Source organism: Vigna angularis, chromosome 2 (genome assembly GCF_016808095.1).
Source record: "Vigna angularis cultivar LongXiaoDou No.4 chromosome 2, ASM1680809v1, whole genome shotgun sequence".
Lineage (NCBI taxonomy): Eukaryota > Viridiplantae > Streptophyta > Magnoliopsida > Fabales > Fabaceae > Vigna > Vigna angularis.
This window is the reverse complement of record NC_068971.1, coordinates 50987255-51059343: the sequence shown is the minus strand read 5'-3', so window position 1 is coordinate 51059343 and position 72089 is coordinate 50987255. Positions and strand designations below refer to the sequence as shown.

The window sequence follows — 72089 nt, the reverse complement described above, 5'->3', positions numbered from 1 at the left end:
CTTGCAAAGGCTTTTTCTCCAACGAGCCTTGTGGAGTACTATCTGAAGAAGCTGCAACATCTTAAATAATTGAGAGGTCAAAGAACTTGAATATAAATAAAAAAAATGGTTGAAGAGAAGCTATTCTAATAGCCAACTATAACACAGTTATATATATATATATATATATATATATATATATACCCTCGATCACACTTTCTCAAATACCACTAATACTGAGCAACAGAAGTAGAACATTTCCTACTATTATTGTGTAAATAACATTACATTTTTACCTTAAAAATAAAGAAATAAAAATCACATCTTTTGTTTGTAACTTGTAAGAGTTTTCTTTTCTCTCTTCTTTGTTTTCTTTAAGTATAGAAGAGTTCCAGGAGATTATCTTAGATGACACAAACATATGAAATTCCAGCCCAAAATTTTTGCAATTGATTATTGTATTTAAAATCTCAATAATAGTCTTAAGAAAGTAAATATAAGTTAATTCTAACTTAACTTTACAAAATTGACTTATGAGGCAAGATTTGCACTTACCTATGTAATATAACTTGGCTACATAATAGACTAGGGGAAACCCAAAAGTGGGTAACATGATAGACCCAACAAACTTGGCTACGAAAGGCTCTTGAATGACTTTGATACCATTTTTAAAAAGTGAAATTTAAGTTTAATTCAAGCTCACAACTTAATAAGATGAGGTTTGTAATTATCTATATATTATGATTTTGTTATATCTCTAATCGATGTGGGGTTTTAAAAAAAAAACAATTATAATATATAACTAAGAAGATAATTACACTAAGACCAAATAATAGTATCAGACTTTTCTCATTCAAACAAAAGTCAACAAAAACAAAGAATAAGGACGTAATTCATTTCACGATCAATAGAACCCACCATCACCAGACTTGGATGTGTTGATAGGTTCAGCTGTTTTTGCACATGAAACTAGTGTGTTGTTCCCCTTCACGTGGGAATTAATGTGCTTCCGATCATACGCCAAATGCTGGATGAAAAGTCTACTTTTAGAGTTCCATCGGACATTGTGGATGGGAACTACAACTTGTTTATCACGGGAAGGTCGCATATGGGACATAGTGCCCATGGGATCTGAAATCCAAGTGTCATGATTAAGCATCTGACTGTAGTAAAATCATATTAAAAACATTGAACTGCTTAAATAGTATTGTATATTGAAATTCGACCATTTAAGAAGGCATTGAGACCCTTTCCAAAAGTAATTAAGCCTATTTCAAAGAGACATGGGAAAAACGGAACTCACTGTTCTATTTAACAGAAATAGATCAACGAAAGAATAAAATAAGCAACAAAACACGAAGATTTCTGAGAGTAAATAGGATCCAACATATGGACGCCACTAAAGTTATCCAAAAAGAAAAAACACACAGTCACTACTCATCTTGTGTTCTCCTACAGGACCCGATAGATGGTCAATTGCAAGCTCTAAGGTGATTGTAGACCATCCTTTGGTTATTTGTAGAAAGATGAAAAATTATACTAATCAATAGCAAAAAATAATACTAATCACCTAATCAGTGGCATTCATCTAACTTAATGAAAAACGTCATGATCGTGTCGTGATTCTTGTAAACAAACGATACTAATCAATAGCATAAAACAACTCTATCGCTGCTACCTAATTCTCAAGTTCATTCTAAGGTTAAATTAAGCTTCACATATCACAGCAACGAGGAACAAGTCGCGCAAGCTAATACAACTAGTTATGAAACGTTTCAAAGGTTCCTGCAAATCTTAACAGGAAAGTATCTACGGCATAACCTTTCTTTGAATAAAATTGAATAAATAAATCACAGTAGCAAAAACTCCACGCTATGTTCAGCATTTAATTCAAAACGAAAATAACATTTCACATAAACGATATTTAAAGAAAGCAAGAAATGCGAAAAGTGCCTTAAACGAAAACCGTCCAATGTTTACAACACAATGACAAATCTAGCGAGCTCCTTCGCAGTTACTTTTCTTTCTAGCTCGAAAATCATAAACCTAATCCAGATGTATAGAATTCGTTTTCCAAAATCAAACTGCGTATATGAATCTTTTCCCATTTCCGTCACACGTCGCATAAATTAAAGAACATAAAACAGAAAAATCGTAAACACAAAAGCAGAGATCGCATTCGGAAAGACACGTTCATAACAAAAATGCAGATGCAGATTGAGAGAGAGAGAGAGATACAGTTAAAAGATCGAATGGCAGCGGATGATTCCATGGTAGAGAGAGCTCGAGAGCGATGGAAGAACAGGAAAATGGAATAATGGGAGGGAAAAATGATGGAGGAGAGAAACTTATAGAGAATAGCGAGGTTGAGTGAAGTTAAGCCAACAAGGAAAGAGGTGGATAAATTAGTTGCACTCTGTCTCTTTGAGATTTCCGCCCCTCTAATCACCCTCTCCGTTCCAATCTAGGAAAGTTTCCTCGCTAATGTGCACCGGGGTGTGACTTGTGCCTCTCTCGTCCCTTACGTGGACTCTCCCATCGTGGCATGGTAGTTGGTGTCTTGGACAAGCTCCTTTAAAAAGGTTTATTACATAAATTCTATACCTTGTTTAAACTTTTCTAATTAAGTCTTTAAATTCATAACTATATAATTGGGTCTTTAATTTTTTTATATTTTTTAATTAAATAATAGAAATTTTAATTGGGTCCTTATATTTTTTATATTTTTCCTGACGATTTCAAGTTCTCATTGAATAATTCAAGAATCTACTTATAAAAGTATTGCAATTTGATAGCTTAATCATATTTTTAATTGAATGATCTAATTAAACTTAAAAAAAAAGCTGAATGCTATATTATATATAATTTAAAATTTTAACACTTTTTTTTTAATTTTATTAGGCTTATCTATCATGATTTTTGTATGACCTTAAATAAACCTATTTAATAAAATATACTTTCACAAAAAAGTTTACACTCGCTCTTGGACAGTGCTTTGCAAAGATGTTTTCAAAGAAAACTACGTTAGCCTATCATCCCCACAAGGAACTCCTTATCATATCACACTTATTCACACGCAATATTTTAAATGAAATAGAGAATTAAGGACTCAATTCTCTTTTAAATTATTTTATCTGTTTGTTCCAAATCTTCAAAATGATCAATGAGTAAAAATATATAAAATTTGAATGAAATTAAAAGCTATTTTAAAGTTTGAATATGTTTCATATATTTTTTTCTTTTAGTCAATACACCACAATAGTAAAGAACATAACGTTTTAGATGAGTAGAAATTGGCATTATTAATTGACAAACAATATTTTTTAGATGTTTTTGTTGTGATCCATATAGTTGTCATCGTTAATTTTATTGTATTCATTTTTTCACGATTTGTATGAGGTATAATTTAATAAATGACTCACATTACAATATTAGTGAAAAGTACGTGTGTTATTATTTTTATAATAATTTGGTCTTAGACATGAGGCTAAGCAACATCAACAGTTACTATTTCTCGAAACTCCAACCTCCTAGTTTCGTTGTAGAAGGTTATGCGTTTGTTGGGCCAATAAGTTAACCATATCCAACCCCTAATCTCCCATTCTATTGTTTTTCCAATGGCTCCTTTGTCCACTTTCCACCACACTTTTTCTCCATATTCGTCGCCTGCGAAAACAATTCCTCCTTGCCTGGTGAAAGGTCGCAGAGCACTTGAGTATCGATTTTTGAACCATGACTTAGGATTAATCATAGCAAACTTTGAAGGCTTTGATGAGAAAACTTCTTTCCCGTCCATACTATCATGCAGAAACCAATTCAAATTTGCACTGTACCCATAAACAGATTCTTCAAATTTCCAAGGCTTCAAACTCACTGTTGTCGACTCTCCAGCAGACACCTTAAGTCCCACCGGAACCGATGGCTCGAAAGAAGCTTCTATACTTTTGTCAACTTCGAATTCTTTCTGTGGGTTCTCCGAGGATTTCCCGACCGATAGGCTCAACACTTGGTCTTGGACAATAGGTGTTAGTTGTAAGGATATTCTCGAAGGAAAATGTTTTTCAGCTGCATCAGCCCCTCTTTCTTTCATTTGAGATTCATTCACCAATTTTATAACATCACACCTGAAATAAATATATCATTATTTTCAACTCTTGAAAACTTTTAAAGATAATCAAAAATAGTCTTTTCTTTTTAATACATTACCATAATTGGAAATAAACATTTTTTTTCTACATCTCTTTTAAAAAAATTTATTATTTTATATTAAAATTAAAGACAACAGAGTGGATCTCCTTCACTAAATTCAATTAGTATTTTCAATTTAATAACTCGCTTTTTTTAAGTTCAAAATTAAATTAAAAATAATTAAAAATATTATTTTTTATTACATTATTTAGAAAAATGTTAGTGCATACTAGTATTGTAATTTAGTTAAATTTTAATTATAAATTATAATTGAATAATTTAATATCTAAAAATATTAATTACTTTAATTTATCTATTTAAAATATTAATTATCAACAAAATTATATAGTTAAATATGTTTTTAATATTAATATATATATATATATATATATACGAAAAAAAAATAATCCATTAATTTATTGGTCCATCTTTTAATAAGACAACCATATTTTTAACATATTTTGTTACAATAGATAAGATCAAAATAGGTCGAATTGACATTTAGTTATCTTAATAAAAAAAATCATTTTTAATTACACATTTTAGTATTTAACTATTATTATTTTAAAATTTGTTGTCTAAGGTTTTCTTTGTTCATGTTATAAGGTTAAAACAATGTTGTATTTTCAAAATATGCTACCAATTTGTTACAAATTTGACAAACTAAAGTATATGAAAATAATAAAACATGTAAGAAAAACCTTAAATAATAAATTTGTAAATGCTATATAAATAGGTGATAAAGTGCAATTTAACAATTTTTAATCTATTGGAATAAATAGTGACGGTTCTATTTTATAGTTGGTGTGCTGGTCACTAGAATTTTGAATTTTTTTAATCCACATATTTTTTTTAAAGAAAAAACAATAGCACCCTATCATCAATCTAATAAATCTATTGAATTTATTAAAAAGAAAAAAAAATAAAACAATATATTATATATTTCAATTTTATATACTATTGATTTTTTTATGATAATAAAAATAATAGAATTATTATTATTAGTATAATTATGAAATATAAATAATTTTTATAATTTTATCATAAATATTTTTTATTTATTTTTTTATATGATTTTATAATTAAAAATTAATTAAATTTTAAAACATGTCAAATTAAAATACGGTAAATTTTAAAAAATAATAAAATTGATAATAAAATTATTTTGATTTAAAACTAATATTTAAAAAATAAATTTGAAAAACGAATGTGGATATCAAAACACGTCTTGTTTTTATGTATAAACAAAAAGGAAAATTTTCTTTATACATATTTTAAATAATGTTGATACTGTAAATAATTATACCACGTGAAAGACACTTATAATTTGTCCAAACATAAATATTTAATATTTTTCAATACAATTATATACTTTTATAAAAGCTTGCCATATTTTTTTCTTGCATTAAAAAGACTTATTGATCCGACGATAGAAATAATTATATAAAAATGAAATCGTTTTTTAATAATAAAAATGAATGATAATATATTTTTATTGGAGAGAAAATACCGTAATCAATAATTTTAATTAAAAATTAAATTGCATTTCCAAAATGATTTTGATTGGCAAAATATCATTAGCAAAAGACGAATGAGATTCCTAAGATAAACGTTTTACTTTTGATGATCTTAGAAAGAAAATAACCATGGTTTGACATTATATTTTTTAATATTTCTATTTTATAATTATGAATAATATTATTTTGATTTTAAAATTTTGTTTATTTTTTATTAGTTAGTACATAATATTTTATTATTAAAATGAACTGTAAAATGGAAAAAAAAGTGACTTTTGTTATTTTCTAAATTTTCAATAACAACATAAGCATAAGCTAATAAATGGCTAATTGTTAACTCTAAGTGTATTATCTCTTGATGAGTTTAGCATACCTTATGTTGTCAATGTCCACCATGATTTCAACCCACTCTTTTTTTATCGAGACTTTGTGATTGAATTGAAAAACAGCTTCCACATGGTGATGTTTGAGGGAGAATTGAAGTCTCTCACTTGCTGGATTACTTTTTGAGTTCTCAACATCCATGACTACGAGGGGGCAATACAGCTGCACTTTCCACAACCCAATTGCCGAAAGGGAATACGAAAATAATGGACAAGGTGTTCTGAAGGGGTTGTGATGTGGTTCTTGTTCCCCGACCCAGTTAGTAACTGCAAGGTTCACAGAGCGCATCCACAACTCTTCTACGTTAGAGCCTAAGAGTTTCATCAGCGTGATTGATGCTTTTCTTGACTGAAAACCTGTCAGGTGATCTTTCAGGTTACTAATACACCCAGAACGAAAATCTGCAGCAGGAGTTTCGTATATACAAACTAGGAACAAGAGAGTGAAGAAAGAAAGATTGAAAACGTCTGAAAAGTTGGGAGTGGAGTCAAGTTCTGGAAACCTGAGGAAGGAAGTGTTCTTGTTGGAGCCATAAAGAAGGATGGCCTGGTTGATATTGACAAAGAGACTGGAAATGGTTTCTTCATCTATTAACTTTTTTGTTTTGGAGCTTGCGTGCTTGAAAGGTTTTGAGGTCCAAAGATGGATAGGAGTGTTGCAGTCTGCTATAATGACAAAGCAGAATTTTGAGGAATCATGGTTTTTGGTTACGATAAGACTGAGACATGGTTGGCAAGAGGTTGAAGAACGTATGTTTAGTGAAATTGGATTTGTTTCCCATTCTGAGATTGGTGGAAGCTTCTGAATCCAGCAAAACACATCAGGAAAACTGTAGGCCATGGATGAAGCAACTTGTACCTCTCTCTCTTTCTAATTCGGGTGCATGCATGTGAAGGCTTCACGTATTTGTAGACTCTTCCATGATTGTGGACAATGCAAATACTGTAGTGAAGGAAGAACAATATGAAAAAGAAAGGATCATGATTGCTACCATCATTAATAATTAGCTCCATGGAAAAAAGTAAGATTAACTCCACGGGTAATTCAACAAGCTAGAAACTATTTAGATCACTATCAAATGTCAAACACTGTACGTTATAGATAATATTGTACGTCTTCCCTACATAATTTTTATACTTTTTGTTTATATGAAAAAAGTATATATGAATATATATATATATATATATATATATATATATATATATATATATATATATATATATATATATATATGGGTTTTCAATTGGTACATTTTAACAATGTGTATCGGGTTTTAGTAGACAAAAATACTCTTATATATTATGGATTCTAAGTTTTAAGGTTAAGGGTATTTTAATAATTTTCATTCTCAAAACTAAAAAAAAAACTCCAAAACCCTTGCTCACCTCTCTCATTCCTCTCAACCCCTTTCTCTTTCATCTCTCTCACTCCAATTTTTTCTTTGTCATCCTTACTGTAGCCCTAATTGAAAAAATCAGAAACACTTGTTGTTAAACAATTTGTCTTTGTAAAGAGTTGAGTCATTGTCATATTCACCTTCACGCAAAGGTTCATTCAAGATATCTTCAATTTCACCATCTTCACTAATCTCTCTAATTTTATCATCTTTAAAAAAAAATCCTCCAGCACAATTATCAATTCCTTCGGATGTCATTATGTCTGTGAAAATTAGATAAAATTATATACAACAAAAATTATAAAATGAAAACTCATTAAAAAATCATTTTTTGTAAGAAATTGTTTAACATCGAATGTTTCTGATTTTTTCCAGGCCAATTACCAATTCCTTTTATGTCATTATGCTTATGAAAATTAGATCAACTTAGATAAGACAAAAATTATAAAATGAAAACTCATTATAAAATCATTTTTTATAAGAAATTGTTTAACAACGAGTATTTCTGATTTTTTCCAAGTCAATTACCAATTCTTTTATGCTTGTGAAAATTGGATAAAATTATATAAGACAAAAATTATAAAATGAAAACTCATTATAAAATTATTTTTTGTAAGATTGTTTAACAGTCCTGATTTTTTTCAGTTGGGGCTACCATAGGATGACAGAGAAAATGTTGGAGTGAGAGAGATGAAAGAGAAATGGTTGAGAGGAATGAGGGAAGTGAGCAAGGGTTTGTGTTTTTTTTTTAAATAAAAAATATTAAAATACCCTTAACCTTAAAACTTAGAATCTATGATATATAAGAGTATTTTTGTCTACTAAAACCCGAGACACATGGCTAAAATGTACCAACTGAAAAACGAGGAATTTATATTTATAGTTTATTTGAACTTATTTTATGGTATAAACATTTGTTTAAGAGAACTTATAAAAATAGTTTGCGATGTATCATAACTTATTTTCAATTTATTGTAATACTTTAATAACTTATAAAAACAATTATATATGAAAATAATTTATATTTATTTTATTTTCAATTATGAAAACAACTAATATATATACCCGATAAAAAGACTTGAGTTTATTATATATTTATATAGGCTGGATTGCTCTTAATCAAATTATAGTATAATTCTTATCTAGGTCTTCAATTTAGCAAATAGTTAACACTATAGCACTACAGCACCCGTTGCTTCATAGGTATTTGTCACCGTCATCTTTTTATTTGTAAAAGGACCACTGAATCATGGATATACAATATCTACGTACATACAAAAATGGTAGTAGGGTAATGCTTCATGAATAAGGTAGTCTGTTACAGATGAAGATTCGTGTATGACAAAATGTTTGTTATTGTTAGAGCTAGCTGGTAACTTCATCATTGGGTCATATTTTACCTTATTTTCACATGTTTGATGGCATTGAGAGTGACGACATTTATGATTAAGAAAAATATGAATTCAGATTGTCGTTGATTAGGAAAAGATAATTACATGCACGTAAAGAGAAAAATCTGAAATTACTAAAATTGTGATAGCCAGACATTTGATTGATTTGAAGATTTAAGTCTTATCTCGTTTCGTTAATTATCTTTAAAAAAAGTGTAGATTTTGGTACTCTTTTAAAATATCAGTAATATTACACCAATCACGTCTCTTTGTACGAAAACCCTTCTCTTATGGAGAATAACATACTAATTAAAAGAAGAAAGAGAAAAATGTCCAGAAGTCCAAAGAAGAAGAAGAAAGCTTCTTTCGAAAAAAAAAAGGTAATTTGTTAGCATTGAAAAATACAAATCTGAATTATAAAGCAATGAGTCGCATAGCGAGTTAGTCTAATGTTTACGCCACCGAATATTTAGTTGTTAACGTTTAAAAGTAATTTGTGGTAGTCTCTTTCAAAGAAATTTCTGTCCATATTATCCCGGTCTCAAATTTTCTTCGGGAAGGATTTGGGATCTCGATAAGAATAAGAGACAGGTTCAATACAAGTTCATCTAAGATGCAATGTGAGAGTTTAATTTGTGTTACGTGAAAGGTTTAATTATAGTCACGTGTACATATACATCTAAAATCCAATAGTGTAGGCACGCTTTTAATTTGATATTAATTATAATTTTGATTAATTATATGTGAAAGAGTTCAATCTACCACTTTTCTTATCTTTCTTTATCATTAAACAAACTATATAACTTAAATAATATAATAAGAGATACATGATGATTTTTTATATTTTTACCAAGTTAATTTCATATTATTTAGGGATTGTGATATAAAATAATTTAAATACCCCTTCCAACCTCGGCGACACTCTTTAAGAATATAAAACCCTCACAAATAAGATTCCAAAACATGTATGGTGATGGACTTTAATGTCATTTGACGAAGTTAAGATTGAAATATTAGAATCCATCAGGAGATCGATAATGGAACATTTAGTCCCTTAAGCCTTCCTATAAAGATAATCAATCATTTCCTTTAGATCTCGACTAGAACATATATTTTTACCACACTCAATATTTTCATATTACTTAAGAATCGAGGTTTAAGACAATTTAAATAGTCTTTCTACACTTTCATACATATTTTAAGAGTAAAATCAAAATTTTAATCTCGAAAACGGACAATACTTTGAATGTATGATAATTGACCTTAAAGATATGTCACTTGATAAATTTAAGATTAAAACATTAAAAATAAAATTATGTTCAAGATTTAATGAATTAGTACTCAAGTTTACACACTAAACCGGTGAATTTTTAAAAGTTATCTCTATTATCTGGATATTTTAGAGTAAATCAATAATTCACGGAATTGGCAGAACTTGTAAACTTGTATTTGTATATTCATCCTAATCAAATTTTATTAATTTAACGAGTCTTGAGTAAATTTGAAGATTACATAAAACAAATTAAATCTCACATAATTAATTAATACTAAATTTAGTTTTTAAATATACGTTAGTACTATCACCTGTCTCATCCGACTTCTTTTAATTTTAAGCTAGAATAATTTACATATTTTCAGTAACTAAAGTATGTACGCATTGCACTTTTCACATTTTTCTTTTTTAATTTTCAGCAACTAATACTATGATATATTACTAAATATTTGCAGATACTCCAATGGTGTTTTACCCTTCTACGGGTCACATTTCTACTGGTTTTACTAGCTCCTATGTAAGAAAGAAAGTTGTATTGCTGAATTATAGCAACTGTTTTTACACATAAATAACAAATAATTTGAAAGGTTTGAAATTTCTTTAGAAAGAAGTAAAAAAAAAATTAAAATGTTTTGGAGATATTAAACTGCATGTCTTCTTCCTCTTTAGGAATTCTTTCAAGGTACATCTAAAACAGTTGAACAAAAACTGTTTCCAGTTAAAGTTTGTTGTCATTTGAAACAAATCTTTCCAATTAATTAACGGTTAATCTCATTTCTGGATAAACTATAAATTTAGTTAAGCGTACATAAACCTTGGCATAAAAACCAGAGTTCCTGATTTAATTAACTTTCTTTTGCCCATGCTATTGTGGTGTTATCTTGAAGCCATTTTCCTCTTCTTTCCTCATTTGGGGAAGCCGTGGGCATATAAGTAGCTGCTATACCATTGAATTTTTCTTATGAGTTTGGCTTTTAGAAAGCCAAAGTGAAGACCATTCATTTCTAGCAAAATGAAATTTGACCTTTGTTGTAGTGATTAAAAGCGTGATGATATTAGTCTTCCCATTTGGGTTATTTGTAGTGTACACACCTCCACCTTCTCTCGTGACAACCTTAACCCATTTCACAACTATGTCCTTGTCCTTCTCTCATGATAACTGTGTCTGTTTCATTGACCTCGTGGCCATAACTCACACCTACCATCCTTGACCTCACACAGAATAAACATAGTTATTTAGGTAGATGTGTTGGATTTGCATCGGCATTATTTTTCAACAGATTAAACTTTCTATTTCCTTTTTATATTTTGAAATATTAATACACTATCATCATTTGAGAAATGGAAAGTAATTTCATAAAATAAATTAGTTTTAAGTATTTGAATCACAACCATTAATATTTATAACTTACAGAGATTTAAAAATATAAAAACATTATAATAATTACATTAACAAATGGGTCTCCAACAATCTCTCTCTCCAATGAGATCTGACAGTCATATAAGGGATTAATATTACTTTCTACCAAAAACCTTAAAACAATATGCTAATAGGTCTTTCATCTTTATATACTATTTTACTTTCTCATTTCTATCCAATGTGGAACTTAAACTCACTTGATTTTCCAATAGAGAGAACATTTTGTGTTATTGTCCAAAGGACTAACCCATTTTTGTTAATTAACATACAATCAAAGGGAGAATAAAATGAAAATTTGAAACACACACACACACACACACACACACACACACACACACACACACACACACACACACACACACACACACACACACACACACACACACACACACACACACACACACACACACATATATATATATATATATATATATATATATATATCACTAGTACAATAAACACAAATGGCATCGGTTAGTTTCGTTTATACGCACCGGTTTTACAACCGGTGCATATAAAGGCGAGGCAAAAAGGATACGTTTAATGCCTCGGTTGCAAACCGGATCAAAAAGGGATTGATTTTCGTCTCGGTTATCTTTTGAACCAAGTCAGTATCTTAAAAAATTCAATAAAAAAAAATTTCAGAAAACTGCTGAACCATTTACCATTTTCTGGGTCTTTCCTCAATCCTTTAACACAGGAGCCATGTCTCAATGCAGAATTCGAACTCAAGCATTTTCAGTTATAATTCCAAAACGCAAACCAACTCCAGAAATCAGAATAAGATACATCACAGAGCAGATAAAACCATAGATCAGAGTAAGGATACATCTAAGAACAGAGTATAACAAATGGAAAAAAATGAAAGAAAATCCTCATTTGACGCTGCCATCCTCGGCCCCCATTTCCCAGCTCCTTCCTTCTCCCTCATTTCCCAGTACAAAGAAGTCACCTTTTCAATTGGTAGAACCCAGCCTTCATCCTCATTGACGCTGTCATCCTCGGCCTTCGAAGCGGAGCCAGACGGTCCCAAAACAGCTTCATCCACGGTGATTGAGGGCTCGGAAGGGGGCTGGACCGGGTGCTAGGCCAGCGGCTCCACCACTGGCACGGGCCGCACCAGGCGGTCCACGAACAACACTAGATCTGAGATCGCGTCAGCTGGTGGAGTGAGATCGCGTCCGGTTGGGTGGCGATTGGTGGTGGGGTTGGGGTTGCGGGGTGGGAGGCACGACGGAGCGAGGGCCAGGGAGCGGCGGAGCGAGACTGAGGGAGCGGCGGAGCGAGAGCGAGGGAGCGGCGGACGAGACTGAGGGAGCGGCGGAGCGAGAGCGAGGGAGCGGCGGACGAGACTGAGTGAGCGGCGGAGCGAGAGCGAGGGAGTGGCGGAGCGAGAGCGAGGGAGTGAGAGAGCAAGGGAGGAGGGAGAGGGAGGGACAGGGAGGGAGAGTGAGGGAGAACGAGTGAGAGGGAGGGAGAGTGAGGGAGAACGAGTGAGAGGGAGGGAGAGTGAGGCAGAACGAGTGAGAGGGAGGGAGAGTGAGGGAGAACGAGTGAGAGGGAGGGAGCGAGGTAATGAGCGAGGGAGTGTTAAGATCTGGAAAATGAATAGGTCTCAGTTCTTGCTCGCCTGAAGCCATACATACGTATAGGTCTCGGTTCTACACCTGACCGAGGCCTATAGTTCTTAAAAAAAATGAAAAAAAAAATATGAAATGATTATATACCTCGGTTTCCGTTTAAACCGAGGCATAAACATTATTTTACACTGGTTCTGAACGAACCGAAGCCATAGGCTCTGCACTTATTTCAAATTTCAGAGACTGTCAGGGGGTAGGTGGGCTTTTAGGCTTCGGTCATTACTTTAACCGAGGTAATATAGCTTATATGCTTCGGTTGATTTTGGACCGAGGCGTATAAGTTGGCTTAAACTGCAAAAATGCCACCGCATTTTGATAGACTTCGGTTGCACCTAAACCGAAGCCTATAACGCGAGTTAAAAAGCAATTTTTTTACTAGTGTATATATCCTAAAATTTTTGATTTGAAAAATAAAAATTATTTACTAAAAAAAGTTTAAAGGGTCTTATTGAAAATTTTCGTTCTTATAAGAACATATATTAAGAATAATCAAAAGTAGATTCTAAATATAATAAAAGAATAAATAAACTATCAACTAGATAATTATACATAAATAACAATATTATGAATAAGTTGTATAAATAATGACAACATTTTAACACCATCTACGTGTTATTTTGTGATTGATTCATATTGATGTTTATGATTATTATTATTGATTGTGGAGTAATTTTAAACAAATCACAAAATGACACGTAGATAATGTTAAAATATTATCAAAGTATCATTATCCAAATAATAATATTATGAATAAGTTGTATGTATATCAGTGTAAACAAAATCACTATTCATCATATATAGTTGATCGGTCGCCATGGGGTGTTGCTCCCTCCACCACCTCATGTGCTTCCTCCACCTCTCCACTGTTTGTTTTATTTCAAACATACCCTCCACCTTTCTACTATTTTTTTTATTTCAAAAACACTCTAGACCTCCCTACTGTCTCCATTGCTGTTTTGCCTCCACCAAGATTTCCTTATCAAGCTTAATCGCAATCGCAATAAGCAATAAGCAATTGTTACATTGTTCGTCACGACAATCATGGAGCCCAAAGCTCGTGATCTTTGCCACCAAATTGCGGTTTAGGAGGACTGTGGATGGGGTCAAATGGTAGTCAATGACGGAGAAGACGACGCCGCAGACGCAGAGAGGGAGGAGGGTGAGGATGAGGGAGAGCAAGATGAGGGTGGTGTGGCCCTTGCGTTCGAAGAGGTTGAGTTCGGAGAGCTTGGAGTGGAGCTTCCGAGTCGGAGGAGGCGATAGAGACGACGTAGTCAGAGAGGAGGAGGCCAGTGGAGAATGCGGGAAGGAGGACGGCGGCGGCGGAGGGCGAGTGGAAGGCGAGGAAGGCGTTAGTGGCGTCTATGCCGGCAACAGTGAGAAGCGGGAGGGCGCTGTCGGGATGGCGGTGAAGCCAGGAGGAGACGTCGTAGATTTTGCCATGGATTGAGATCCACGCGTCGTTGCGCAAGTTGTGTTTGCGGAGTTCAGAGGAGGAAATGTAGGTTGTGGGAGGGTCCATGGTGTGAGAGCAGAGTGAATGATACTCTTGATGTCAGTTGTTCTGCTTGGATGGACTGGTTTCACGGTGACCTGCAGTTTCAAGTGGAGCATCATTTGTTTCCCCGACTACCGCGTTGCCATCTGAGGAAGATCGCGCTGCTATTGGTAACTTTGGCCTAATATTACAGTTTTGGATCACAACTGTAGAATTGCCAAAGATGAAATCAACCGTGCCATTGATGTTACATTCTCAACCGTGCCATTGATGTTACATTCTCTGTACAATTGACAGTTGGAATAAGCATATAGAGTATCGTGATATGCATCAATGCGACACCTATAGAAAACTGTTTGATCCGCACTTGTCATTACTGCTTGATGCTTCTGTGGACCAACACTGTTCCTTAAACCCATATCTCTAGCACCTAACAAAATATTTCCTAGTCATCCAAAGTGTGTTTATGAAATGACAAATAAACGGACGACGAATGTCAACATCCAAACAAAATATTGCAATACTACGGTTGGACGGATGTCAACATCCGTGGACGGAGATCGACATCTGTTGACATCCGTTTGTCCTTCAACAGAGGTTCATGTCCGTCCACGGATGTTGATATTTTTCCTTCAACGGAGGTCCATGTCCGTCCATGGATGTTGATATCCGTTTAATTTACATCCATTTAAATATTATTGAAGGGCAAAAGAGGAATTGGGAGGTGCAAGAAGTAACGTGTGGTGGTGGAGGGAGTAACACCCGTCGCCATGACATGCAAAATCTACGGCCCATGTGAGCCAACAACGAGTACAAGTGGCCTACATAATCCGTAAAAGAAAATGGGAATTACTTCCTGTACCCCTCAACTTTCTTCTTGCACCATCATTAAAGTTAAATTCCAATAATAACCTTGATAAATATTTCATTTAACCTTACTTTTTTCCCACCTTATTCTTCTTCTTCAAAGTGAGGCTGCTGCTGGTGTGCATTGGTGGTGCGGCTGAAGCAGCTGTGTGCAGAGTCTTTGAAGTCAGTGGTGCACGCCAGTCTCGACGTTCGTGATTTTCCGATGAAAACCCATTTTTTTCAGGAGATGGTTTGTCAGAGAGTAAAAGGCAGAAAGGGAGAGGTACATAGAAAAGAATTCGGAGTTATCTAACTGAAAAAACTTTCTGAACAGTTTCGAAACCACCTTTCCGGTACTTGTTTCCAAGGAAAATTGTTTTCAACGTAATTTATCATGTAACCAAATACATACATACATTCTAACTTAAAGCAATAATCAAAGAACCTAGTTATATTACTGTACTTTGTTAAACAATATTTTTGATATAGAAAATTGATTAACAACTGTTACTCGTCTGCGTATACATAATATAAGATTTCTTTAAGATTATTTTTACTCGTTCTATGATAAAAAGGTAAAAGTTTAAATTACCAAACTAAATTATTAAAAATTATAAACTGAATATAAAGAATAAGTTAAAAACTTAGTGAAATTTAGTATTTAAAAGTATATTAAATAATATGACACTAACATTTCTTTACTAGAAACTCTCCTTGTAAAAAATATTTTTAAAAACATTAAATTCTTAAAACAGTTTTTAAATTTATTATACCAAAAGTTGAAAAACTTTAAAATGAAAGGTGATTGTTGAAATGACTACTAATTGATGGAGAAATTTTGTTAGCACACTTCATTTACAATAAAAAAAGAATATAGATAAAATAATTATGATAAGAAAAATAAATTACGATATTTAAAAGATGGAAAACATCTATTATAAGATGACACCAAATTTATTACCAGGAAAATTATTTTTTATATTAGTTATTTATTATAGACATTTTTTATACATAGTGGTAAAATTTTTAAATCACATATCAGTTTATATACGAAATAGACATGCCAACATGGTTTTATAAAATTGATATGTCTAATTATGGTTCAAAATACAAAAGAAAGAAACAATTTTTCAGTTGTTTGCCAACATAAATGTAAAAACTAAACATATTACATTAATTTAGTATGTCACTTTCTATTTTAATTTTATTAAATGATTGTATTTTGCTTTTATCTTAAATTTTATTTATATAATTACAAAAATTTTGTGCACAGAATAATCAAACAAATGATAAAAAAATGTAAAGAAAGGTAGGTCAATATATTAAAAAGTCTTTTACAAATTATATTTTTCTGATGTTCTAAATCCCCAAATCCACTTCGTAAGTTGTTTCCATCTAAATTTGTTGTACTATAAAAAAACGATAACTGTCTTTTAGAATTTTCCAGTTTTTCAAGTTTTTAGTTGATACATACAGTGTTTTCTTTTGTAAAATCAAGTTATTTTCTGCCGGTACTTATTTGTAATAAAAATAATATAAATTAAAAAAGATCGACTTGAAATACCAGTACTTACTAATATTATTGCTACTATATATAAAAAAAGTTATACTTATTGATGTTATAATCATAATATGTACTTATTGAATCAAAATTATTCTTGCAATTTTTTTTACTTCACGAATTTTTATTAATTGATATTCGTGTTCCGAATCTCTTTTCATTGGTGGAATACTTACAAAAATTTCTCCTCAAATTAGTGTTATAGATAAGAGATTTTAGCTAAAATTATATTAATACAAAAGTGAAACATGATTAAAATAATATTTATAAAATTATTTTATTAATTATAGATTTTCATCTTAATAGGTCTTAATTATAAGCGAATTGATCCATAGGTCAAATGATCAGTTTATATGTAATAATCTATAATATTTTTACCTAATACGTTTTTTATAGACAAATAAGTACTAATAAGTGACACTCAGCTCCAGTGAGTGTCATATTAAATTTAATCTTTTAGAAATACAATCCTTAGTATTTAATATTTATATTATAAATTATACTAGCTACAAAATATTTGGTAACAGGTATCCTATTTATATTTAATTAACCGATCACCTTAATATTATAATTAATAAAATCCAAAGATCTTCAACCACGTACCTTATATAAAATAAGACATACACGTATTATTATTCTAAATTAGAACATAGAATATGAGTTGGTATTATATGGTATCTCCATACTAGATTGATTATAACAGAGGCATTATATGTGTTAAAATAATTTTAAAAAAATGTGAGAAGACGAGTTTTAATAACGGTCTGAGGCCTACACTTCTGACACCTTAAAAGGGAATATAATAGTTCTTTCCTACGAAAAACGACATGAAGAAAGTGTCAAAACCTAAAAGAGATGGATATTAAGGTCGTTCCCTCTCCCTCTTCACCACGTGACACATTTCACTCAAACTTGAAGATGCCACCACCCCATGTTCATGTCAGGCAAGCCTCTTCAAATTATATAAAATCATTAGAAACAGTGTGTCCAAATGAAAGCAAGAAGATAATGATAACTGGATAAGGATAAATACGATGGTTTGTAAACATTTTTTTATAACATTTTAACATCATTTATTATTAATTATGGAATAATTTTAGATTAATCACAAAATAACAAGTAAACGATGTTAAAATATTTTTAAAATATCGGAAAAATATTCATTACATTCAATTTTAGTCTTCCGAATAAGAAAATAGAATTCTTTTTCCACTTTTGAAACATTATTTAATAAATCTAGAAAAAATAAAAATTGTTAGATTAAAATAATTATATTAATTTATTTTTTAAGTTAAAATAGTGAAAAAAGAATTTTAATTTCTTTAAATATAAAAACATACTTATTATTTTTTTATTACCAACTTCAATTTATTAAATATTATAAAATGTTATCACTCCTTTCTTTTATATTTTACAATAAATTAATATCTATTTTAAAACGTCTTGTTGTTTTCATCTAGTGAATCGTCTAAAATTTCTTTAATTTTTACTAATCTTGGTATGATATGTAATAAGGGTTAATGATTTTTTAATATAGTCTTTACTATTATCTAAAATTTGTCGCAGAAGAAAAAGTGTGAGCATATTAATAAAAAAAATGTAAATATAGATGAGATATAAATATGTCAGAATTAAGAGCAGGTTTTGTTCTGAATTACCGAATATTTTATGTGTGCGGAGTGGAAGCAGAAGAGGATGAGGAAGGAGCCGTTGGGGGTGGAGGGGCGCGGCTTCTGCAATAAAAGAATAGCGCGCCATCATTTTAACTTAACCCTTCCAACAAATTATCGCACCACTTTACTAATACTAATGCTCGTCAATAGTTTCAACTTACAAGAAAACTAGCCGTTGCTCACTGTTTCTCGCAAACAAGGACAACTCTGCATTCACTCTTTCTCTCTGTCACGCTCTCAACCCCCGCGCGCACCTACACTTCTTTATGTCATCACGTGATCCTTCTCCTTCCCTCTCTCTCTCTCTCTCTCCTCACTACAAAAACCATTCTTCAACTGTTCTTGTCTATCTCCACATCACTTCCAACACACACTCCCTCTTTCTGTTCCACTGATTCAAAATCATTTCTTTTAGTTATGGTAGCCGAGAAAACCAACATTACCACCTCTTGTCAGTTTTCTCAACATGAAGTAGGAAATGCATACCATGTTTCTGACAAGAAGAAAGAAAGATGGAAGAAGACTCCGTCCAAGGCGCACAACAGCCCGTGTTCTTTTTTGGTCTGGACTCTTCTTCTCTCCACATGTTTGAAATCGGTTTTGTGCGAAGATGAGGGTTGGGATGGCGTGGTTGTGACGGCATCAAACTTCTTAGCACTTCAAGCGTTCAAGCAAGAGTTGGTTGATCCCGAAGGCTTCTTGCGGAGCTGGAATGATAGTGGCTATGGAGCTTGTTCCGGAGGTTGGGTTGGTATCAAGTGTGCTAAGGGAGAGGTTATTGTAATCCAGCTTCCGTGGAAGGGACTGAGAGGGCGTATCACTGATAAAATTGGGCAGCTTCAAGGTCTTCGAAAGCTCAGTCTTCATGATAATCAAATTGGTGGTTCAATCCCTTCCACTTTTGGACTTCTTCCTAACCTTAGAGGGGTTCAGTTATTCAACAATAGGCTTACAGGTTCCATCCCTTCTTCTTTAGGTTACTGCCCTTTGCTTCAGTCTCTTGACCTCAGCAACAACTTGCTCACAGGAGCAATCCCTTATAGTCTTGCCAATTCCACCAAACTTTATTGGCTTAACTTGAGTTTTAACTCCTTCTCTGGTCCTTTACCAGCTAGCTTAACTCACTCACTTTCCCTCACATTCCTTTCTCTTCAACATAATAATCTATCTGGTCCCCTTCCTAACTCTTGGGGTGGGAGTTCTAAGAATGACGAGTTCTTTAGGCTTCGAAATTTGCTCCTAGATCATAACTTTTTCACTGGAAACGTTCCTTCTTCTTTGGGTGGCTTAAGAGAACTCAATGAAATTTCCCTTAGTAATAATAGGTTTAGTGGAGCTATACCGAATGAAATAGGATCTCTTTCTAGACTCAAGACACTAGACATTTCTAATAATGCCTTGAATGGGAGCTTGCCTGCTACCCTCTCTAATTTATCCTCGCTTACACTGCTGAATGTTGAGAACAACCTCCTAGAAAATCAAATCCCAGGAACTTTAGGAAGTTTGCACAATCTTTCTGTTCTAATTTTGAGTAGAAACCAATTTAGTGGGCATATTCCTTCTAGTATTGCAAACATTTCCACTCTTAAGCAGCTTGATTTGTCACTGAATAATCTCAGTGGAGAAATTCCAGTCTCCTTTAACAGTCAACGTAGTCTTGATCTCTTCAATGTTTCTTATAATAGCCTCTCAGGTTCTGTTCCCCCTCAACTTGCCAGGAAGTTCAACTCAAGCTCATTTGTGGGAAATATTCAACTATGTGGATACAGCCCCTCAACACCATGTCCTTCACAAGCTCCATCAGAAGGAGTCATTGCACCACCTCATGAAATGTCAAAACACCACCAGCATAGGAAGCTAAGTACCAAAGACATTATTCTCATAGTAGCAGGAGTTCTTCTCATAGTCCTGATCATGCTTTGTTGTATCCTTCTGTTCTGTTTGATCAGAAAGAGATCAACATCAAAGACGGAGAATGGCAGAGGTGTAGGGAGAACTGGAGCTACGAGGGCAGAAAAAGGAATCCCTCCTGTTGCTGCTGGTGATGTTGAAGCAGGTGGGGAGGCTGGAGGGAAACTAGTGCATTTTGATGGACCAATAGCTTTTACAGCTGATGATCTCTTGTGTGCAACAGCTGAGATAATGGGAAAGAGCACCTATGGAACTGTGTATAAGGCTATATTGGAGGATGGGAGTCAAGTTGCAGTGAAGAGATTGAGGGAAAAGATCGCTAAAGGTCAGAGAGAATTTGAATCAGAAGTCAGTGTTCTGGGAAAAATTAGACACCCCAATGTTTTGGCTCTGAGGGCCTATTACTTGGGACCCAAAGGGGAGAAGCTTCTGGTTTTTGATTACATGCCCAGAGGAAGTGTTGCTTCTTTCCTACACGGTAAGTTTGATATTGCAAATAGGGGAAAAATTATTTAGTTCTTTAAGCATTCACTATTCATCTTGCTATTGTGCATAATCCTTTAATTCAAACTTCTATTAGCAAAATTGCGGATTACTAAAATGAAACTTATTTCTGATCGTAGAATAACACAGATAACTCCTAAGTCATTTGTTTTATTAATATAGCCTACTATAAGTCAAGTATTTTCTTTTTCATCTTTATGCAGGTAGTGGAACTGAAACATCCATTGATTGGCAAACAAGGATGAAAATAGCACAGGACATGGCTCGTGGCTTGTTGTACCTCCATTCCCAGGAGAATATTATACACGGAAACCTCACATCCAGTAATGTACTGCTTGATGAGAATACAAATGCTAAAATTGCAGATTTTGGTCTTTCTAGGCTGATGACAACTGCTGCTAATTCCAACGTGATAGCTACTGCTGGAGCATTGGGATACCGCGCGCCCGAGCTCTCCAAGCTCAAGAAAGCCAACTCCAAAACTGATATCTATAGCCTTGGTGTTATCTTGTTAGAACTCCTAACGAGGAAGTCACCTGGGGTGTCTATGAATGGATTAGATTTACCTCAGTGGGTTGCCTCCATTGTCAAAGAGGAGTGGACAAATGAGGTTTTTGATGCGGACTTAATGAGAGACTCTTCAACAGTTGGCGATGAGTTGCTAAACACATTGAAGCTCGCTTTGCACTGTGTTGATCCTTCTCCATCAGCACGACCAGAAGTTCATCAAGTGCTACAGCAGCTGGAAGAGATTAGACCAGAGAGATCAGTCACAGCCAGTCCTGGGGATGATTCTATAATATAGGACAAATTTTGCAGTGATATTTTTTGCCTTCAATATTAAATGTTCTACAATTCTTTCATTCTTATATTAATTTGCCCGTTTGAATACTCGAGTTTGTACATACTACATGCTACAATAAGGTGGCTTACCTCTGCCCCAAGTTGTGTGTAATTCTGTTTCCTTCCAAGGCACGTAATAGTTGAAATGTGCTCTCTCAAGAGCATCATTGTTTCTTCCGCAGGATTCTCCCAGCTTCTATTTTCTCCCATAAATGCATTATAAACGTAACTGCTGTCTTCTTTGTTTTTTTATCCCATTTTAAGTAGACGCCATAATGCTAAACAAAAAGTATATGATATGAAGGAAAATCAAACATGTTATTAAACAAAAAGTAGTATAGATGAGTTTACATGCAGGGCAAATTGCCCAATTTGCATCCCCAGTGCTCAAATATTGAGCCTTATATAATTCTTGGATTACAAACTACAGTAATTGTTATGAATAAATTAATAGCCTAGGCTTCCTGAAGATTTACAAATTACAACGTAAGCTTTCACCGTCAATTCTTCCAAGTTTACTCCTATTATTACTGCAAGCCTTATACTGTCATATCCTATATTATCACAGCATCTTCCAAGACAATGCCTCTCTACGCTTAAACTAATTTTATATAACCTATCTATTGTGGGAGAAATAAACACTCAACATATGTGAACAATACGAATCACATCTTGAATTTAAAGCCTCTAACAGCTAGAACAAGCAACACACCCATCAAAGGGAACGGACAGTTAAATAAGGTGGAACCTGTATTGGCAGCAAGAAAGAAAAAAACCACCCTCTATAATTCCAACTTCAAAATTCACTCAGTAAAAAACACACACTAAATCATAACATAAAGAAAGACAAAAAAGGAAATCAGTTTTATAGCACTAATTTGGCGTGTTCAAACATTGCTAAATACATTAGCAACAGACACGATGTAAATTATTGATGGCATAACCTTGTATTCACTGAAACCTTCATAGAGAAGGAAATATTGATTGCTGGCATTGTTGCTAGGTATATTCATGGTTTTATCCTGCAACATGGAGAAAATACAACTCATCAACACCAGAGAATGGTTCTGTTCATATGAGAAGATCCATCATTGTGAAATTTCCTCATGCAAATTAACATAAAAGCTAAAGAATGTTACCCAAATGTTTGATCGATTTGGTGTTGAACTCTTTACTAGCTTCAGATTGCCACATTAACATGAGTAAAGATGTTAATAGTTTGTATATTGAAATTCATCCCATTTTAACTTGATCCATCATAGTGATGCGAAAGCACGAGTCTATGAGCTAGCAGGACAACTCATTATTATAATTATTATTTATTTTGTCTATTTATATATGTATATATTTTAAAAACACACTTAATCATATGATTTTTTAAAAATATTAATTGATTACTTAATATATTTAATCGAATTAATTAAAATAGATATTACATTTACATATTAATATGAATTATAAAATTTTAACTAAGTTTGCAACTTGTATGTGGTACCGAATAACTGCGTAAAGATGGTGCTTGTACAGACCAAAACGTTGTAAGCCATTATAGTGACTTTCGACCTCTCCCAGGTCCACAAATTCCAAAGACTAATGGACTTGTCAGGACTATCACTATGAAAGCCCAAAATGCAAAAACAAAAGCTTCTACGCCATTATAGCGACACACCACCTCTTATGTTGACCCTGTGACTAAAGACTATCACTGAAACCTAGCTAGCTATCATACCTTCATAAGGTAGCATGCATTTTACCAAAAAATTAAGCAACATGATGAGTTTGTAAACTTTTTTAAATTCTCAAAATGCGGTGTACGTTAATCAAGAAATTTGGCACCCATTTATAACTAACCATGAAAAGGAACCCACAAATTATACTTAAGCCTTATAAAAATTTAGACGTAGGTACGTTATCGCTAAGGACATGTGGTGTAGTTCTTATTTTTGCCTTTCTTAAGAATGTGACGAGTCAGTAACAAACTCTACCAACTTTGTATAATGCAGTGTCATGATTTGTTGTTCAGCTATCAAATCTCAATTTGGTTTCTCCCTCTCTTTTTATCTTGAAAAAGTCTACGAATCACCTTCATCTTTTGCTTCACACGCTTTCCTTCTAACGGTTTGTCTGACAACCAACCAAAGCTAATAGCTTTTAGTGCCTTGGCTCATGCCATCATGCATCAATCAACCCATTTTATCCCAATTTACACACAACATTCACACTATACCCTCTTACACAGATTAGGTCAGACACAAACCATTGCATCATTCCTTCTGATTTAAGATTTGTATATTTTCTATTACATCATGCGATAGGGACACTAAATATCGTACACCACTCCAAAATTTGTCGCCGTTTACCGTTGAACATCCTCAAATACTCATCAAATTTAAGTTTTGTGTAATATTTTTATGGTGTTTCTTTAAAATTCTCCCTGGTATTGTCAAACATTTGAAAAACTGTGAGCTATGACTTTAGTTGAACATGTGGCAGTGTATGGTGACCTAATGTTCCTCAAAAATCAAAACGATGTGTACCTCGTACACACAAGTACGTATCTTTTTTGAGTATGACATTCTTGTGCCTCTAATTCTTGGCAGATCTCATCCACTCTTAAAAGAAAATTAATTAAATCGTGTTGGGCGACGGGTCACCTAATTTATCAATTAATGCTTCCGATATATTTTTCATAAGTATATCTAACTAAGTTCTTGTTAGATTCAATCAAATCACTTTAGTTAGTTATATATAGTTCTTTTATTTTATTTGCCACACTCATTATTAATAGTCTACGGTACTTGAATATATTCATCAAAATTAGTAGCCTAAAGGTATAAAGAATTGGTGAATAACAACTGACAGAAAAAAAGAGGGTGACCTACGATGAGTTAGAGCTTCACGACCACCACCCTTTAAAAACTAGGCTGAAAAAATCAACAATCCTGAAGAAGAAAAAATAATAAGATAATACCCGGAAACAAAAAATTAATTGGTCAGTATATTGTTTTGAAAAAAAATGAAAAGAGGAATGCTTGACATTAAAAAGTTATATATAGATATGGTCCGGGTACCAGGTCGAGTTACTTCAAACACTTACATAATTTCTTATAGGAAGCCGTTTGTTAGCTAGCTCAAGTCTTCGTCTTCATCCTACTGTTCCGAAGGTGTACCTGCCAAAGGTTTTCCGATGCTAAAGGCAGTAAACTGTTTGTATGAGAGTTTAGTACAATGGTAATAAATGTGCAGTAAATGTCATCATCTACCTCCTACCTTTGATATATATTTATAGTTTTCGGTATGAGCTTGAAATTAGTGAAACCTTAATCACGGACCAATCTCAGCTCAATACCTCTAATTACCACTTACCTTAATCTTTGTAGGAAAACATAAGACTGGACATTCTGCTCCTGGCTGTCCGGTCTTGCTGCTGGTTTTGTCACGTTTAATCACTGTTTAACTACTTCCTGCTCTCCAAGACTGTCCAGCTGGCTTGATGTGGGATAACTGTATGGCGTCTGGATCATACGGTACAAGATATAATATCATTTTCTAAATAGAATTTTGCATACACTTTTTCTAGTTGCTGAAAGATTGCAAAGTGATATGGACAAGGAGTTTAAATTCATTGAAAAAGTCAAATTCACAAGAAAAAAGTCACTATGAAAAGATAGTTGAACACATAAAATATAAAATATTGATTGAGACGTATAAACAATTTTATTATATTTGTAAAAATCGTAATATTTTTTTAGCTAAAATAAAACTCTAAGAGTTTTAAAAAACTTAGCATATGATATTAATAAAATGCGTAAAACAATAAATACAATAATACTATTCAAAAATATTATAAAGTTAATTTGATATTAAGACAAAAATATAAATTTAATAAATACAATATGTTTTTCATTTTTAAATATTTAACCAATTTTTAATCTGAACCATAATTTACAAAATTCATATGAATTTGCCTCAAATATGTTTTAGCATAATTAATAAATTAATTATTTAAACTTTTAAATGAATTATGTTAAATAAATTGAACTTTATTTTATTTTAAATTCCATGCTGAAGAATTTTTATATTATATATATTGATATAAATTATCCTTTAACAATATTAATAGTTTATATCAGGTCAGTCAGAAAACATTACATATGTGTTATTATATTTGTAAAGTGTATGAAGATTAATATTTTAATGAAATTGAATAATTGGGTCTTTTAATTATATCACATAATTAAAAATAAATCTTTAAAATATAAAAAAAATATGAATATATCTATTTGGCAAAAAAATATACTAGAAAATTTAAAATAAATTTTTATTTTACAAAAACACATTGGAAACTATTTATTATAAATATATAATAAAAGAGTTTATTTTAATAAAATATTTACCATGACAAAAGTGAACACTCAAATTTTAAAAAATATATATTATATATTAAATCCCTACCTTTTATATAGGCACATCATCATTAATTAACATTACTATGGGAAAGGTCAAATCCTAATTGTAATGCCTCCACAACTTACATTCAGGCTAAGCACGCTTAATCATGGAGTTCTTATGGGTTAGGCTACCGAAAAACAAATGCATTTTGATTTTATGAGTATCCAAATCAATTCTTTTAAACTATCCTTCAACTATATAGTCTCATGCCTATACAGTCTCTAGATCCCTCTCAGGTGTCACACTAATATATCTAAGTATATTTAAAATTTTAAAAACAATCTGTTTAATTAAAAATATACATTTATTCATTTTTTTAACGCTAATATAATTTTATTAACATGTTGTTAAATAATTTAAAAATTGATAATTTTATTTTTGTGCAGTTAAAAGTGTTTAAAGTGTAATAAATATTACCAGGTCATTTATCCAATAATATTGTGTACTTGTTACTTAACTTATTTCTTGAGCAATAAAATATACTCTTTTCCACAAATCACGAGCATTCCGTAGATGAAAAGAAAGTGCACTTTAGGCAGTTTACACTAAATTATATGTTATCTGGAGGTAATTTGCAAAAATTTAATTGACTAGGAAACCAAAGAAGGAAAAAGTTAAAATGCTTTTTGTTTTGGCCTTTTTGAAAAAAGGTTATACTTTTATGATAAATGGAATGGATAGACAGTAAAAGGAAGAAATTATTATATAGTTAAAAGCATCGCTACAGTCCTTACCTGTTAGTGTGGTTAGATTTTTTATATATTACAATATTTTTACTATTTATGATGTACAAATTGATTGAGATTATAAATATGTAACTTAATCATATGTAATAATTTTTCAGTTAAAAGGAGTTTGTTATAACCTAGTTAAAATTCCTGTTTCTGTAATAAGTCAAATAAATATCACAAAATAGGCAACTTTAATTCATAGCAAGAGTTGTGCAAGGAATTGGAAAAAACATAGTCAATTACATCATAGTCACACATGTTTCAAAAGGATTTTGCTTTGAGAATGAATGGAAGTTAGAGAAAGTTGAAGTTAAAACGTCTTATTTAGTAAGGGAAACAAAGATATGGATATAATTATGTTTCAGAAACATCAAATTTCAACCTCTAACTGAAGACTTCTGAAGTAAGCATAATTAACTGGCGGGTGCAACAACTCCTGTAGGTTTGAACCAAGTTAAGTTTCTCTTTGGATTCTGACCTCCACAAAATTTAACCTAATCTCCCAACCTCATTCAACTTTATCTCTTTCTCACCCCTCTAATCCTCCCTATAAAACCACCCTCTCCCACTCTTATACTTGCATTGCAACCTTAACTTCCACCATTCATATTCACACCAAGCTGTTCAAAGATGGAAGCTGCCAAGACCTCCATCTTCCTAGCCATCATTTTCCTTCTCTTAACTTCAGCATTGTCTTTAGCAAATGCAAAAGTTCACGCGCATGAGTTTGTTGTATATGTTCTCTCACTCTTTTTCTCTTCTTTCTGGTTTACTTTCTCGAAAGATAATAACTGCCTTTCTGGTTGTCATGGAATAGGTCGAAGCAACTCCAGTGAAGAGGCTGTGCAAAACACACAATGCCATCACTGTGAACGGCCAATTCCCCGGCCCAACGTTGGAAATCAACAATGGAGACACTTTAGTCGTCAAAGTCACCAACAAAGCTCGTTACAATGTCACCATTCATTGGTAAATGTTAATCTTTAAAAGCACAATTCTGTATACATACTGCATGGTAGTGTGACAGAACATGAAATCTATAAAATTAAAGGAGTTTCATGGACATTAATTCATTATGAATATAATTGAGAGTGGGTTTTGTTGGTTTCAGGCACGGTGTTAGGCAAATGAGAACAGGATGGGCAGATGGACCAGAATTTGTGACTCAGTGCCCCATTCGTCCTGGAGGAAGTTACACCTACCGTTTTACCGTTCAAGGACAAGAAGGCACACTTTGGTGGCATGCTCATAGCTCCTGGCTTAGAGCCACCGTTTATGGTGCTTTAATCATTCGTCCCAGGGAAGGAGAACTCTACCCTTTCCCTAAGCCAAACCACGACACACCCATTCTTCTTGGTGATTACTTCTCCCTTTTAAATGTTTACACTAATAATAACATTGATGAAAAGGATAAGTAATATATAGAAATCATAGGGACAATATATAGAGTTTTTAGTGTCTTGATTCTTGAAGGGTGATATATGGTGATGATGGTGATCAGGGGAATGGTGGGACGCAAACCCTATTGATGTAGTGAGGCAGGCCACACGAACTGGAGGAGCTCCTAACGTGTCTGATGCATACACCATTAATGGTCAACCTGGTGATCTTTACAAGTGCTCCTCCAAAGGTTTGAATTCTCTTCTTAATTTTGGTTACGTTGAACATGTCACATGTCTTGTTTAATAACTTTACTTTCCAAAAGATTTAACAATTAAAACAGGAAGTGAAAAAGAGAAGCCTCTTAGGACAATGACGTGTGATATCAAATTATTAAAGATGTCAATTATTTAAGAAACAATAGTCAACAATAGGGTTGTCTTTCGGTAGGGCGTCTACTTGATGGCCTTTTTACTTTTTGTTCTCCTTTAAAGACAAAGTGTCTCCCCGAACCAAAAAGAAAAGACAAGATTTTTAAATAAAAATTGTAATTTTATAAACTAAATTTTAAAAAATAATATATTTTTATACTCAAAGTCTCGGATACAGTCCATTACATTGTTTTATTGTTTGATTTTAATATTACTGGAAATACAGATACTACCATTGTTCCGATTCATGCTGGAGAAACAAACCTTCTACGTGTCATCAATGCTGCACTCAATCAACCTCTCTTTTTTACCGTCGCAAACCATAAACTTACGGTGGTTGGCGCCGACGCCTCCTACCTCAAACCCTTCACCACCAAAGTCCTCATGTTGGGACCCGGCCAAACCACTGATGTCCTCCTTACCGCCGACCAGCCACCATCTCGGTACTACATGGCAGCGCGTGCATACCAATCTGCTCAAAACGCTCCGTTTGACAACACCACCACCACCGCAATATTGGAATACAGATCACCTCACCATGGTAACCATTCTCGGCATCATCATTCTAAAGGTGTTAAGAACAAAAGGAGACCTATAATGCCTCCACTCCCTGCTTACAACGACACAAACACCGTCACTGCTTTCAGCAGAAGCTTCAGAAGCCCCAGAAAAGTTGAGGTCCCCACGGAAATCGATCAAAGCCTTTTCTTCGCTGTGGGGTTAGGACTCAACAAATGCCCCAAAAACTTCAAACCAAATAGGTGTCAGGTATTGCACTATTAACCTAAATCACTTATCATAAAACATAAATAGTTTTTCTTGAAATCTGTAAAGAAACTTTTCTTATAATTTTGTTTGGTGTTTCTAATCGTTTATCTTCAGAAATCGTATTCAGAAACTTATATGTATTACATAACAGCTTTTTTTATTGAAAGACTGTCACTGCAAGTAACATCCATAACAGTATGTTAAAATTCATGTGTATCTTTTGTACAACCAGAATCAGAGATTCTTAGCAGGTTTGGAAAACGTATTAATTTTTGTACCATTTTCTATGCCAGGGACCCAATGGTACGAGGTTCACTGCGAGCATGAACAACGTGTCTTTCGTGCTCCCCAACAACGTTTCCATCTTGCAGGCTCAATACCTCGGAATCCCGGGAGTGTTCACGACCGATTTTCCGGGGAAGCCGCCGGTGAAGTTCGATTACACCGGCAACGTGAGCCGTTCATTGTGGCAACCTATTCCCGGGACTAAGGCTCACAAGTTGAAGTTCGGATCGAGGGTTGAGATTGTTTTGCAGGATACTAGCATTGTTACTCCTGAGAACCACCCTATCCATCTCCATGGCTATGATTTCTACATTGTTGCAGAGGGGTTCGGGAACTTCGACCCGAAGAAAGACAGGGCGAAATTCAACCTTGTCGATCCTCCTTTGAGGAACACAGTGGCTGTCCCTGTAAATGGATGGGCAGTTATTCGATTTGTTGCTGATAATCCAGGTACGTAAACACGTGAAAAAAGTATATTTAGTACTAACAATAATAATGTCATTTATGCAAGACAAAGAAAAAAGAGCAATGATTTTAGCCTTGTTGGGATGATGTAATAATGTTCGTATTTCTTAATTGTAGGTGCATGGCTTATGCATTGCCACTTGGACGTCCACATAGGGTGGGGTTTGGCGACGGTGTTGGTGGTGGAGAACGGCGTTGGGAAATTGCAATTCATAGAGCCTCCTCCAGTGGATCTGCCTCTTTGTTAGGGCCATTTCACCATGATCACTAAAGAACCGAGTGATACCAGTTTTTGTTAGTTTCAAAGTTTGGTCAATGTTTCCCTGCATTATGGGAGGTTTTTTTTGTTTTGATTCCATTGCTTTGCTTTGCTTTAATTTGTACCTTCTTTTTATATAGAGATAAATTGGGTTTGAAACTTAGGGAGAGATGGTGATGCGTTTCAACACAAATATACCATCTGAGTAGTCATAAGCCCCACTGGTTAAAGTGATGTTCATTTTACAAGCAGATTGCTAGTTTTGAAGATAATATAAGCCCTGAATTTTGTTTGTTACAAGTCTTCGTCGTTTGCTCTCAATAGACTTTCTTCTTTCACTTCCAACACCCAAAAGTTTTCTTTCCCACCTCCAAATTTCACGTTCAAGACAAATTTAACCTTCCAAAAAAAAAAGAAATATATATATATATATATATATATATATATAATATAAAACAAATTAAGTAATAATAATCACTGTTTACCAACGTATTTAATGTAAATCACTTTATATTTACTAAACGATCATGCATTTCCAAGTTATTTTCAAATGCATTTTCTTTCGTCTTTCGTCTTTTTCAGCTTTTCTTTTTCTTTCAACAGCAACCAACTTGTCCATTAAATTTTATATTTATTTTTATTATATTTTGAATATGTCAGATTTTGAATATTCAATCTAACTCCAAATTAAAGAAATTATTCAACATATATCCTGTAGAAAAGAACTAAGTACATCTTCAAAATAATTAAATATCTAGACTTTTTTTGAAATGTTAATATTAAAATAAAAATATATATAAGTTGTAAACTTTTAGTCAATAACATAAATGATTTTATTTCACATATTCATAAAATATTAATTTATTAAAAAAAGTTTAAAAAAAATTGGAATGACAACTTCGTAAAAGAGAAGTGATATTTTGTCGTCAAAGTCAAGACTTCAACGTAAAAGAAAAACAAAATCGTCAATTGAACGAGTAACTCATCAACCTAATTAACGAGTCTGAATCCATAATTTTGTAAAATTTTACCCAAAGGTTACCATATATTACAAAAAACAACATTTTCTCCAAAGGAACCAATTTACAGGCTCACAGAGATAGGAAAAAGGAAAGGGTAGAGATACAAAGTCCTCCTATGGATGAATGATTTCTCTCAACGAAGAGAAAGAAAATTGTATGAAAAAAAGAAAGAAAAAGAAAACAACATAGGGATAAAGAAGAAGACGAAAAACTTAAGAAGCACTACGAAAGATATGACGACCTGAATTTGTAAATTGTTTTACCCTTTTGACTCCAGATTTCATGACCAACACAGGAGTTTTTCCTTCACAAAACTCACTGGATGACAACATATCCCCCAAAATTCCCAACTGATCTGAATTGTCCATTAAATTTGACATTTCTTCTTCCCTAAAATCTCCCATACTATGTTGCTTCCCCACCATCACTAGGTCATAGTCGTTCTCCATTACCCTAATAGCTTCCAACACTTGTATGCAACCTTCCACCACAACTTCATGGTAAACAACGTTAACAAGATCAAAACTATAATCCTTCTTCGCCAAAAACTCATCTATTAAACTCTCGTTCAACGTCCTCTCTAACGTATCCTCTTCATTTTGCACGTCTCCATATATCAAAAACCCCGAATCTCCTTTCCTAAGCAAAACAAACCGAATCAAGGTCACGCGCGTGGTGGCGCGTTCCAACATTCGAATTCCCAACGCTAATGCTTCTCTATCGTCTTCTCCACCCACGAAGAAGATACCCACATGAAAAGGCATCTTGTAGTTACTCATACTCAGCAACGAGAATCTATCCACAAGAATCCCCAACGTTCCCCTTGAGTTAGCAGCAAAATTTTCGTTCAGCTCACGGAAGACGCTGCATACGTGGATTCCCACACTCTGATCATTTTGATGAAATGGAATAATGAGGAGATGCACCGAATTATCTTCCGCGAGGTTACAAACTGCTTCGTGCATGCTTTTGTACGGCGCAACGTTGACGTATGAAAGAACAGTTACAGGGCCACTTGAGTTTTCAGAGTAATTCTCGTATGCACGTAAAATGCGGTTGGTGTTGGGGTAGTTGACGGACAAAGATTTTCTGTTGTTCTTGTTCATGGGAAGAAGAATGGGTGTGCTTTTGCCGGAGAGCTCAATAAGATGGATCACGTAGAGGCAAATGGGGCTTTCTAGGGTTGGGTTGCATGCCTCTGTTAGGGCAATCATGCTATGCACGTGTTGATCCGTGTGCACGCACGAAACAATATTGAAGCCTGTGTTTGGTTTGCAGTTTTGGATTGTTCTCACACGACCTTCTTGTACTGTTGGTGTTATGCAGACGCGACAGTGCCTGTACAAGAATTTGATCGAGGGTACGCAGAGTGCTGTGATTAACACCACGTACATCACCGCTACACTGTATACTTCTGTATCAATTATCTGCAAAAGGGAATTCGTGCATTAGATTAAAACATGACACGATTCAAATTTCAATTGCCTAAAGAAAGTTCCTGTTAGATAATAACGGATAATCTTGTGTTCGTGATCTTAGTCAGTTTGCCGTGGGTAAAAAACCTTAATCATATTCTTTTCTACTAGTTAAAATTATTGAAGGTTACAAAGTAGTATATTAAAAAAACATGCTATCTTAATCGAGGGAAAGAAAGAAAAAGGAAGAAAATAACAGGAAAAAGTATATTACCCCGAGTTTGTTCATTCTACTGTAAAAAATGAGTTCCACTACACCCTTGACGTTCAATATGAGCCCAAGCACAACGCCATGTTTGGTCTTAATTTTATAGGAGGGAGAAATAAGTGCACATGCAACCACCTTTACCACGCATCCCAAAAATAAGATTCCCTGAACTGTTAGAGCCACCTTCCAATGGTCATGAAGGCCAGACAAATCCGTTCTTTTGCCTACATACATGTAGAAGAAAGGCATAAAAAACTCAGAGACTATCAATTCAACCCTCTCTATAATTGTTGTAGCCACTGGGGGTCCATTGGGCAGAATAAAACCATAGAGAAGAGGTCCCGCAACGAAGAATACCCCCAAGCTGTCACTAATGGCTGCCATAACAAGTGGCCCCAGAAGTAGCACAACAACGTATACTTCTTTCATTGGTTCTCCGGGTAGTGTTTTTTCAACAATAATGTTCACCAGTGGTCTCACGATAACAACACACAACAGACCGAACCCGCATGCACCTGCCAATAACACAACTATAAATCCTGAGCTCAAGTTTGTGTTGAACTGGAGCTCCATCGTACACCATTGCAATATCTCGCTGATCATGGCAGAAGACAAAGCGATTCTGCCCAATTCCGTGGCCAAGAGGTTGAGTTCCATGAGGATATCTGATATAACAGCGAAACTGCTAAGGGTAAAGACGTTGGGGAAGTTGTATATCGACATTTTGTTTTTGTCTCTGTCAGCGCCATGGGGCGAATAGAAAGACAACATAGTCGCCGTGACGAAGAAGGAAGCGAAGAAGGGAAACACGCCGAATCGCCAACATCGTTTCGCTGCTTTTAATGTTGTCAATACATCCATTTTCAGACTTGTTAGGAACACACAGTAAATTGTACCTATTTTGGCCAACGTATTCATAACCAAAGCTTGTTTTAGCGGAAACATAGTCCCAAGGAATGCTTCGTCGTGCCCAATGCATGTCGGCCCCAACAGAACTCCCGCCTGTAAACTTTTATTGCTTGTCAATCTCTCTCAATCAACCACTCAAACATTCATGCATGCATGTACAATATATTCAGGTACATTCGCATTTGTAATATATTTACAACATATTATAATTTTTTTTCGTCAGAAAAAGAAATAGAAAAATATATTTTTGAAAAATTCTTTTATAAAAACAACCACCCATCATGTCGTTTTAAAAAAGAGTTGCTAAAATATAACTGCTAAAGTTAAAATTAACTTTCAAACAATCTACATTATATTATTTCATTTCCCAGAAAAATACAAATAAACTCACGCATGAATAGTTTATAATTTATGAGTTCTTTCGAGAAAAAAAACAACATTATAGTTTAAGAAACAACAAATGATTCTGTGAACTGTCAAGACCAATAAATGTTTATAAACCATCACCCTTCATCTATCTGTTCGTAGATGGTTTATTTTCGTGCAACTAATATATATGAACATTGATCAACAGTAATTAAAATTTAGCAAACAAAAGTATGAGAAAAAGGGAAAGAGAGAGAAAACTTACGATGATAGAGCATATGAATTTAGGTGTATGTATTGTCCTGAGGATATAATGCAACAGTTTTGAGAGTAAAACGAGTATGATGACTTGACATAATGTGATAGGAATCACAAAATCCAATGGATTATCGCCAATCCACATGCCTAAAGAGCCTATAGTTCTGTCATTGTTTAGACATACCACCAGATTACCAGTGCTTGTATCATTATACACACTAGTTATGGAATTGTGCTTCATTATATGTTACGCTTGTACCAAACAATTCGTTGACAAAAACAAAGGTTTCTGTCGTGTATGTTTGTGTTTGGAAACACAAACAAACACGTTACAGGGAGAACACAAAGGAGAAAAACATATATAAATTCTTAAAATGTTACAATTAAATTGACAGATAAAACATTTTTATATTTAGACTATGACTTGGAAAATTTAGGGAAATATGAGCTGCCACTGTTGTGTTAGTTATTACAACTGCGAAGAATTGATAAGTAGACACCTATTTATGACAAGACAATTATTTCACAATCAATTATTTTAATTATATATTTTTTTAGCTTCAAGTATTAATATATGTTAAAATATACTTTTTAAAAATTTAAATAACTTTGAGCATGTAAATATTAAACGTGAGAGTTGTGGTATCACAGAACAAAATGGTGTGTAGCACAAATGGTTCCAACCGTTGTAATAAAGAAAAAAAAACAATTACAAAACCTAACTTCGTGTAACCAATGTATGAAAATAAACCACACGGCAAACAGCTAATAGTTAATGAAAAATTTTAATAGAAAAATGCACTTACCTCTCTATGATAATATAATAATATTTATTAGAATTTTAAGTTAAAAATAAAATAAATTGAATTAAAATATTAATATTTTAAATTATCGAGTAAAGTATTTTATTTATTAGATATCAAAATATCACCACCTACTTTTATTTGTGTGCCTCTCACCAAACCGTTTTTGTATGGAAAAGGATTCCCTAGCAAGGATTGCATAGTATTCTAAAAGATTTTTACAAACGATTACATGTACTACTGAATTTATTAATAGAGAATTATTTTGACCACAAAATATATAAATTAAATTATGAAAATCCAAGCATTAAAATATTCGTCTTGTAATTTCTTTTTAAAAATGTCTGATTCATATTATATTTCCTTATTTGTGACTTATAAATATGTCTAATTACATTTAACATTAATTGAAAAAAAAACCTGCTCTTATTAAATACTTAATGAACACAAAGGAAATATAACATTTTGTTAATTTACTATGTTTGTATAGTATGGTTGAAAATTAGAATAAAATGAAGGCCGCTGACTTGTGTGTTATTATTATTTAAGAGAGGAAATGAAAAAAAAAAATATTTTATCAAACTCAAAAGGTCTTTACTATAGCATAGAGATCAATGGAAAGAGCTGCTGTTTATTAGTTATAACTATTTGAAATTATTTACAACTTATTTAAATTTATCAAGTTGTTAAATGTATGAGAAACGCAATCAGAAAATTATACACATATCTTCAATTTAACTGAAATTTTCATTAAAAATCACATAATTTTATGAATCAACGAATTCTTATTTAGTAAATCTAATCTATTTTCCAGATTTTAATAAATGTTAATCAATGATAAAAAAAAAAAGGAGTATACTATAAATATATGCTAGCACTCCTCATGATATATTTATAAAAGTGCTTTTTAGTTTATGTCAATAGGCGGTCAGAAATAATATAAAAGAAAAATATCTTTTTAACAATTTTTTTTGAAATTTTTTTTATAACAGTTTAATTTTATACGGTAGTTTGTGATTGATCCGTTTCAAATATACAAACTAATAAAACAATAGCACATATTTAATTGTTAAAAATAGTTGTTAAGATGGTCAACATAAAATAATACAAGAGTATAACTTATTTTTTTCTGTGTTGAAAATATAATTAAGTTAAGTCAACGTAACTATGCCAGATTGTAGACAGATTTAAAAAAAAAAAAACTAGTCCTTTAAGTTCTTTTGTCATTTCTATGTCAAGTATATTACCATAATATTATGCAAGACAACAATTAAGAAAACCAATGAAAAAAAGAAGCTTTAGAGTTGGTAATTATATTAATTATTTTTAATATTGTTTGTTTATTTTATTCAATTTATATCCTCCCTTAATAAAATCTCTAGTCAAGTTTTCAATTTACAATATACAGTATAAGACTCTTTCAAGGTTCAATATGTACTAATATAACTTTTTAATGATGGAACTATTAATAAAAATATGCATTAAAATTTTCAATATAAAATACAATATATTTACGTATATATTTATTTATTAACTATTATGTCTATAAATAAATATATAGATTAAATGTTTGCATAATAGGTTGATACATAATTTTTATTTTTATGCAACACTTGTGTCGTTTTTTTATTAGATTTAGAGTAGGTCAACATAGTAAAAACTAAATAATAAATTAATAAAAAATAACATGTATATAAAATGTTATAAACAAAATATGTATAAAAGATATCCTTTTTTTTTTCACAATTATTTTTCAATAGAACGTGTAAACGAGTGTTATTTTACTCTTCTTTAAGGTTTTGTTCACTTTAGGGGAGATGGAAAAAAAGGATTCTTTGCGTTCACTTCCAAAGATTAGCACTGATAGAAAATAAGGAAATTGTGGGATGCATCCAGTTTTCAATCATCATATATATGAGACAATTTGTAAGGATTTAAACCAATCCAGTTTTCAATCATCATAGAGATGAGACAATTTGTAAGGATTTAAACCAATTTTTATATTTGTCCTTGCTGTAATTTACAATTTTCATATTTTTCTTCTTCTAATAATCATAATTATATTATCATTATTATTATTATCATTTTATATAATATTTTTACTACTAAGAATATTTTAGTAATTTTTAATTTTTATTAATTAAACCATTTTTTTATCTTTTAATCAAATTCTATATTAATTTTTATAAATTTTATTTCTAAATTCACTTTTACTCACTCCAAATCCACTCAACTAATAAAAAAAAATTTATCTTCTTGAAATCCCCTAAAATTCCTCTAGTGACACTCTCCTGAATAATCTCGTCAAAGTCAAAGTAAACACAGAAAAGGTTGAAAACCACAGCGTACTAAAAAGGAATATAAACAAACATTCCTTATGCTCGATATAAAAACAAAAGAAAATGTATATTTACACTTTTCCAGAAAAATTGAGTTGGTGGTTGGACATCTAAAATTATTTGGAAAATGTGGTATTATTTACCAACCGTAAAACCTTTTTGAGATAAATCAGTTGAAGGTAGTTTATCCATCTTTTTAGTATTTCGCCTTACCTCTCCAAACTGTGTGACCAGAACCGGAATCATCCCAAGGCAAAACTCCGGTGACGACAGCATATCCCCCAATATTCCCAAAATGGCTGCATTTTCTATGAGTGTTCCCAATTGGTCTGAATTCAGATAGCCATCATTGTGTCTTTTTCCCACCATCACAAGGTCATAGTTTCCTTCCAAACTATGAACTACGTCCAACACCTCAACCCCATCCTCCACCGTAATCTCGAACCATGAAACGTTACCGCTGCCATATTTCAGGCTCTTGAACTCATCAATTAACCCCTCGTCCATCATCAGATCCTCCTCTTCCTGTTCACGCTCCTCTCTCGTCAAAACTATTTTATTCCCGTACTCTCTATTCCTCACCACGAACCGGAACAACGACACCCTCGTCGTCGCACGCTCCCCCATCCGAATCCCCAAAGCCAACGCTTCCCTGTCGTCGGCCCCACCTATGAAGAATATCCCCACGTTGAAAAACATGTCGACGTTGCACGCGCTCAGCCGGGAGTGCCTGTCCACGAGAATCCCCAACGTGCATGGAGCTTGCGCTTGAAAGCTGGCGTTCATTTTGCGGATGGATGCTGCCACGTGGTGCACGAGATGAACGTTGTCGTTCTCGGGGAAGGGGATGATGATGAAAGGCACCAACTTGTCTTGGGCGAGGTTGCAAATGGCATCGTGCATGCTCTTGTAGGGTGCGACGTTGACGTAGGGGATAACCGTGACCGGTCCACTTGAGTTTTCAGAGTAGTTTTCGAAGGCTCGCATGATGTGGTTGGTGTTGGGATAATTAACGGACAAAGATTTCAGTCTGTAGTTTATGGGAATGAGAATGGGTGCGCTTTTTCCTAGAAGCTCAATGAGGTGTATGGCGTAGAGGCATATGGGGCTCTCTAGCACAGGGTTGCACACTTCGATGAAAGCAGTGGCACAACGCACATTCTCTTCGTTGTGTACGCAACAAATGATGCGAAACTCTGCGTCTCTTGGAATGCTTTGGATTGATCTGACACGGCCTTCGTATAAGCTTGCTGTCTGTAGGACTCGAGGCCGATGCTTGTACAGTAAGCTGATCAAGGGTGTAACGATCATGGTGATAACCACCACACAGAACACCAGTTGACTGAATGTCTCCTCATCCAACAACTACAAAAGCTCAGAAAAACATAGATTCAACTTCATTGACGCACATGAAAAATCAAGCAAATTTCTTAGTAAACTAATAATAACATAAAAAACAGATTTCAGATATATGAATATATATATACCTTGTATTTCTTGAGTCTAGTGAAACCTATGAGTTGAGTTAGTCCCTTGATGTTCAAGGTGAGGCCAAGCAATGTGCCATATCTAGGCTTAATGTTGTACGTTAGAGAAACCAAAATACATGCCACCAACTTGGCCAAGTCTCCCACGATGAACACACTCTGCAGAGTCAAGAACAACCGCCAATCCCTGAGGGCAGACAAATCGGTCATCATTCCGACGTACATGAAGAAGAAGGGTAGCATAAACTGGGTGATGAGAATCTCACACTTCTCCACGAGTGTTGTGCCCAAGGGTGGTCCACTCGGTATCACCAACCCAAAAAGCAACGGCCCCATCAGACCGCTTACTCCCATCACGTCTCCCATAACCGACACCAGCAGAACCGTGAGAAGAATGAAGACAACGTAGGTCTCCTTCACCGGTTTCCCCACCGGGGTTATCCTTACAATGAGCTTCATGGTGGGTCGCAGGACGAAATAAATGAAACAAAGGAATAGGGACCACTTTCCCAACAAGTTGATTGAATCTTTGAGGTCAGCTTCGTCGACGAAGCTGTGGACGATGATCAATACCCATTGTAAGTTGTCGTTGATAATGGAGGAAGAGAGAGAGATCTGGCCAAGCTCTGTGGCTATGAGATTGAGTTCGATCAAGGCATCAGAGATGACGGGGAAGTTGCTGAGGGCCATTGCAAAGCTTATTGAGATGCGTGAAACGTCTATGTATGTAGGAGATATTTTAGGGGCATAGAAGACGCTTAAGAGTGTGTTGAGAGCTATAAATGAAACGAATACTGGTATTACTCCGAGTCGCCACGTGCTTTTTGCGGCTCTCACAGTCATGAGTACGTCCATTTTCAGTGACACTAAGAACAGGAAATATATGGCTCCTAATACGCATGCAAACATTAGCACCGTTGCTTGTCTTTCTGGGAATAGAGCACTCCTGTACGCCTTAGAGCGCCCCAGAAATGTGGGGCCCAAAACAATCCCACCCTGCACATTTCATAATCAATCACACAAGAAAACCATAGTTACAGAAAGACAAAAACTTGATTATTAACATTTCTACTCATTTTCAAGGAAAACCGTTGAAGCTTACGAGAAGGTTGCAGATGAATTTGGGTGTTCGTAGAGGCCTGAGAAGAAAGTACAGCGTTCTAGAGATTATGCTGAAGGTGAAGAGTTGGCACAACGTCACTGGAAGCACAAACCCGAATGGATGATCCTCAATGAAAACGCCATAAGACCCTAAGTTTCTATTGTTTCGTACACAAACATGCCACTCCCCTTCCGAATCCCAATAAAATGTTTCATTGCCTGGTTTTGGATTCTCCATTATCTATGTCTATATGCAACCAATCAATTAGTATTTCGTGATTCCATGATGAGGCAACCCAACAATTGCTGCAGCAGAGAAAAAACTGATGCAGATGGATAGGGAAATGGAGATTTCGTAAAATCTGGCTCTGAGGCTTGCGATTGGAAATCGACCTACACATTAGTACATTAATAGCATTGCAAGTTGATATTTTTGTCCAAACATCATTGATTGATTCCAGGCATATGCATGGCGAAACTAAACTGATATATATCCTAGCCACGAATGTTACTCTAAAATATTGCAATTTTAGCAAAATATAATATCTATATATGGATTCAGAGTTTCCACTTACCTACCACTAAAATCAAATCAACCGTTTCGTTTTAAAATCTAACCAATTAAAGGATGTCGTAACAATCCAAGGTCAACCCAAGTCAAATTTTAATTAGGTTATTTAATTATTATAATGTTTCTACGTGTGCATGAATTCCTTTGATGCAATAATCCCATTGAGTAGAGAACCTTTTGTCTGGGAAATCTGTGGTTACCATCAACTCCAAATTGCAGTAAATTTGATAACCTATATTCACTTTGGCAGAAAAAAAAGAAAAAGCATATTTTTGTTTTTAGCATAATTTACCAATAAATTAATTTCTTTAAAGATCATTATAGAGTTTAATTCGGAAATTAATTATAAATTTTTATTAATAATAATGAGATCAATCATTTTTTTTATAAATTAATATTTAAATTAATCACTAATTATAAATTATTTTATCTTTAAAATTATTTGTTATTTAAAGATTTTTTTATAATAGATGTTATCCTTATCCTAAAGTCAGGTTACTTTTTAGCTCACTGTCTCTTTAAATGAGGTGTCTAAAGGCATTTCTTTTGCATCACAAGTCAAAGTCATCAACACCAACATCCTCAATCTTTTTCATGATCCATGAAATTTGTAGAGTACCTTTAAATTACATAACATCTATTCTTTATCTAATGTTGATCATCCGTTATATCTTTTCTAGATATATCTTAAAATTATTTCCCTTTATAAATGGATTAAGACACTCATCCAAAAACTTCTTTTTACACATCCATAATTTCTTCTTGCACCTCCATATAAATGAAAATTCTAATTTTTATCTTCTTCTTATTTTGAATTTATTTTTATTTTAAAATTTACAATCTAAAATATAAAAGAAAATTACATTCTAAATTGTGCCAGAATGAAAAATAAAAAATGCATTCCGGATTGGTAAATATGAAATGTGTGAGAATGTGGTCATGCGTGAGTGCAAGAATGACACCCACGACAACAGTGCAAGAAGTGCAAGAATTACATTTTAAAGTCTCATTTTATATCATAAAATATTATTTTAACAATTATATTTATTATTATTCAATTTAATCATTTTAACCAAATATCATACTCAGGAATCTAAGATATACGCCAAATTCAATTTAAAGCAATTATTTGACAATAATCATATCAACTAATTTCGAAAACATTAGATTTTTATTCAAATCAATAAATCAAATTTGATTTAAGGTAATTTTTGTAATTTGAAAATTACGTTTACTTCTTGCAGTGGCTGAAAGGAAAAATAAATAAAAGAATTCATATCAAAGGACGGCACAATTGAGAAAGCAAATATTCTCAATTAACAAAATGATCAGAAATATCAATTGGTGATATAAAATGTTAAAAGTAAAAGAATCAAGAAATATTAATTACAAATATACGTATTATAAATTCAATTATAGTTTGATCTAGAACTTACTAACTTTTTTTGGATGAGATTTGTCTGTGAAAGAGATAAAAATTAAGGTCTGAAACTAGGAGACAAAAAAAAAACAAAGGTAGATATAAAAGAAAAAAAACGTTTGGGCCTAAAAGCTCCGTTCTCATAATTTTCATGACATCTCTTCCTGCACCACCTCTAAACGTTTATCCGTGTATTTCTAATTTTTGAAAATAGTTATGAGGTTACGTTTTAAAAAAAAAAAAAAACATACGTATGAAAATTATATTCTATTTCGTAGGTTTGAATAAATTTCGACATTCATTTAAACTTTTAATGAATTTCTGATACAATCTTCGAAAACTTTTTAACAAAATTTGAAATTTATTGAAGAAAAAATCTTCAATTAATTTTAAAATTTATTTAAATCTTTAAAAAAATTTCCACGAATTTTGAAATTCTTGAAAAAAAAATTTAACAAATTTTAAAATTTGTTGAAGAAAAAATCTTTTAATAAATTATTAAAAAAATCTTCAAAAAATTTTGAAATTTATTAAAATTTAAAAAAAAAATCTAACAAATTTTAAAATCCTTTTGAAGTGTTATAAAAATTTAGATTTCGAAGTCTGTTGAAGTAAAAAAAATGAAAATGTAAAGGTTTTATGAATTATAAAAAGAAAAACTTTAAAAATATTACTTTAATATAAAAAAATTATAAAAGAAAATTTTAAGATTTTAAAAAAAATTGGAAGTACAGAATAAAAAATAGTTGAGGTAGTGAGAAATGTCCTGACTTCAAACAAGGTTAAATTACCATTTGCGAAAACAACATACAACTAATAATTACTGACTTTCAAAACTAGAAAAATCAATCACCACGCAGAAAACCTAAACAGAATAAATTTTGACCACAAGATTGGAACATGACAAAAACATCAAAAAATATAACTCATGAACTCTTCAAAAATTCAAATTCACTTTAATCTGTCAGAAAAAAGAATTCTATAATGCATTTAACAATATATTTTATAATCAATTCGTTGTACAAGAAGTTTCTACGAACCACACCAGCATGCCAAGACAAGTTGGTGAATTGGATTTGCAACACAATCCGACATATTTAATAATAACAGTAATAATAATAGTAAATTATTATTGTTATTTGTTTTTATAACTTATAGTTATGTTTTATTGTACTTTGTCGAGTATAATTAATTAACTTAGCCAGAGAATAGTTATATAGTATTATAAATGAGATTCCTTAAATATGATCATACCTTGACTAGTCTTATGTCGGTATAAATAATTCAAGAAAATAAATATCAAAACAATTGTAAAATAACATTGTCATTTGTTTTGGATTAATATATTTTTTTAATAATAATAATAATACTGAAAAAACTCCAAAATATTTCAAAATTCAAAGCAAAACATTTAGTTCTTTTTCAATTATGAATGCTTGGATGATACAAGATTCTAAAATAGAATTTTTTTTTTTCCTTCTTTCGTTAGTGCAGTATAACACTCATTTAATTTACTAGCCACGTGTCACAAAAGGTAACCATATTAATTTTATAGCAATAATGGGTTTTATCAATTAAATTATAAAATTAATCGTTCTCGTGAAATTATATATACACAAATAGATAAAGATACGAAAGATTTCATTTGTATTAAGTTAATAACGTAATTAAATTTTATCTTTACACATGTTTTTTTTTCTTGTAAAATTGTAGACCATAGAAAATTATTTATTCATTTATAAATAGATGTTTGTCAAAACTTCCACAGAAGAATTGGTCAAAATATTTTAAGAAGGTAAATTATAGTCAGAAATAATAATTTAAATTTGATTTATGGAAAAAGAAGAAAAAACAACTCTTAGTTTGTTTCAAAATGAACCCTCTTGCAAATCAGGCCTGCATTGAACGAGTATAAAATATACCACACAGTAGTTAACAGCAGTCTAAAAAACTTGAATATATCAAGTGGTATTAATTCTTAAAAAAAAGACAAGTGATATTAATGTATTAAATACACTTGTTAAAAAATATTAAATAATAAAATGCGATCCTTTGAAAAACTAAGATGTTTTTATATAATTAATTTGAACAAACAAATATATTTTGTGTATAAAGATGAATGTAGTAGGTGTTATGATGGGAGGTTATTTTATATTTTTTCCCTTATGCTTTTATTTTAATGTTGAAAGGTAGAAGGAGAAGGGGATGGATGAAGGTTAATTATTATTAGGTTAAAAAGAAAAAGAAAATGAAGTTGGTGAGCATTAATTGTGGGGAAAGTTGATGAGAGAAGGAATAGTTGGAAAACTAAAAAGCAACGTTAGACTATTTAACAAATAAAATATATGAATGAAACTGTGGACAAATCCACAGTTTTGAAATGGCTCAAATCACTTCATACTGCTTTGCATGTTTGACTCCCACTAAATTTAACAGATAATAAATTTTAAGGAAATAGTAGTTATAATTTTATGTATTTTTTCTTTAAAACTCAACGTTTATTTACTATTGTACACTCACTTATCTTTAGAAGAAAAAAAAATGATTTAAATAATATGTTCAATACATATACATTAAATATTTAATTATATAATAAAGAAAATATATTTAACTACATATATTATACCGTATGACAACTTAGTCAACATCTTCACAGTGATCAAGCGATTAATGTTTTAAAGAAATAAAGGTTTTCTCAAACGCTCTTACAATCAATTAATCTGTCAATTTTTCATAATTGACCGATCGATAATTATATATTAAAATCATCATCACAAATCTAATATATTTAATAGATAAAAACATATTTACGAACTTTTAAGCCATAATTAAGCCAATCTTAATTAAAAATTCACTTTAGAACCTATAAATATAAGTAAGGTAAAGAAGTAGGTGATTTTATTTATTAAGAACTTAAAACTTTATTATGATAATCAATTAGATTCGTTTAATTAACTTGAATGTCGAAGTGTCTTTGACAAATACACTAATGTTTGACCTAAAAACCTGAAGAGAGAAGACTAAGAATTATTATATGATGGAAATTCAAGACAAGGCTAAAAATTCACTTTAGAACCTATAAATATAAGTAAGGTAAAGAAGTAGGTGATTTTATTTATTAAGAATTTAAAACTTTATTATGATAATCAATTAGATTCGTTTAATTAACTTGAATGTCGGAGTGTCTTTCACAAATACACTAATATTTGACTTAAAAACCTGAAGAGAGAAGACTAAGAATTATTATATGACAGAAATCCAAGACAAGGCTAAAAGAACAATTCTCCATCTATCATCTGAAACATATTATATATATATATATATATATATATATATATATATATATATATATATATATATATATATATATATATATATATATATATATATATAAAGTTCTTTATATGCAAAGGTTGAAAAAAGAATTGAGACTAGAATGCATATAGGTAAACAATTCAATTTTATTGATCCAATGAGAGTTTATAATTAAAGAGCGTTCTTGTTATATATAAGTGGTTGGTTTAATAACTTTATTTGATATAGATCAAGGTTATAAAACAATATGACTCATAATATTTTAGTTCATTTTAATAATTTTATAAATAAAATTTATTTGAATAAATCAAAATTTTAATTTTTGGTATATTTTAAAGACATAATAAAGGGACGGTACAAAAGTTCAGCAATAAACTTGAACTCAATAAACACTAGTGCATAATAAAGGCTTATATTTTCTTTATCACAGTGTTGTTTTGTAGATGGTACAACAGAAAAAAATTTAACCTTCAAATTTTGTTTATACCATTAGAGTTCTAATCGGTATAAAAATAAGTAAGTCTAAATAAATTTTCTTAAAATTATTTACAGAATCCCCATGTATTTGTTTAGCTTTACATTAGAAAAATCCGAAACTATGATCATTGGCCAATTTTGTTTTTTTGCACCTAATGTGTGCTAAAATAATGCTTTGGAGATTACAATGAAAGACAAACTTATTATATTGGACGGATTATTAGGTGACGTAAGAAGATTTAGATTTCAGTTGTGCATGTTACGTGCTTCTAATAATATCTCAATTGTTTCTTGTGTATACATTTATAAGAGACATACATACATACAAGAATTTGTTATCACTTCCAACGTTAATTTACAAACCTAATTAGTTCATAAGATACTTAATTAACGTTGTAGATAAATTCGAATGATTCGCATACGAGAGCAATCCTGGCATTTCAATTAGAATAAAAATCCTTACAGGAAAAAGAACAGTAATATATATATATATATATATATATATATATATATATATATATATATATATATATATATATATATATTATATATATATATATTGTGTGTGTATGTGTGGTGGTGGGTCTTTTGTTTTAGACAAACCGATTATATGCCATCACTTAATAGGTTTATCCATTTCATTGAATCGCTATTAAATATAATTATATTATGATGTATACATCAACGGAATATTTAAGAGACATTCATTGGTCAATTTATGTATGCATTGCTATAATTTAAAAATGGTGCTTTATCTTTTTTATATCTGTTTATTTTTAGTCTTTAACCTTCCTCCCTTGCTAAACACCTGTTTGAAAACAATCCAAGAATGAAGATATTTAACTAAATGGATTTAGAGCTGCATATTTCAATTATTATTATGCATGATTTATCACTTTTCTAACCAAAAGGTTTGATATTTATAGTTGCTGCAATAAAAGTATGTGTTAGTACCTTTCGGTCCAACATATTCACAGTTTCATTCTTACACAATCTTGGTAATTTTGTTCTCATATTTCAATGACTCCGATATCATACATGACATCATATATATATATATATATATTTATATTTTCCGATCATGCAAATATGGTTGATATGATATATTATTGTATATTGATGAATATATTTTGAATTATATTATGATATGTTTTTATAAAAATATTTTACATGTAATTATTATTATATTTATATTTTAAATTTTATTTTATAAATCAATTTTACGATAAATTAGATTTAAAGTTCATTTTTTAATATAACGAGAGTATTGAGTCCATTAATATCTACTTTTAATTTTGAAATATATATATATCTCAACTTAAAATCTCATTTTAACCAGAAATAATACAATTTCATATTATCAATTTTAATATATTTTATATTCACATTCTGTAATTAACACAACATTTATTTATCATGATATTGCAAGCATTTAAAAAATTAAATATTATTACATATCGATCAGTAATTGATACATTTATATACATGTACATTCTTACATAGAGAACTACTCCCTAAAACTATTTAATTATTACGAAAAATAAGTTATAATATACATGAATAGAGAATATATGAATTGTCAAAATAAATAAAAAATGCAGGTGGTTTATTTGTAGTAATAATGTTACTATTAATTAATTTATTTATAATATAGATGAATTGTGTCTAAAACAAGGCATTAAGTTGGAAGAAAATATAAAAAAAAAAAAGAAAAGAAAAGTAGAATATAGAATGGAGGTGAAAATAAATAAAAAAGTGATCCATGTTGAGGAATTAAATATTGATAGTTGTATATAAAAAAAGAGTAGAATAAAAAGAGGGATGGATGGAGAGGCAAAGTTGGAGTTTGAAATAAAGAAAAAGGTATATTTGATAAAAGCCAAGTCCAAATTATAGAATTGAAATGCAAGTTGATCATCCACTTGCATGCTCTGCCTGCGTAAGAGATCAATCACAGACAATAACAATAACAACAACCACCACAACCTTCTCTCTCTACTCATTCACTTCCAATCCCATCTCCAAAAGCAAGAAAGAAAGAAAACTCAAAATAAGAAAACTCATTTCAACAACAAAACTAATGCAACTTGTACTACAAAATTATAAACGCTTTCCCTCTCCAACACCTTCTCACTCTCGTATATATCCTTTCCTTATTCTCATACTCACCACATAGTTCCAGACAAACCCACCAAGATATTTTTACCTTTTCTAATTATTATTATTATTATAAATTAAATAATAATAATAACACTTACAATGCCTTCTTCCCTTCAGTTCGAAAGGTTCAATCCTGTAACCGACGCCGCAACCACCTCTTCCGCTGCAATCGCCAACGGCGTAAACTGCCCCAAACAGTCTCAAGCTCCACCTCCCTCCGCCGCGCGTCGTCTCCTGCTGCCCTCTCTCCCCGACGCGGTGGCGCGGCACCACGCGCGCGTGGCGGGGCCCGACCAGTGCTGCTCCGTGGTGGTCCAAGCTATCAGCGCCCCCGTCTCCGCCGTGTGGGCGGTGGTGCGGCGCTTCGACCATCCGCAAGGCTACAAGAACTTCGTGAAGAGCTGCCACGTCATCACCGGCGACGGCATTCGTGTGGGCGCCGTCCGCGAGGTGAGGGTGGTGTCGGGGCTCCCCGCGGAGTCGAGCACAGAGCGTCTGGAGATCCTGGACGACGAGCGCCACGTCATGAGCTTCAGCGTGGTCGGCGGCAACCACCGGCTGAGAAATTACAGGTCGGTGACGACGCTTCACGCTAGCGGGAACGGGACGCTTGTTATCGAGTCGTATGTGGTGGACGTACCGCAGGGTAACACTAAGGAGGAAACGTGCGTGTTCGTGGACACCATTGTACGTTGCAACTTGCAGTCGCTGGCTCAGATCGCTGAAAATAGCACCCCAATCTCTGGAAACCGAAACTGTTGATCACCGTCATTCATTTCCTCTCTCTTTTATTTTCTTTTTAATTTAAAACGGGTTGTCTTCCGGTTTTTTGTTTCATATTCGGGTTGGAACTTCGATTCAAGCCCGTATTTGGAATTGATATGCATCATGCATGGATGGGTAGATCAGTAGAGTTTTTCGGACGGCAATGGCTGAATCAATCAGTATGATATGTATATGCATAATGATATATGTTAATGTTCATATGAACGATCAGACGATGTAGTTCTTCTTTGCTTTCTTTAATTTTCTCCTTCTGATCCTTCATTTCTTCCTACCCTTCTCTTTCTTCTGTATGTGTATATTCTCTTTCATTTGTAACACGTAAATAATTATTAATTGTCTAATTATCTGTTTTGTATATGCTTTTATTAAGGTTGTTTCTTTTCGTGTTTATTAGGTATATTTTCTCCATGTATGGAAAATTGATGAGCTGAACACTGACACTGGTACACTAATACTGGGGATTTGTCAGCTCCTACACACACTACTGACACACTTCAACGCCACACTATTTTTCTTATATTTATTTATTTTTTTCAAGAAAACACAATTTATTTCTGTTTTCTAAAATTACATAATAAAAAAGACTCAATTATTTCTTTTGCTTAATAAATTCAAGTAATTCAAAAGTTGTTCCCAAATACAGATCGGACACTCTTAACTTTTTACTGTCTCGATGTTTGGGTTATTCCTGTTTGTTATGTGTTAAAAAGGACTTGAACCCTTAGTGGTAGTAAAAGGCATTCTGATACATATTCTGATACATATGTCAGTAAGTGTAATGCAAACAAGATATTAAATATAATTATATATCAATGGACACAACTATTTAACTTATTATTTATATTATTTGTAATGGGTTTTCGCGTATTATTTTTTATCTAATTAAAATCCATCATTATTTAATATAATTATTTAATTTATTTGTGTTAAGTGGTTTTTAGCCACGAGTAAACTAGTGTATATATATATATATATATATATATATATATATATATATATATATATCTGAAAAAAGCATTGCGGCAATCGGACCTCTATTTGTAAAATTAAGAGTGATAGAAAAATAAAATAACAGCCTCCAATGTAGTTGGCCCTTAAATCACCTCCTAGTGATAACCAAAATATATAAGAAATGTACAAAAACGTATAATACGAAAGATTTCGTGTAATATACTTAATACTTGGAATACCATATGTATTTATTACTGGATTGCATGAGTTTTAGTAAACAATGTCAAAAAGAGTATTGGAAATATGTTGTTAAAATTTATCACATAATAAAACACGTAAAATAGTTCTTAATATAATTGTTGTTGTTGTTAACAAGACAAGAAGTCCAAGAAAATAATTGAACAGATACATGCATCTACATATACAGAATAGTTCGTTTCAATATTCTCCATTTTAGTGTCATATTCTAAGGTGTTTTCTTTTGATGTAAAGCAAAGCATTGGCATTATACAGTACTGGCCGTATAAGCCGCTGCAAAGTTAGAATAGGAAGTGCGAAAGAAGACGATGGATGTGTAATAAGTGACTGAAAAGTTAGCGCGAATATAGTTTACGAACAAGTGACGAGGTAAAGTGTGTTATGTATTTGATTCCGCATGTGGAAATGAGAACATTATCGATATATATGTCTGAAAATTTCTAGGGATCAATGTTTAACACGATGTTTAGATTTAGAGAACAATACCAAGTTGCTGCCATATATGTACTTCACGTGTTTTCGAAAGCTGTGCCTGATATGATTCATTGCTAGGGGTCTAAAGCCATCTTATCCACCATTGTGACCTTTGCCTCAAAGCTTGAATTTTTCTACTTTCGAATGGCTACCAACTACCAACCATTTGAATTTAGCTACTTTTTTTTTTCTTTTTTATAATTAAAATCACATGCAAATTGATTTTATTTTAAGTCGACAATGCATTTATTTTCATTTAATGTAGACTGTACCATAGTTTTGACTTATAGAAAATTATAAAAATAAATAGCTTCTTATTGAATTTAGTTATTTCTCGAGCAATGGGACTTGTACTTTAAGAAATAATGTATACTTTCATTTTTAAAGTCAACAAAATACACTTATAAAAAATGTTAATTAAAACCAAATATTAAGATTACAGTAAAGTGTGTATATATATATATATATATATATATATATATATATATATATATATATATATATATAGAGAGAGAGAGAGAGAGAGAGAGAGAGAGAGAGAGAGAGAGAGTTAGTGTTTTAGTTCATAAGAACTTTTCAAAATTTTGGCTTTTTCATCTTTGACTTTTTTTTTATAACAAATAGTTATGTTGGCCTGTAACTAATGTTTTAAAAATCAAGATAAAAACCATAAAATCTTCGAGAACTGAAACTACTATTATTATAAATTATGAAATTATTAAAATGTTAATTGTTATTTTTTTATAATTAACTTGTTAAATTCATCTTTACTCGTTTATCTTTTAAGCTTTTGAAATTTAAAGAATTAAAGAGGCATTCTCATATTTTCTTTTTTACAAGTATGTAATGTCAGAGAATATTTGTGTCATGTTAAACACGAAATATTCAAACTTCTCACTACTACACTGACAGCATTACTCTTATTTTGGACACAATGCATGTTAAATTATAAAACGGTTACATCTCATAATACTATTAAAAAATAATTTATCCAAATTATATTTTATATCAGTACAATTATATAAAGATAAGACTATAATGGTATAAAACATATATATCCTAAGCTTATACGATTCTATTCCAAAATATATTTAAAAGATTTATTATCATTTCATTATTAAGAGAGTTACTCATAATCTCTTTGATAAAAACTCTATGTATCATCGTATACTCATACCAATAAAGTGATCATTATAAAAAAGATAAACATAACACATACAGATAAACAAACAAGAGATGGTAAGTTAATGTCTAAAATGAATCCTCATACAGTATAAATAAAATTAATCTCACATACTTAGTCAATCATACAAATCATTGGTAAAAAAACATACCACATATAAATACTCAAACAATACTCAATTATCCACATACAAACATTGATGTGCAATCTCAGGGGTCTTACTTGTTGTGGTCTGTACTAGTTTGTAGAATCATTGCCAATATATTTTATCCTACCACACACAAGTTTAATCCTTTAATATTTTTGGTCAAAGTAAAACTCCTAGATTAGAACCTCATACACCTCATCACGTATTTCGTTCTACACTACTTGCACTTGAATGGTTATTAGAGTGACAATATAACCTCTAAATCTAGACTTTAACATCAATACATACACTAAATAAAAGCCACTATAGAATCTTCTTACGAGATTCCTGGAATTACACCAAACACATATGTTCCTCAATAGACATGATTACACATCAAGTTCCTAATACCAAAGAAACACACCAAAATTAATTCACAATTCAAAACCTTAAACAATCAATCCTATTTAAAATCACCAAATTTAGCTTTTCTTACCTGACTAAACTGCTCAAAGAGCTCTGAGACAACGCAACTTCTCCAAACTCCCAGGATAATCTATCTACACGAGGATAATTTATCTACACTCAGAAACATCACGAGACTGATCAGAGCTTATCATTATGATTATTGATCAATAAAGATTCATATAAAAGACTAAAACGATGTGAGTAGAAGAAAATTGACTTGCAAGAGAAAATAGATTGGGTTCAAGAAAATATAGTAGAAAATCAACTCACTCAAACAAAAAAATTAGTCAGTCCAAATTGAGGAACTTATCACTTAGATATTCAATAAGACGCATAGAGGTTAAAAACTCTTATATAAAATACAGAAAATTCTAGAAAAGTAATTTTTAGATAAATAATATGTTTTAAAATAATAAAATTCATTATTTATATAAACCTTTTTAATATTAAAACAACTAAGTTTCATTATTTTTAAATTATTATCAATTTTAAAATAGTATTTTTTAAATCCGTATAAACAAACATATTCTTTATTATCTTTTAAAAATTAATAATTATGACTATATAATAGTTGAAAGAAATAATTGTTATTTTAAGAAACTGTAGATATATACAAGCTTCTTTTTTTCCAACACAATTTGTTTTGGGTATGAGGTCGAGTTACTCCAAACTCTTACACAATTTCTCCAATGAAACCGTGCAGTGCCTCGCTCGAGCCTTCGTCTTCACTCCATCGTCCGGAGGTGTATCTGTCAAAGATTCTTCGATGCTAAAGTCAGTGAATTGTCCGTAGTAGTTCAATGCAATAGTAATAAATACACAGTAAAAATGTCCTCCTCTACCACTTATCTTTAATCTGTATTTATAGTTTAGTGGTGAACTTAAGATTAGTGAGATTTTAACCATGATCAAATCTCAGCCCAATACCATTAAATACTAATTACCTTAATATTTATGTATGTGACAGAACGTCCTATCCACAACTGTCTGACTCATGTACAGAGTCTTAGTTTAATTGCCTTAGTATGTTCTTTTTTATTGAAGGTGTTCGATCTGATTTGACTTCGTGTGATTGTCTGTCCGTTCTGTTGGCTCTCAGTACACAATTTATTTTAAATATTTTCACATTTCATCATGCAATCTTTATTTCTTTATCTATCACCGGACATTTTCCTAAATTATAGTAATTAAGTACCGGCCGAAAGTTTTACCGAAACAGATAAGATGATATTTGTCATCTTTCGAAAGTAAATTAGGATAATCAGCCAAAAGAAAGAGAGAGCGTGGAAATCGGTGTGAAACGGTGGGCATGGGCATTTACAAGTTGCGTTTTTTTTTTTCTTGAAATTTACAACTTGCTCTGAAGCTTCTTTTATGCTTTCTTTGGATAGAAAGTTTACAATATTTGATTATAAAAATATGATTAAATTAACAATAAAAAACAATTGATAGTAAAGTAATTTAATCTTATAATGGAAGGATACCACATTTGACTATAAAATGTATTGATATACATTACTGATTTAATTAAATTAATGAAGATGTGTAGGTTGTTTTTAAGTATAATATTACAATTGTTTCAAGGTGTATCTTTTAAAATATAAATAATTTTTAAAAAAAATTACTTCAGTTGAGATAATAAAAATATTTTTTTTAAATATTAATTTCTTATAATAATTAGAAAAATATTGAAGAAATATTAGACATAGAAATAATCTAGTAATCTACTAAAAAATATCCACAAATTTCAACTTTCTATGTATCTCGTATTTTCTTTTCTCTTTCAAAAAATTTCTTACAACAAATTACCTTATAAAAATTCCTTACGACTCATCTTAAATCAATAATACCCTTAAATTTCATACATAGTAGATAATGTGTACAAAACAAATCATTAATTTTGTCGGCCCCAAATTGTACTCATGTACGTATTAGCCAAAGATATACAAACATGATACTAAAAAAATATATAATTTTAAATAAATGAAAAAAGAGATTTGTCATGATATAGCCATGCACGTATAATGGAACATATAAAATTAAAAAGTTATAGAATGAAGGTCTGAAGTGCAACTTGGCATGGATGAACTCAAGTTGTTTGAGAGACAATGCATGTCAAGTTGTTGTTGTTTACCATACCATAGCTATTATTCTGTCTGATTATGTTATTAATATATATATTAGTATATAAATGTAAGTTGAGGTTGGAAAGAATGGAAGGAATTACAAGTTGGGTTGCAAGTGGGAATTCAAAAACATTGTTTAATGTTTGGTGAACCTTACCTTGTTTCGTTCCATGTACATTATACTGTTACAAAAACTATTTTACTACACAAGGACTTGGTCAAATGTACAACTTCTATATGTACTGTTTCATTTACTCATCAAAAAGATTCCTCTTTCGGCTTTCACCCTTTACTGTGTCTCCTATAGACTGTCATGTTTGATTCCAAAGATATTGTTAGATTAAACGCGTGTTCTTTGGTCAAAAGTTACAGTTTTATTCCTGTGTTGTAATTTTTATTAATTGGTTGGTTTTACTTCACCCGTACTTCAGCTTTATCAAGAGATCGTGTTTATTAATCATTTCCATATACCAACATCCTCCACTAATTTTCATGCCTTTTTAGGTATCTTAGTGCTCATGTAATATGATAGGTTATTTATGGACACAATTTGACGGTCATAACAAAAATTTGTTATTAATTTCAATTTACAAATTGATAATAAAAAATTGTTAATAAAGTGATACTTGATAAATTTTAGTGAGAAGTGTGAAATTCATCACTAATTACTTATTGTTATAAGTTTATTCATAAATTTTTTGTTTGTAAAATTCATCGATAAAATGTTTTTTTTTTCTTTTTCTTTCCTTTCTCCTCTCCTTCACACTACCTTTTATTAGTGTCGCCTCCTCCTCTTCAACGATGTTAACGATTTCAATCATCAAAAATTTTCGATCATCAATATTCAATTATTACTTAATATTTATATAATTATATTTTTTTTTATATTTGACATTGGAAAAAAATGTATCACCTCTTATATTGAATCTTAGTAATATTCTTTATTTTGATAGTTTTTTACATTTTGTAAAAATTATTTAATTAATATTTAATATAATAAATTGATGAGCACGGGTATACTCGATGGAGATTAAATGACACACAAATTTCATAAATAGTTTATGGAAACTTTGTATAATATAGGAAAATATTTTTTTCTCAAATCTAATGATCAGTTACAATTCATTGTTCATATTATTGCCTTAAAGATGTTTTTATAAAGATTATTATTAATTTTCATAACTTAGGATCGACTATATTTAAGGAATTAATGCGTAGTGATTTAAAACAAGTACAACATTATAGTTGAATAAGAAGAATAGGAATGTTATTGAGAAGGAACTTATAAGGAGCAAGTTTGATTAAATTTGATTCTAAGAATATTTATCATTGACATTTTCCTTATTCACAGTTTTCTCAAATATTGCCTTTGAATAATTTTGATCTGAAAAAGAAAAAAAAAGAAGAAGCATGAGTGTTATATAAATATTATTAGCTAACGTGAATATGTATAAAAAAACATAAGTTTTAAGTTTCTCTAGGCACAACATTGTGAATGAGTCTATTAAAAACAATTGAAGACTCTTAAGTTAAGCACAGAGATTAGCTCAAATGAATGAAAATGGCTTGGAATTTTCATAGAAGATATTAATGATGTTCTTTTAACATTAAATTTTCTGAATACGAGAAATCACTAACAAATTCATTCTAACGTACATAGCTATACTCCCACTTTCAAATCAAATTTCAAAAAATTACTAGTTTTGGGTGTTTTTCCATCCCAATTATGATTGGCAGATATATACATATCTGTTATCACTTTTCTTAACATGATACTTCAAAGCAATAATCGAGATTTTTAAATATTTTCTTTTCGTTTGATAAATCTTTAAAGGTTTTATGATATATATGAATTGTTTCTAAAAATGTTTTAATTTAATCAATCTATTTTGATCTTACAGTAATCATTGAATACTTTCTATTGTTATGATAAAAAAACACACATATATTTTCCCTTTTATATTTGATTTCACACTAACTATCAACAATTCAATTAAACAATGTGTTAACATTGTGCTAGAATGTACAATCTGCTCTTTCTTCAATGTTAACTACTATTATACATAAATTCTCTCTTTTTTTCCTCTATCAATTTGTTCTCTTCTATCCTATTATTTTATATACTTAATTTATTAAGGAAAAAATAACTTAGCAAACAAAAGTTCGTTCCAAGTGTCTTGAAGTCCTGGCAAACACCAATGCACACAATCAGCGTAGCTAGCAGGGTTAGCCAGTTGCTCTGATGTCAATGGGTTCCATTGCTTCTTGTAAATTGATGTGTGTGCATCTTTTCGATAGTTGGAAAGTTGAGTAATGTTGAGAAAAGTTATAGGTACTTTCGATTTTCCAAACACTTCTCCAATTACTTGCATTATGGTTCTTTTAGAATCAGAACCCCAATATGTTGGATCATCAATTGGTGTTGTTTCATTGTAGCAATTCCCTTCTGATTCTCCTCTCCACTCTATGCTTCTGCAATTTATATCAATGTGAATAATAAGTTAAGTATATAACAAATTCTTATTAGTATATATTTTATGTGTCTGAACCATACTCACTTTGCATGAGAAGGTGACATGCTGGTGAAGAATACTCTTGTCTTGTTGAAGTCCATGTTCAACTTCACCCATCTAACCATACTTTTCATAGCCATACGATAAGCATCTTCTGTTGACATCTCGACAGTCTTCTTTACTTCATCATTAAAAGATCCAAGCCTGAAAGTTTGAGAAAACTTTAGGGAATATATTTTGCAAAGAAAAGTAAATAATCGGTTGAATAAAGAAAGGTATAGAAGCATACAAGATCTTCATCTTGGATCCTGTAATCCACCAAAGATAAGTGTTGAATACGATAATGTCAGCACCTTTCCAGTGACGACCATGAGTGTTGATTGAACCCTTTCTCACTATTCTATCAGTTACCCTATGGATCACAGCATTATCGGAGTTTGATTCAAGTAGAAAAGGTGCCCAGTAAAACTCAATTGTGGCATTGTATTCCTAGTTAAATAACACGATGAAGACTGAGAAAAAAAGAAGAAAGACACATGATTATGAATTGTACAGAAGCAAAGAGTGAGAGATATAATTAAGTACCTTGGCTCTAAAGATAGTGAGGGAACCAAGGGTTTCCATGGATTTGGCATGTTCAGGAATGAGGTGATGGAGAAGACATACCAAAGAGACATATTGACCTCGGTTGAGAGAGTCTCCAACAAACATCATCCTCTTCCCACGAACCTTCTCCAGCATTAAACTTGCATTGAATCTGTTGTTCATCTTAAATTAATGAATTAAGATTACTTTGAGCTTTCAATGGATTTAAGTGTAAAATGTTAAATGTAAAAAATTTTGCATACTAAATTTTGGTGTAACCTACGATTTTAATGACTTTAAAGATAACTGATTCATTATTTGTTGCAACGGTATGAATATAATGTCTCCATATTTTCTCATTGGAAACTTTTCCAGTCTTATCTGACCAAATCCTTCTGTAATGTGTGTCTGATATGAATGACCATGCTGAATTTGCTTTGCTTTTAAGATGAAATAAAAGCTACATAGCCCTCTCCCTCATTAACAAGCATCGCTTGATCACTGTGGAAAACATGTGGTAGTTGTTTGTTTGCATTATTAAACGTAAATTTAACTTCAAAGACCCTACCAAATAAATCAACCCAACCAACGCTTTTAATTTTCTTTTAGTTTCCACCACAATTCACCAATCATTCTAGATTTATTAAGGAAAAACGTAGCCACAGCTTTAGAATTTTAATTTTCTGTTTCAAATTACCAATAATTTTCAACCCCAAAGCAAGTCCAAAATAAGGGCTTAAAAAACCAACTTCTAATTAATTAAATTAATATATAAAATATCACAACACATTTTCAAATCTGTGTAATTAGCTGGGCCATCCTCGATTAGGAATAAAAATTAAAACCTAATGCATTCAAACTATATGTTTAAATTCATATTAAATATATATTAATTGTAATTATATTTTAGTTTTTCAATTTGATATAATAAGATTAATATATTTAGGTGACAAGATAAACTACATTAAGAAATATTTTAAACAAAACTTAATTTTTTAAAACCAATTCAGAAAATGAGATTCATACGAATTATATATGACGCAATTTCCACTAATTTATATATTACAAATTTAGTTTATCAATTAACGTGTGTCTTTGAACTTGAAATGTTGGTAAATCTCGATCCAATTGATTTGATGTTGGTAAAATAATTAAAAATTTTGGATTAGGATGGAGTTAAAGCTGTCCTTGCAATCCCACTGGAAAAAAACACAAAAGGTCCTACTGCAAAACAGAGCTATAACTACAAGTGTCCAACTCCATCATTGCATGGCTTAATAGGTACAAGATTGTTGCTGCCAACCATTCAATTGTCATTCAATAAATGGGCAGTTATATTACGACTTCAATATTCACAGCGTTCAACCACCACACCATGTCACACCGACAACTTGGACCCGACAAAAAACACAACACACACATTTTTTAACATTCCTTTCTAGATATTTCCAAATTACTAGAATAATAAAAAAAATGTTGAAAAAAATAGCGAAGCACTTACGTGGGAAGATCGCAACCGTGAGGTTGCCATCGCCATCGTTGATACTCCTTCTCAGGCCGACCGTGTTCTTGACATGTTAACTGGGGCTGTATGTAGGGACAATCCGATTCCTCGTACAGTGGGCGAGTCAACTCGTCGCGTACCCACCTTCCCTGGAACACGTCACACCCTCCTTCTTCCTCTCTTTTTGTTTCTGTCACCGTCGTCGTGTTTCCTTCATTCGAAGACCAAGAACATGAAATAAGAAGTTATAAACATGGAGATGATAATAAGAAAAAGAAAGAAGGAGTGAAACTCACGAGGTGTAGAGAAGAAGAGGGTTTGCGTTTGATCCTTAGGGTGTGGATGAAAGATGAAGAGAAAGTCATGACCAGAGAAGATCGCAGCGAAGAGAATGAAAGCTAAGAGGGTGAAGAGGTAAGAAGAAGAGCGAGGCTTCACTCTCAGAAGTGAAGGGAAGAAGGAGGAAGAAGGTGCCTTCATCAAATTTTGCATCCATAAACTATGCTTTTCATTCTTCTATAACACCAACCATTTTAATTCAGAAGCCATGGTCTTGGAGTTCTATACCTAAAATATGCTACTTTCTAAGAGATCAGAACTTTCTATGTAAACCAATCATCCTCCGTGATCTCCGTCACATATCAAAATTATTTTTTTAAACTATTTTGTTTTTATTTATCCCTCCTTTTCAAAGCATAAAATATATAATATTAATTCTTTTTTTCTCAACTCGATATTAATTTTCACGTAATCTTTGATTAAAATTGATGGTGTCAAATATGCATATACTCCGTTTGAACAATTATCATAGTTAAAGACTGTACTCAAATTAACCGAACCTTGGAAGAAAAAGTTGAAAAAATAATAGTTTTCTTTGCTAGTATTTCTGTTATTACTACTAAGTACATTTAAATCAAATAAACAAAAAGGTGTCACCAAATATTTTTCTGAATTAGGGTTTGGTGGAGAATATTAGGTAGATGGTGATTAGATGTTAGGTTGCATTTCGAATTCACATGGACACCACAACAATGTTGGATCCTGCAGGCTATAATTCACATATTTACATATATATATATATATATATATATATATATATATATAAACCAATAATTGCTAACATGAGCATAAAAAAAGATGTTTTATTCGCTGGTTTGGTTGGTTTTGTGTTCAATTGAAGTGTTGATTACAAGCAAAGGGAACTTTGAGTTTTACAAATGGTCCTTTGGATTTGGTCTTGCATGTTCTTCTATGTCTGAGCGATATAGCAAATATCAAAAGCCTCACATGGATCAACTAAAGTGCAATATATGAACAAAATGCATGGAGAGAATAATACAACAGAAAAAAAAAACTTTTTTTTAATGAAAACATATCAATAAATAAAATCATAAATTTAAATAAAAGACAAGGGTAATTCTTCTATCTAGTAAATATGACAAATAATTACCAAGTAAATATGACACATAATTACCAAGTCTTTCACACACTAAAAAACTTATTGAGTTATAATGGCAAAACTCCAATTGCACGTATTCAAAACATAAAAATTATATTCACAAAATACTTACTGTTTCGGTTGTAAAGATCCAATAATCGTTGGTCCTTTTTTGTTCTGTTCTGCTTTGATTGTCAATCCTCTTCAAGAACACAATCCACACCAATCAGTTGTTGACCTGCATAAGACACTCTGATGTTCAAGTCAGATATGTTTGATAGGAGATTTCTATTTGATTAGAATAGAAAAAAAAAGACACTTTTTACATTAATCGTATATTTATATTTATAGGACTTATAGCAATCAAGTTCATTAATTAATCATTAATATCGTATATTCATATTTGATATTGTAATGAAACCATTAATACCTACTAATATACCTGCTAACTGCCCATAAATGACCGTTACACTCTTAATTAGACTTTAATTATCTAAAGTGGTTGTCTCAAGCGATTGACTACCTTTATCGATAAGTTGATTCTCATTGTAATACCGTCCGGTATATTTCTTGTAGTACACTTATTAAGAAAAATATAATTCTTCTTAATAAATATTGTAAATTTTTCATAGCACACAATTATCTAAGTTTTTCACAATCCTAGAAAATCTAATTGAGTTGAGGTATAAAACTCAATTCAATTGAGAGTAAATAAATATGTTGAAAATCTCAATTTAATTAAAAATATCTCCGTTGTGATCAGGTATATATATGTGTCGTTTTTTTCATAAGAGGCATAAACTATTTAGTTGAAGTAATATTTTTCTCATATATCTCATGACGATAAGGGCTTCGTAATGCAAACTTAAGCTTCTTTGTATAAGATGAGAAATATTAAAGACATACACATCATTCAAACTTGGTAAATTATTGGGTGATGAGACCCGAATCAAACTTTGCTAATCTCAACGAGCCTTTTTTACAGGCACAAATTCCATCACACAATCAACAATCAAACTCAGTTCATTAAGACTATGTTTAGATATTTAATATAGAAGACAAATGAAATAAAAAGAAATAAAGTATTTGACTGATTGATTTTTTTTAATGATACAATAGAAAAAGAAAAATCTTCCCAGTACAAGCATTGGCTTTCAAAGACTTCTTGGTTCACTTGGTTGTTTATCGTTCGGACTCTATCGTAGTTAACAACAGCAATGATCAGAAACTCTATAAATCTATGCACATCATCATGTGACGTGAGTACCCACAAGAAGGAAGAATTAGAGTTACGTAAGATCAAAGGCAGGATGAGGATGGGTTTGCATTTATGATGATCGGCCTAATGTGGCGTATAATACTTATCTTGCTGCCTTGTCCATTTCAAAAAACAAAAGCAAAACTGGAGGCTTGTTGATAGTTAAGTCGTCACTGTCACTCTTTGTTTGTTTTAGAATCTTTTTGTCAGAATTATCATAAGAAATATAAGTCACGTCCATTTGATGTGGCCACAAATTATGAAGTTCAAATAATAATGAGGTATCAATGAAGAAACTAATTGTATTTTAGTAGAGTGATAATCAAATATATTCATAGTATTTTTATTTAAATTAATCATTGGATCCTATCAACAAACACTGATTCACAACAAACTAACTGAATCGGTAACTAAGTCTAATAAAAATTTACTGTCAATTCTTCAAAAGTATATTGTTCTTGTAAGGGGAGAATGAACGAGTGCTATTATTTTTTATAATATTATTTAGTTTTAATTTTAATTTCATATAACAGATAACACTACAAGAAGTACTATTCAATCATTGTCATCAATTAGGTTGTATAACTGTTACTCTCAGGGCAACAATAAAATATCTGAACATGTTCGTTTCATCTTCCCACGGCTGTCATATGGAAGTCTTAGGTTACCTATTGCAGCTAATATGTGTATCACACAAATAGTGCTAATAAGATAACACACTTCATTTACTATTCTCTAGTTTTAGTCAAATTATTGTTGGAAAAATATAAAATTACGAGTACAAACGAAAACTGAGATCACAAAATTTAGTAAAGAATTTATTCAAAAGTGTTAGAAATTGTTATTAGTTCTTGTCAATAGGTAAACATAACGTGGTGGTATGTACAAAAACTCGAGTATTACAAAAGCCAGCAGCGGATAAATAACATGGGATGACTGAAGACAAGAGATTAATGCTGACCATTGAACTTACATTTACTTTGGATATATTAGGCCATCTTAGGCAGAAAGCTAACAGCATTATGGCACGCCCAATCCATATTAAATCAAGTAGAAATGCAAGAATGGTTACAATATGAGAAACAAAAAATAATTAATGGTCAAACTAACAAAATAAAAGTTACAATTTCATTCAATTATCTGATTATCAGCCAAAGAATGTCTACCAAAATTATTAGATTAGCTCCATTATAATCAATACCTCCTTTCTTAAAGAATTATCCCGACTTTCTTTTTCGTGTTATCTTTGTTTTCTTCTTCTTCCTCCTGCTCTTTCTCCTTGTCTTTCAAAGACGATAATGATAAATTCATGGAGGGACAATCAGAAAAATAATTACAGATTTCTGAGGAATGTTCCATATCAAGGAAGCTCAGAACTGACCAATAGGGTATCTGAAAATGGAATTTTCTGCATTTGTCTGCAGAATGTTTGCCTCGTGTTTGTAAGATTTTCCGTAAGAAATTCACCAAATATATCCAGAATCAAAAATATAATCTCAGAAGTTCACAGGTGAATAGGAGCTCCGGTAACTTTCAGACGGTCCCTTAAACCTCCTCACCAAAGAAGAACACAGACTCTGCAAAGAAAAAGTAGATGCTTAGACTAAAGACGTAACTCCCAACCTTCTTGTACATATATCGTTGAGCTAAAGTTTTAAAAACCCATTTTATCTTTCCCTACCGCCTGATTGGAAAAACTAAAATTGAAGCATTCATGTAGAACAATACCTGTATTTTCCTAGGCAAGCTGACCCAGAAGTCCAAGTTAGGGATAATCTGAAAAACAGAGTCAAAGGAAAAACATTTCAATCCAAAAAGCAGTGAAGACCCAAAAGGGTGGATTTAGTGCTTTAAAAGAGTGCTGTGAAGGATTTGACATGAAATTAACATTGTAAAACATCATAAACCAACTGGGTGTTATTAACAAGCAATTTCCCGCCATTGAAGGGACAGCAATGAATTTGAGTTTCAGTATGGGATGAGGAAAATTTAGCAATGACATTAAAGTTACCCATACATAAATACTAAAGCCGACCAAGAAAGGCAAACAGAAGTGTTACACTATGCAATGTTGATTCAAAATACCTCAGATAATAATTAAATTAAATCAATAGAAAAAAAAAGGCCAATAATAACTAACTGAAAAGGGTTTCTTTTTCTCTTTTCACTTTCTAGGGAGAAGAGCAAGTATAACGAAACAATTATGGACTAGTCAGTTCTTACAACCTACATTAAACGCATAAGTATGACATTTTCTATAATATCAACTCGTTTAAAATTTATCATTTTAAAAATTATAAAAAGTATGTGTTTTTGGTCCCCAATGAGATGCTGCAAACAAAACTTTTGCCAAAAGTAGAGACTAAACAAAAATAAAATTTAAATTGAAAAAACCATAATTTAGAATAACATATTTAAGTGCAAATAAAATGAGCATGGATGCACATAATAATAGGACTATGGGAAAGGGGACTTAGATACGACAGTTGCGTTATTGATAAGTTAGTTAGAGGGCTGACGAGTTAAATAATTAGGAGGACGTAAGAGAAGGGATTGATTCTAGTTTGTATCATTCGTAAATAGAGTATTAGGTCTTTGTGAAGAGGAAAACCTTGGAAGAGAAGAGAGTGCTTGCCTATTCCTTGTTCTTTTCATCCTATACATTAAAGTTTTTCTTTTCTTTCCTATTCCTAATTATTGGTTCGTAACACATACCCTACAGGGAAGAGAGTAAAAGACAAGTAAACAACATAAAGGTAGCAGAGAGCGTACATCTACACCACGGATCCCGAGGAAGAAAATTCGGTAAACTATACCAGCCAGGAGATATGCAGCAAAAAGGCACAAAACACTGGAATGAGATAAGATGAAACAACTATTAGTAATTTAGCAAAATCACAGTCCCCCATGATAATTCACAGACCCAGGAAAGACAGTAAAACCCTTACATGATCATTAAGGTGCCAAACCACCCCAACCCTCCTCCATGAACATTTATAATGACGGCACAACCAGATGGGTGCTTCAGCTCTGTAACCTGTTTGAGAAAATTAAAACAGACAGTAAATAATAGCTGTCTTTGCTTTTAAATTAATATCACCTTCATTTTGCCCTATGTTTTCCACTTTTTCCCAGCCATCATTCATATTCTTCTGTTCCATTACTAGACGTATATCAATGCAGGGGAATAAGAGATTGGATTTCTGTCCAACTTTCTTCATTTTGAACAGCAAAAAATTTAAGACATACGAAAAAGACTCATTATCTTGTGTATTAAAGCTGAGAGCTTGTTAGCTTAGCTCTGCTGCTTTTTTGCAAAGTCAATCAATTTTCCTTCCATCTATATTCAACATCTATGGCTTCGAAAAAAATGCATTTTGACTGGTAAGGTCTTTGATCTTTTAATTTCACAATTAAAACTCCATTCAACAATAATACAGAGATAAAATAATTTGAGCACATTACAAAACAATAAATGTTTTCACATCATTGAGGGACATGGCAGTTGGTGAAGAAAATAGCTGGAAAAGGAAAAATATAAGAAAATCTTTCTTGGTACACTTTCAACTGATAAATTAATTGACAGAAAAAGAGAAAGAATGATAGCATGTCTGCAATACACGATAATAGTAAATAAAAGGAAGCCAACAACAGAGAATATACCACACTCATGGACAGCAATATCATTTGATAATATTATGAAGATTCTACTAGACGAAAAGGAAAATCCAACAAATTCAATCACATCCGTTGCTGATTCAAGAGACCACAAACAATATTTCCTAGATTTTCAAAAATTGTCATTAATTTACATTTTCCAAGTAGACAAATTAAAAATATATACTGCAAGAGAACATAATAGAGCTATAATAAATCTGCCTCATGGTATATCATACAATAACAGATAATATGCAAGGAAGCACTAATTATAAAAGATATGCAAAATGGGGAGTGCTGGCTTGGTGGTAAAAGTGGAAGGGAATGAGTGGTTTGAGTCCCTCCCGCTTAATAAAAACCTAACATTAACAATTAACATTTGCCCAATCAAAAAAATAAAAGATATAAAAAATAAAGTACTCACATAATCACAGGCACCTAATCTCTCCAGAGCCTGTGGTCCCTGTAAGTAGAAGATTGATAAATGACACTCCATCCAATCATTACCAGAGTCATAATATCTCTTTTAATCAATTAAAAACTTAAAATAATAAATAAGTAAATAAATAAAAAAGCCAACCTGCACTCCATTTGAATTGCAAATAACAGATACAGCTAGCGAACAGTTGAACTTGGGGCCACTGTTTGACATTTTAACAATGACACCAGTATGGGGATTTTTCTTATCTGCCATTGAAATAGCCTTAGAGTCATATTTTCTAGTTAAGTTCATACTTAGAAGCATTACTCAACCACTTAAATCAAAATAGTGCATAAAATACAAAACAGGTGAATAACTGAAGCACCACAAATTAGCAAAAGCAAACCATAGACTAAAGAAAATAAGGAAACAGAAACAGATAGGAAAATTGGGCTTACCAATTATATCAAAATCTATTTTTGGGCCACGTCCTATGGCTGTGCATACATGATAACCTGCATTAATTACTCTGTTAGAAGATGAATATTCTATCCTACCAAAACTTCACTCTTAAATGTGTAAAATAACTGACTTCAATAGGATATAGTTTATGTCTGGAAGGCTTTTAAATGGTTGAGCAAAGTAGAAGGGTAATGCCAAAATTAACTATTGACCTAAAGATGATGAAGGGGGAATATTATTTCAAGCCTCTACTAAAGAACATTTCAGCTCTACTAGTTCCATTCTACAAGCTAAAACAATGTTAATAATGAAAAAAACTAAGTAGTTCATACATGAACACATTTTTTTTTCAGATTTTAAGTGCAAGAGTGCTAATGAACAAGTAGAAGCAAATGAGTAAATAGTTAAAATCAGCGGCACAGTAGAGTATAGGTTGTTCACATACCAAAAGCAGTTTACAAAAAATGAGAAACAAATGAAAACAATAAGACAAAATACAAGAAATATTAATTAGCAATAAAACTTGTAGAAAAAAGTTTGATAATTATTTACTTATGTGTATGTGTAATTAGCTAATACGAAAAAGTTCAATCATGACATCCCTTAATATAATATAAGGTCCTATTGGGAGGTTGTAAGCTTAAATTTAAAAAAAAAAATTGTTTGGATAAATATGGGTGAAATGGCTTTTAAATCAATTTTAATTCACTTTTGGAAGCAGTAATTAAAAAAGTTTCCTAATTCTACTTCTAAGGTTTTAGAAATCATCTCATCTGTCTTGGTATTTTCCTCTATCCTTCTCCAACTCTTGTTCAGAGTCTCTCTGCCTCCACTCACTCACCACCAACTGCTACACCCTTAACCATCGCGCTTCCCTTCCCAAGCCTATCCATCACCTACACACAGCCCTCTCCTGGCAGCCCCACCCCTCACCCACATTTCTCCCACCCACAATTCCTCTGTTGGCAGTTCCTCCACCTGCACTGACCCCAAAACTTCTGTCATGTCCATTGACCATGAGCCCAATGCCTTTATCCACCTCCCCCTCTTTCACCCCATGTTTCTAACTTTCCATTGAATAAAATTAATCTGGTACCATATTGGATGCAGACGGAATATTCTTTCCTGCTGTGCTTCACTCCAGATCCTCTCATCAACACCTCATTTGAACAGTCTCACATCTTTTCAGTTAACGTTTTAAAGGAGAACTATAAGATTGACAACATTTTAAAACTGGGTAAAAAAAACAACTACAATAGAGGACAAACTAAAACCTGGTTTTAGTTTTGAAAAATTGAAAATCATCCCAAATGGGGCCTAAATTGTGTAACGGTGGTGGTAGAATCAATATTTTTCAGCAAAAGAGATTTAGTAACAGAGACTAAAAGCAAAAAATGACCTGAACTGCGTTTTTACTTAATGACAATCTCAAAAGAATGCTTCAGAATAAGCAATTATTCTGCAATTGGAGAAATCACACCAAGGTCCAACACCTACTAATCGTATAATTCATTTCAAAACAAGGAACTGTCCATCTTAAAAGGCACAACAACTAACAAAGCAGCAGAACTGTCCAGTTGTTACCGCCACTGCCATAGACATAAGCAGTAGACGGTGGACTCATTTTATGTACAAAAACAAGTAAATGGGAAAAGACAGATATGACAGGAATTCTACCTCCAACTTTGTTTGCCACCAGTGCATTGCACTGAGTCCCACAATGATTTGGGCCTCCACAATCCTAAAGTATACAATAGGACAATCAAATAAGCAGAAAACATTGCATAATAATGGGATAATAAATAATTGAATATATTACATTATTTCCACAAATTCTTTAAATAATTTACTTCTTAGTAAATGAGTTTATGCCTAACCTAATTTCATAAAATAGTCTTATAAGGTGAGGATTGCATGCCACCTATATATTATACTTTGACCTTATTCCTAATCAATGTAAGATTTCCAACATACAACTTCTCATATTGAGGAATTAACATCTCGAACATGGGATTGGATATTTGTGGATGATGTAATAGGAGCCCAATAACGGTGCCATAGTAGTCTCAAAGAACTTGAGTAAGGATAGACTTTGAAACTATCTTAGTAAATGGGTTTATGTCTAACTTAATCTTACAAAACCAGTTCATAAATCACACGAAATCATGATTACTGTTCGTCAATCAAAATAAAGAAAAATAGCATCAAAGAAAAGAGAGAAACTCACCCAGCAATCAGCACATACTGGAGGATCGTGATTGAAAATCATTCCATCGCAAAGCTGCTCACACAACCAATGCACAAAATTCAATTATAGATCAACATGGCACAAACTTTAAGCTACTATAAGACCACTGTTGCCTATAAACGTATATGCAGCGTTTTGAAAGTTCGTCTAGTCATAGCCAGTTCAACTAAAGTGATTGACCTTGCATAGTTACATATAACAAATATCAGTTCACAAGAGGACCAAAATGAAGCAAGTTTCTAACTATTAAACCCCTAAATTAACGTCAATATTATATGGGTTGAACATTTTAGTACCTGAGATTTAAAAAAACAAACTTTGTTAGTCCCCGATTTTACAAAAGGTCATTTTTATTATCCTCTTCTACAACAGATTTCACTGCCGTTTCTCCTAAAAAAACTAAAGGAAATGACAATTTTAAATTTCCAGCGACTAAAATGGAAGATGCATACAATCCCAACGACTAATTTAGAAATTCACTCGTTTCTTCAGAGAGTTAAGGTATCAAAGCCCAAAAAAGAATAACAGATAATATTCTGTGTTTATGAATTATGTCAATGACCATACACAACTAAAAAACATTACTGATGGATGGAAACGCTACTAGCCAGAATCCAAAGAAATAAGTGTGACCTGATGGAGCCAACCTGAAACCAAAGTGTGGTCTCGTTTACTGCCACTTTGTAAAATCTACAAGCACCGAAATAAATATGAAAAGAAAACCTTCAGTCAGAACTGCATAACTGCCATATCCTTACAAAGTAATCAAGAGTAAAGACAGTAAATCCCCTTTTCTAGATCGTGATTTAAGAACCGACGATACCGCCATTGCCAAATTACAGCAAAAACCAGAGAATCCAGATACTAACAGATAAAACATTCCAGAACACTAAATTCCAAAAACTCTAGCTATAAAATTAACAAACTAATCCCCGAAACTACCATAATTTTGAATCAGGGAAGACCGAAAAATGATAGAACAACTAATGAAAAGAAACCGTATATACCTTAACAGGGAAAACGATATTAAATCGGATAAAAACGAAGAAAAGACGGAAAATCGCTAAATCAACGCAACAGAAAAACAGATATAGAGAGGGTTAAGGCAAGATCAAGAAGAGAGAGAGAGAGAGAGAGAGAGAGAGAGAGAGAGAATACCCGTTTTCGCTGAGGATGCCGTGAGGGAAGTTGCGGATGGGAGAAGAGAGGGTGTAATTGTAGAGATGGTCTCCGTCGGGAAAAGAGAATCGGCAAGGTACGGAGGCGGTGGCGGAGGTGAGGGGTAGAAGAAGCATGAAGATGATGATGATGACGCGTTGATGCAGCATTGACATTGCGAAGGTTGAAGGTTGAAGAGACATTTTATTTCATTTCATGCTGCTCGCTGCATCGTATTGAGTTGGTTGAGCAGAAGAGAGTGAAGATTGGTTTGGAGAAGCGTGGAATGTGGGGGCGAAAGAAAGAACTATTGGCTATTGGGACCATCTTTAACCCACCCCACCCTTCTCCCCAATTTTACAACTGCTTCCTTTACCCTCTTACAAATAAATATATATATATATATATTAGACTAAATTATGTAATTATTTTGTATCCTTTTCTGCTTCATTTTAAAGAGTTTGATTTTTTGTAAAACTTTTTCCCTTCTTATTCTTCATTTGACCTTATAATGCAACTCCAAAAGCTTAACATAAGGTTAATGAAGGAAGACAAAATTGTATTATTCTTTAACACGTGCAGGTCATCCTTTTCTCAATTTATTTTGAACCTCAGCTCTTTCTTTATTCAACGTTGAGATATATGCCTCTTTGTTGAGTTTTTGTTTTTGTTATATTAGGATAACAAATAAGCTTTCTTAAATATTCAAAATTTCATTTTTGTGTGTTTTAATATTTATAGAATGTCAACATATATTTTCTCTCATGGATAATGACCAACAAGAATAATTTAGAAGATTCAAATCATAAATTCAATTTTAGGTAAAATTGAAAGTTTAACTCCAATGTTAATTCAAGAATATTACACATGTTTAGAATCAATTTAAGAAATAAAAGATAAATGAAAAATGAAAAAAAAATGTATAACTATACTATTAAAATTCTTTTAGATGACACAACGCAAGATACATCACATTTGAAAATTCATTTCAACTTCTAACAACACCATGCACCAAACAATTAATTCTAAAAACTCATGAAGAAGGTGATGAAATTGTAATTGTTGGCAATTATGTATTCAATCAACAAACAGTTAGAAATGCACTGAGTAAGATGATAATTTTACATGAATATCCAATGTTAATGGTTGATCATATAGGCTTTAAAGAAATTTGTGTTCTTGTATCACCTCTATCTAAGGTGATTTATTAAAACACCTTAAAAAGAATATTATGAAAAACTACTACACAAAAAAAGTGAAATTAGTTGTTAAGAATTCAAAGTGAGTTGCAATTATAACTTACATATTTACTAATGCTAATCAAAATAGAGGCTAGACAACATGATTATAACAACTCACTTTGTTGATTATTTATGTAGGTTAAAAAATCAACTTGTGAGGTAATAACACTATACTATATTTTAATTGTAATTTTTATATTAAGTTTGTTATTCTTGACTAAATTAATAAAATTTGTTTTTAGTTTTATATATGTATTTGCTCCTTATACCAGTGAAGTATAGATTTATAAAAACAGATGCTTAATTAGTGATCGATTTCTTACTCTACATAACAGTAAATTATACTAAGATACTTTAAAGACATTGATGTGTGTTCAAAAATTGACTATGAACTAACATAGAAGGTAATTAAATGAACACTCCCAATTATATTTTTATATTCATTCAAATTATTAGTTATAACAAATGAATTATTTTTTTTTTCAAATTCTTCAAAATAAAAATAGACAAGATGAAACTTAA

The 72089-nt window shown here is 32.0% G+C and overlaps 9 protein-coding genes and 1 long non-coding RNA gene across 11 annotated transcripts in view; 3 read left to right on the top strand and 7 right to left on the bottom strand.

Moving 5' to 3' along the window:
• Positions 1–2523, bottom strand: part of LOC108329416 (uncharacterized) — a 7438-nt gene extending 4915 nt beyond the window's left edge. Inside the window, exons 1-3 of one of the 2 annotated variants that reach the window (XM_017563604.2) lie at positions 2218–2523; positions 898–1110; positions 1–60 (exon numbers count right to left, since the gene is read on the bottom strand). The exon at positions 1–60 is cut by the window's left edge and continues 26 nt beyond it. In XM_017563604.2, coding sequence (XP_017419093.1) covers positions 1–60; positions 898–1110; positions 2218–2251 — 307 coding nt within the window. In that variant the 5' untranslated portion in view covers positions 2252–2523. The remainder of the gene's footprint in view (positions 61–897; positions 1111–2217) is intronic. The other variant, XM_017563605.2, reaches the window with a different exon arrangement.
• An 863-nt stretch (positions 2524–3386) lies between these two features.
• Positions 3387–7117, bottom strand: LOC108328310 (uncharacterized). Its single transcript, XM_017562163.2, has 2 exons — positions 6058–7117; positions 3387–4103 (listed from the first exon to the last, which is right to left on the bottom strand). The coding sequence occupies exons 1-2, from the start codon at positions 6906–6908 to the stop codon at positions 3467–3469; spliced, it is 1488 nt and encodes a 495-aa protein (XP_017417652.1). The 5' UTR covers positions 6909–7117; the 3' UTR covers positions 3387–3466.
• An 11966-nt stretch (positions 7118–19083) lies between these two features.
• LOC108327038 (probably inactive leucine-rich repeat receptor-like protein kinase IMK2) lies at positions 19084–22073 on the top strand. The gene is made up of 2 exons (XM_017560709.2): positions 19084–21158; positions 21388–22073. The coding sequence occupies exons 1-2, from the start codon at positions 19187–19189 to the stop codon at positions 21987–21989; spliced, it is 2574 nt and encodes an 857-aa protein (XP_017416198.1). The 5' UTR covers positions 19084–19186; the 3' UTR covers positions 21990–22073.
• On the bottom strand, positions 21787–23293 carry LOC128195617 (uncharacterized). The gene is made up of 3 exons (XR_008247321.1): positions 23167–23293; positions 22118–23049; positions 21787–21926 (listed from the first exon to the last, which is right to left on the bottom strand). It is a non-coding gene; the product is annotated as an uncharacterized LOC128195617 (long non-coding RNA).
• Positions 23294–27776: 4483 nt separating this feature from the next.
• LOC108328110 (laccase-12) lies at positions 27777–31103 on the top strand. Its single transcript, XM_017561907.2, has 7 exons — positions 27777–27942; positions 28028–28179; positions 28322–28566; positions 28712–28840; positions 29248–29789; positions 30083–30524; positions 30657–31103. The coding sequence occupies exons 1-7, from the start codon at positions 27841–27843 to the stop codon at positions 30785–30787; spliced, it is 1743 nt and encodes a 580-aa protein (XP_017417396.1). The 5' UTR covers positions 27777–27840; the 3' UTR covers positions 30788–31103.
• A 929-nt stretch (positions 31104–32032) lies between these two features.
• On the bottom strand, positions 32033–35277 carry LOC108327654 (cation/H(+) antiporter 15). The gene is made up of 3 exons (XM_017561338.1): positions 35044–35277; positions 33639–34505; positions 32033–33247 (listed from the first exon to the last, which is right to left on the bottom strand). Exons 1-3 carry the CDS (start codon positions 35275–35277, stop codon positions 32033–32035), a joined length of 2316 nt encoding a protein of 771 aa, XP_017416827.1.
• Positions 35278–38313: 3036 nt separating this feature from the next.
• On the bottom strand, positions 38314–41004 carry LOC108327653 (cation/H(+) antiporter 15). The gene is given in 4 exon segments (XM_052872663.1): positions 38314–39543; positions 39666–40663; positions 40666–40804; positions 40867–41004. Coding segments are annotated over 4 exon segments (2505 nt in total).
• Positions 41005–48549: 7545 nt separating this feature from the next.
• LOC108328507 (abscisic acid receptor PYL4) lies at positions 48550–49702 on the top strand. Its single transcript, XM_017562383.2, has one exon. The coding sequence runs from the start codon at positions 48809–48811 to the stop codon at positions 49469–49471; it is 663 nt and encodes a 220-aa protein (XP_017417872.1). The 5' UTR covers positions 48550–48808; the 3' UTR covers positions 49472–49702.
• A 7310-nt stretch (positions 49703–57012) lies between these two features.
• On the bottom strand, positions 57013–60327 carry LOC108327002 (protein trichome birefringence-like 33). The gene is made up of 6 exons (XM_017560651.2): positions 59981–60327; positions 59682–59895; positions 58181–58352; positions 57885–58084; positions 57641–57799; positions 57013–57554 (listed from the first exon to the last, which is right to left on the bottom strand). Exons 1-6 carry the CDS (start codon positions 60174–60176, stop codon positions 57215–57217), a joined length of 1281 nt encoding a protein of 426 aa, XP_017416140.1. The 5' UTR covers positions 60177–60327; the 3' UTR covers positions 57013–57214.
• Positions 60328–63330: 3003 nt separating this feature from the next.
• LOC108326861 (uncharacterized) lies at positions 63331–70694 on the bottom strand. Its single transcript, XM_017560451.2, has 11 exons — positions 70327–70694; positions 69816–69858; positions 69148–69201; positions 68598–68661; positions 66917–66973; positions 66618–66724; positions 66462–66500; positions 65329–65417; positions 65153–65231; positions 64109–64156; positions 63331–63957 (listed from the first exon to the last, which is right to left on the bottom strand). Exons 1-11 carry the CDS (start codon positions 70527–70529, stop codon positions 63877–63879), a joined length of 864 nt encoding a protein of 287 aa, XP_017415940.1. The 5' UTR covers positions 70530–70694; the 3' UTR covers positions 63331–63876.
• Positions 70695–72089: the final 1395 nt, after the last annotated feature.

Bases quoted from the DNA above. Each gene is read 5' to 3' on its own strand.
- LOC108327038 (XM_017560709.2), top strand. From the start codon at position 19,187: ATGGTAGCCGAGAAAACCAACATTACCACCTCTTGTCAGTTTTCTCAA. The intron at 21,159-21,387 runs GTAAGTTTGATA...ATCTTTATGCAG, and splicing joins TGTTGCTTCTTTCCTACACG to GTAGTGGAACTGAAACATCC.
- LOC108328507 (XM_017562383.2), top strand. From the start codon at position 48,809: ATGCCTTCTTCCCTTCAGTTCGAAAGGTTCAATCCTGTAACCGACGCC.
- LOC108327002 (XM_017560651.2), bottom strand. From the start codon at position 60,176: ATGCAAAATTTGATGAAGGCACCTTCTTCCTCCTTCTTCCCTTCACTT. The intron at 58,085-58,180 runs GTACTTAATTAT...TTATTTAACTAG, and splicing joins TCACTATCTTTAGAGCCAAG to GAATACAATGCCACAATTGA. The intron at 57,800-57,884 runs GTATGCTTCTAT...TCAAACTTTCAG, and splicing joins GGATCCAAGATGAAGATCTT to GCTTGGATCTTTTAATGATG.
- LOC108328310 (XM_017562163.2), bottom strand. From the start codon at position 6,908: ATGGCCTACAGTTTTCCTGATGTGTTTTGCTGGATTCAGAAGCTTCCA. The intron at 4,104-6,057 runs GTATGCTAAACT...TATTTATTTCAG, and splicing joins GTGGACATTGACAACATAAG to GTGTGATGTTATAAAATTGG.
- LOC108326861 (XM_017560451.2), bottom strand. From the start codon at position 70,529: ATGTCTCTTCAACCTTCAACCTTCGCAATGTCAATGCTGCATCAACGC. The intron at 68,662-69,147 runs GTGAGTTTCTCT...TGTATACTTTAG, and splicing joins CAGTATGTGCTGATTGCTGG to GATTGTGGAGGCCCAAATCA. The intron at 66,974-68,597 runs GTAGAATTCCTG...TAATTAATGCAG, and splicing joins GGTGGCAAACAAAGTTGGAG to GTTATCATGTATGCACAGCC.
- LOC108328110 (XM_017561907.2), top strand. From the start codon at position 27,841: ATGGAAGCTGCCAAGACCTCCATCTTCCTAGCCATCATTTTCCTTCTC. The intron at 28,567-28,711 runs GTGATTACTTCT...GATGGTGATCAG, and splicing joins CGACACACCCATTCTTCTTG to GGGAATGGTGGGACGCAAAC. The intron at 29,790-30,082 runs GTATTGCACTAT...TTTCTATGCCAG, and splicing joins TCAAACCAAATAGGTGTCAG to GGACCCAATGGTACGAGGTT.
- LOC108327654 (XM_017561338.1), bottom strand. From the start codon at position 35,277: ATGAAGCACAATTCCATAACTAGTGTGTATAATGATACAAGCACTGGT. The intron at 34,506-35,043 runs GTAAGTTTTCTC...AAAAGTTTACAG, and splicing joins AATTCATATGCTCTATCATC to GCGGGAGTTCTGTTGGGGCC. The intron at 33,248-33,638 runs GTGGTTGCATGT...TCCCTTTTGCAG, and splicing joins TTTTGGGATGCGTGGTAAAG to ATAATTGATACAGAAGTATA.